The sequence below is a fragment of the Pecten maximus genome, chromosome 10, assembly GCF_902652985.1.
Source record: "Pecten maximus chromosome 10, xPecMax1.1, whole genome shotgun sequence".
NCBI classification, from domain to species: Eukaryota; Metazoa; Mollusca; class Bivalvia; order Pectinida; family Pectinidae; genus Pecten; species Pecten maximus.
In genome coordinates this window covers 36,708,891-36,776,108 of record NC_047024.1, presented here as the reverse complement: position 1 = coordinate 36,776,108, position 67,218 = coordinate 36,708,891, and the positions used below count along the sequence as shown (strand labels likewise).

The 67,218-nt window shown below is 36.4% G+C and overlaps 2 protein-coding genes across 2 annotated transcripts; both read right to left on the bottom strand.

The window, feature by feature from the left end:
• Window positions 1–31,187: 31,187 nt before the first annotated feature.
• On the bottom strand, window positions 31,188–32,159 carry LOC117336666. The gene has a single exon (XM_033897275.1). The coding sequence runs from the start codon at window positions 32,157–32,159 to the stop codon at window positions 31,188–31,190; it is 972 nt and encodes a 323-aa protein (XP_033753166.1).
• Window positions 32,160–49,209: 17,050 nt separating this feature from the next.
• On the bottom strand, window positions 49,210–57,102 carry LOC117336132 (adenosine receptor A2a-like). Its single transcript, XM_033896514.1, has 2 exons — window positions 57,006–57,102; window positions 49,210–50,867 (listed from the first exon to the last, which is right to left on the bottom strand). The coding sequence occupies exon 2, from the start codon at window positions 50,853–50,855 to the stop codon at window positions 49,848–49,850; it is 1,008 nt and encodes a 335-aa protein (XP_033752405.1). The 5' UTR covers window positions 50,856–50,867; window positions 57,006–57,102; the 3' UTR covers window positions 49,210–49,847.
• Window positions 57,103–67,218: the final 10,116 nt, after the last annotated feature.

Below are 67,218 nucleotides of genomic sequence, written 5' to 3'. Positions count from 1 at the left end.
CTTATTTCGGTGTGCTTGTTACCATGTACGAATGGTGTAAACTATACTTACCGGAACAAAGATCTTACACAGAAAACTTTGATTGATCATGTCTTTATACCAGACTTTTTCAAAACGTCTGTGATTAATTGTAACATAGATGGACGATGTCCCTATGATGTATCTGATCATCTTCCTGTTTATGCATCATTTGACTTAACCATGCTTAAAATATCACAGCAAAGAATGAAGTATTGTGTACTTAACTGGGATAAGACTGATATTGTAGGTAGGAAATTGTACCAAACAGAATTAGATAGATATTGTAATTGCATGCCAAAAATACTTACCAATCCTGAAAATATAGAAAATTATTGTAATCTGTTGGTTCAAGGTATGCATTTAGCTTCTGAAATGTATATATCTAGTGGTAGATATAGATCTTTTTTGAAACCCTATTGGAAATCAAACAAGTTAAACAACTTTCATTATGAACAAAGGACAGCTAGAAAAATATGGAAGAATGAGGGCAGACCGAGGGGTCATGATAATCATTCATATACAGTCTATAAAGATAAAAAGAGAGAATTCAGAAAGCGAAAACGAGCAGCTGAAAAAATGTGGCAAGATGAAAAATTTGAAGAGATTCGGGAAGCTGCTGAAATGGAAATAGGTCTTTTTTATAGAACAGTGAAAACACACAGAAAATCTAATTCTGTAAATAGTAAGTTAACATACAATGGACAAAATGCTACATCAGCAGGTGACATTTGCAATTTATGGGGTGTATACTTCTCAGATCTTTACTCTGAGACAATGCGTCCAAATTTTGACCAATATTTTTATAGTTCTGTCAATGACGAAATAGCAAATCTGACCGAAAAAGAAAAAAGAAATGATAAACTATCTAAGGATAGCTTTAACGTTACAATGACTGATATTAAAAACATATTAAAAGTAGCTAAAAGGAAAAAGGCACCTGGCCCTGGTTTTATAACAAATGAGCACATGATTTTTGCTGGAAATGGTATGTTACAATGCCTAGAGGATCTCTTTGATGCTACTTTTGAATGTGAATATGTTCCAATTTCATTCAAACAAGACACGATTATACCGTTATATAAGGGGAAAAACAAAGACAAATCAGACCCTGCTAATTACAGAGCTATAACATTAACATCAGCAATAGGCAAACTTTTTGAAAAAATATTACTTGTTCGAATAGAAGATAGAATTCTTGAACAGAAAATAACATTTCCCCATCCATGTCAATTTGGTTTTCGTAAAGAACATGGTTCTATTCCAGCAATTTATGTAGTTAAAGAGTTAATTAATTACTACAATGGCAGAAATTCTAATGTGTATTGTTGTTTCTTAGACAACGAGAAAGCATTTGATAGAATCTGGCAGAATGGTCTTTTCTATAAGTTGTATTTTGATTTAAATATAAAAGGTAAATTGTGGAATTTAGTACATAATACATACAATGGAGCTTCATGTGAAGTGAGGTATACTTCTTTTCTAAGTGAAAAGGTCCATATAAGACAAGGTGTCGGTCAAGGGAGAGTAATGTCATCATGGATGTTTTCTGTATATATAGACCAATTGATTTATTCCCTAGAAAAAAGTGAAAGTGGTCTTATTATTGGAGACACACATATTTCCTCTGTACTGCTAGCAGATGACACTACCTTACTTTCATAATCTGTACGTAACATACAGTATCTTCTTCAATACGTAGAAAATTATGCTAACAAATGGCGATTGACTTATAATGGAAACAAAAGTTCACCTATTGTTTTCAGATGTACCAATACAAAAACACCATCTCCTAAATTGACATTGAATTTTTGTAATAGTATAGTTTTTGAAAAAGATTCAAAGATATATGCTGGTACATTATTGTCAGCGGAGCATGACGGAAGTAACACTGTTAATTTGGCATCCAAAAAAATGAAGAAAAAATTACATTCTTTATATGATGTTGACATGAAGCCTTCAGGAATGCTACCAACCTCAGCCAAATGTATTTGGGAACGTGTTATATTACCTGCTGCATTGTACTCATGTGAAACATGGAATAACTTATCCCCAAAACTCAGTGAAACACTAGAAATAACACAAAGATATTTCGTGAGGTTTATTCTAGAGTTTCATTCAACTTCCCGAGTAGACGCTACAGTTTCTTCACTTGGACTCTGGTCAGTCCAGGGGAAAATAGATAAAAACAAAATGTTATTTTTTGAAAGATTAAGTAATGCCAAATATGACTTTACCCACAAGAAATTTTTTAATTACCTTCTTGGATGTATTATTAATGGGCATACAGATTGTTCAAATTCAATTACTTTTAATCTGATGAATATTGTTATCAAATATCAGCTTATTTTTGTATAGAACAATTTATCAAAGATGGATACTTTCCATCAAAACTTCCATGGAAAAATATTGTTAATAATGCTATCTTTAAGCATGAGGAAGAGACGTGGAAAAACAAAGTTGAAAATAGATTAGACCGTGAACGATTTTGTTTAATTCATACAGAGTTAAAAGAACATCGTCTTATTGCACTGCTGTCAAATCATACCGATCTTAGAAAACAATTAACATATCTTAAACTTGGATGTATGGCTATTACACCAGGCGTTTGTCTTCTATGTGGAATGGCTTCTGCTGATATTATAAAACATTTAATGATGAATTGTTGGAAACTACTTGAAGAAAGAAACGCAATTTTTACATGATAGTTGACATTCTACCTGTCACCGAATCAGTTCAACTTTTTAATCAAAATGATAATGAAATACTGGCTTTTTTACTTGGCGGATTAAATGATGTAACACAAAGTATAAATTGTGAAGATTGGCGCAATATTATGTTAAATATTGCAAAAATGATAGACCCGATGAGGATGAAAATGAGGGAAAATGTTCAAACTTGTAAATATACCTTCAATTAACTTGAAAAAAAATAACTATGAAGGAGGTCATGTAATTGCATGTATATCATATGATTTAACTACTTTTCTATGGACATGTTTTTGTATTAGTCACGTGATGCAAATATCATTTGTATATATTTTTTTGTGTTGTATAATGTTTGTATGAAAAATTAATCTTCATGTAATTGGAGGAAATAAAGATTATTCATTCATTCATTCATTCATTCATTCATACGTGTATGACCTACTTTGTTGAAATGCAATTTTCGCACTGATTTAAGTATTCACAAAACACAATTACAGACACTTATATATATATATATTTACATATTACACAAGGTAATATTGTCCAAAAGCGATTTTACAGTCACAATCGCTCTAATTGTCGATCGTATTGTCGATTGTTCTCTTTACAGAGAAAAGGAAAAACAATTCGAGTTTAACCTACTGAGTCAACGACCGGTTTATACTACATTCTGATGTCCCATTGGCACGGTGTCATCACCTACATGATCTTTAAACATGGCGTTTTTGTTTATTAATTCAAAGGTATATACAGTTTATGAACTTACGTTATTAGTTACGTTGCAATTTAGCATTCTTTTTTTGGCTCCCCCAATGACCTTATTATCAATCATTCGTGGATTTGTAATACAGATATTATAAAACGAATAGCGTGAATTAGGGGATACATAGAAACACGAACACATGTGACACTATGAGGGCTAAGTAAGATATATTCATAAGGTCACTGTGACTGGTTGGCTATTACTTGCTGTTGTCAAGGAAACAATATACAAGAACTGCTCGTCACACATTATAGTGAACGGTTTAAACAACTCTTGAAGAGTCATGTCATGTTTATTACCAAGTTTTTAGTCATAACTTATCACAACTTATCACAGACAGGAACAACTTTATGACGCTCAAAGATTGACATATGTGAACTTAGGTTGATGAGGGTTTTTTTGTCATGCCTGATCTGCACGATATCCTAGCGATAAACGGTGTCGGAGAATTCCATGTTTTCCTCAGATTTCTAGCTGTCAGATTGTCCCAATCTGGTGCCAGGGCTAGACTCGGGCTAGTTTATACAAAGCAGATTTGGTCACTTAAACTGTGTTTCAGAGCTTATTTAAGAAATGCACTTCAGTTATTTTTATCAAACATCACTGATGCTGTCTTCACACACCGAAATTGAGCCCCTGCACCTGAAAGTGTACAACATCATTGCTTTACCTGATCTTTTCTATTGTTCTGTGATATTGAGTACGCCATCCAACAACATGTATTTAAATAATTTATTTACTATCACAATAGTTATTTTAACCCCTACTTCTGGACTTTTACTGAAGCTATGGTGACTTACAATACAGAAGTTTTATGATTTTACAAAATGGTTTGTGGGATAGCTGGTTTGTGGGATACCTGGTTTGTGGGATATCTGGTTTGTGGGATACCTGGTTTGTGGGACACGTGGTTTATGGGATACCTGGTTTGTGGGAGACCTGGTTTATGGGATACCTGGTTTGTGGGATAGCTGGTTTGTGGGATAGCTGGTTTGTAGGATACCTGGTTTATGAGATACCTGGTTTGTGGGAGACCTGGTTTATGGGATACCTGGTTTGTGGGATAGCTGGTTTGTGGGATAGCTGGTTTGTGGGATAGCTGGTTTGTGGGATACCTGGTTTATGGGATACCTGGTTTGTGGGATACCTGGTTTGTGGGATACCTGGTTTATGGGATACCTGGTTTGTGGGATACCTGGTTTGTAGGATACCTGGTTTGTAGGATACCTGGTTTGACCGTTGTCAGTAGACGTCACCGGGTAATATGTGCTGCTAGATGTCTGCATCTCGCAAACGGCCTTACGTGATCATAGTTGGAAGGACGGCATTTTTTTTTTTTTTTTTTTTGCAAATCTATGGGATAGATCCAAGTGTAACTTTTGAAATAATCTTAACATGTGTTAGACAGTTCACACAAACGAATTCTAATGCATGCGTATGGAACATGTGTGCGCGTGCGGTTTTGGTGGCTTTCGTATGTTCTTGTTTGCATCCTTTTGATAGCGCGAAACTGATGCTGAATTAACATAGTGCTACCTCACTGAAGTCACTGAAGTATATTGCCGAAGACACCCGGGAGTTTACCCGGTCATCTTATACCACAATGAGGGAACCAGTCGTTTCCACTTTCAAAATGCTGAATGTTAAGCGGGAGTAGCAAGTACCATATCACAGACTTTGGTATTTCTCGGCCAGGGTATAGAACCCAAAGCCTTCCACAAATGGGCGAACACTCATCTAAGGGCCTAATGCTGTGTCAAGGGATACATTAGTGGTTTAGAAAGAGAAAAAGAGAAAATCCCAAATTTACGATCACTTACTCCCTACTGAATACATACCAGTGATCTTCAACTATTTCGATGGAAAATATGTTTGCCAGAGCATGAAAAACGCTGTAACACGCTGTAAGTTCCTATTATATGTTGTATCCGAGTCATCATCAAACTCAATATCAGTAGCAAGAATAGCTACTCACTTATCATCCTGAAGACTTACACATACAAACCTGAGTCTCAATATATAGTTCTAAATACAACCCACTATCAGGATCCCAAATGATTCTAGGAAGAAAGTCTGCATCAAGAGTATAGTTTTCTTTTAATTGTTTTACCCCTTACCAACAGCTATGTATGCCAGCAAACGTTTTAAGTTTGTCAAAAGAACACTTTGTTTGGTTACTCATCATTACAATGATATCTGATGATCGTCAACAGTGGATTCATTTTATATATAATCATCTAAGTGTATACTTTTGTGACATTTCACAATGATATTGTTCGAAATTAAATATCGTTGAATTTATGGAAAGTTATAGCACACTGGGTGACAGAACGTTTTGTAATGTTGTTCATGGTATCCGGAGGTATATGTGAGAAAAAAGGAAATAAAGCAAACAGGTATTTAGTGTTTTGAATCTATTCTGTATACAAAAGTTAAACTGTTTCGGCATCTGTCTTCAACATTACTTTTAAAACAAGGCGACAATTCCTTGTACAGTTATCAGTACATTAAGGTATCACTACGTCATTTACTTCCTTTGATAACAGGACTTGACTTCATACTTTTCATGGTATAATGCTTCCGTATATGTAGGTGCTCTTACTTCTACCATCAATTTGTAAACTGCAAGGTGTAATTAGACAAAGTCTTGTTCAATGGTCACAATGATCCAGATGATTAGGTTGTATTTATGAAGCACAGAGGATATCAGGTGGAGTATTGCTCGTTTCATGTATCGGTAGATGGAAATTGAAATCTGATGACCTTGTGTCTGTTATTCACAGGTAAGACAAGGGGTGGAAATTTGATCTGTACTTTATAATTCCAATTAGTTATTTCATAATCAATTATCTTTACATTTACATATTCCGATATCTTGGCTAAAATCACCCATACTATTTATATAAACTACTACAGCTTTCTTACGTAAGCTACGAATCACCTTGACTACGCCTGATTGCATTAGGGCACATATGGTATCTGATGGTGTGGTAATTGGTTTCCATGGTTTCTAAACATTTTGTTCCTGAACTGTGTTGATTTACTATTGAAAAACAAAAAACCTCTTGAAAAGTAGATTAGTTCTGATGTCGAATTAAATATTACATACGAGCTAAGTATAAATTTTGTTCTTTACATGCATGCCACTTTAAACATATTTAGATATGTGACAGTGTAATATGTAGGGACGGGAATTCGTATTGAAATGTTGGTAAAATTGAGACACAAATCGGAAAAGGAAAGACAAAACAATGTGTATTGTGTTGTTATATCAATTATTTAAATGATATTGATAATATATCAATAATCTGAAATAAAAAAGTAAACAAACGGACTTCATGTTAACTGGTGTACATAAATTACTTCAAGGTGTCGTTCCGTGTAAAATAACACCTGTTATTTCTATACCAATATATCAAAAAGCTTTCATTGACATTAAGGCAAAAAAAACAAACTTAAATGATCAGGCCGACAAAAAAGTGAAACACATTTTAACTTTATTTTATCAAATAAAACTTACATTATATTCAAATTCAAAACGTGGAGGGTAAATTCTAACAAAGGAAACCATTTTGATTCGCCATTTTCAATTGATGACGTAACATCATTGTCTAACTTATGCAGTCACAATGGATTTCTGACTGACTATTTCATTTGTGAAATATACAAAATCATGAGATGGGAACTATTGTTTTAGTTCCATCTCAATGAGGTCCTGAGTATTGACTTTTCTTTTGGTGTGTTATTGTTAAGTTCATTTGAAAAAATAAGGTCCTCGGTGGACGCCATTTTGCTTTTGCTTGGTATTGTTTTAGTTCTCCCACTCATTAAGTTCTTGGATAAGCATCATTTCAGTTTGATGTGGCTTTGTTTTAGTCCTTTTTTTTTTAACAAATTTTTTATTCAATTTTAATTTTATCAACAACACATTACAAATACAATACATGTCCATTCAAACTTACAAGCATACATCATATTCATTTAGATATAATGTGATATATATTCATACATGTAGCCATTCTATATTTCTTTACTCACTCACTCACACACATAAAGACACCAAATCAAACTTACACATTACTTTTCTTTTGCAGCCTCAGACTAATTGTTTCATTACACAGATGGTAAATAGTGTATACAATATACACATAAAAGTATAGATATGAACTTTAAATTGACAGCACAAAACTGTTTCATTAAATAAAACCACATCATAGAGATATTAAAATCATTAAAATCATATGTTAAGCCAGTTTTCAAGATTATTTTGTAACTCAACGTTTTTTCTGTATGCCTTATGCTTAACTATCATCAGCTTATGAGCTTTCAGTTCAAACAGTATATGGTTTTTTAAACTTATTAAATTGATATCTTTTTCTGAACATTTCATTTTAAACAAATATTGTTTAATCAATAGTAAAATAAGGTTATCTAATACCAAATCTGCATCACTGAAACTAAATTTTCCAAGTATAAATTCCTGTTTAATAAAATCGACAAAAATGTTGTTAGCAGCAAGCAATTGTTTTAATTCAAGTAAAAGAGCACTAACCTTATCACAATCCCAAAAAATGTGTTCAATGGTTTCTGGAAAATTTCTACAGAATGTACATAAATTATCTTGTTTTATACCCATTTTATGTAGAATTGTATTTGTAGTTAAAAAATTCTATGATTGATTCTGTATTGAAGCCATCTTAGTTTTGTACTATTAGTGGTTTTAAAAACATTTGCATAAATTTCTTTCCATTGGTTTTCCTGGATGTTAAAAATTAAAGTCCATTTTCTTTGTGATGTAGGCTTTGTGTGATTATGACACAAGATTCTATAGATGTCATGTGTCCCTTTTTTTATTTCTTAGTATAACTTTCAAAGGGCCTGTTTCCAGTAATGTTAATTCTCCATAGGAGCCTTCCCCCGTATAATTTCTTATCTAGCTCAACTAAAGTTTTTTTTCTTTTCCGAAGAATAATTTTACACCTTTCCGACACCCAGATTTCATAATGTCAGTGAAAATGTATTTTTATAAAGTTGTCATTTGAGCATCAAAGACATAAGGTCGTAAATAAAAGAAGGTTATCTCGAAATTGTAATTCGCAACATAGTATAAATTTCTTTTGATAAATATTTCCAAAACATCGTGTTTATTCATAAAACATAAAACAAAAATTTTCTCGGATGAAAATGCACTTGCAGAGACACAATTATGAAGAAAAATGCCATAAAATTGCAATTTTCTCCCGTTATGTAGTTTTGGATGCAAATAATTTCCATCACAAAATCGGATAGAGCTTTACTTGTTTCATATGTGTACCAAAAATCAGCTAATTCCATGTGGTGGAACGTTCTCATATCGCCGCCTGAATGTGGTTGTAAATTGAAAGAAAAGGGGAAATGAGTAACAACCTTGTCTGAAACCCTATTATATAGCTTATTATATACAAAATTTTATATTGAATATCAGCGCGGATATTTTCATGACAGTTTTATGATATCTAACGACTAAATAAACAGTATCGATATAAAGATTTACACTGAGGACACCCTGATACATGAATACTGTTCTATCTCAAGTTGTCCTCTTTTTCTGATCGTGTGGCCTTGTACATTTATCCGTATCGTCTTGTCTTTGTCTATACGTTTACGGAATCATTGACTCGACGCTAGCTATTCTTGTCTCACTTTCCTTGTTTTATTGTCCCATCTCCAAAGCGTTGTGGCTCTGTCAGGGTTGGGAACCTGACTTGTCTCACTTTCTTTGTGCCTGCCGACCACGCCACATCGAATAGATAGATTATCTATATGAAATACTTTATTTTGTTCTAAGTAATCAATCAATTCTGTGCTTCTTGGAGGTATTGAGTGTGATTTATTATATTGTCTTGTTATTTTGTGTAATTAGTTGTTCGTTATTTATCACACATTTCCGCATAATTGTACCAAACTACTAAGTATTAGCTGTTTACAGCAATCATCGGTGGCTTGCTATTTTGTTACTTTATCGACGCTTCATAAACCAATCGTTATTGTTTCAAGATGGAGGGTAAATGTGTTGGAGAAGGCTGTCAACTATACTTCAAGAAACGTAGTGGCAATAAGAACAGAAGTGCACGCAATATAAATAGTCCACAATATATATGGCTCCTAGATACGCTGGTGCAACAAGGATTGATGTCAGCAAAGGAACAAGCACTTATTTGCCAGAAGTGCTACATGAAGTATCTTCGGAACAAAAATCAGCCTGAACCTGAACCCGAGCAGAACCAGGAAATAGAGGAAGAAGACGACTCCCCGTCCCATATCCTGCCGTTGCTGACCCTTCATGATCTTTTGAATGGATCATCTTCACACAAAAAATGCAGTCTCTGTCTTGTTACCTTTGCAATAAATGGAACAAAATCATCAGTCTTACCAAAACGTGCAAGACATCACCTGATCTATTCACACAAACTGTGGTGTCCCACCTCATCCCGCGTCTGTTCCATTCACCTTATTGGTAACGACTTAGATCCGTCTACAGAGGTTGTCCTTGATGGTAGAGGTTCCTTGGAATCTCAGTTACCATCAAAATCGTCCGAAATCATTAATGACCTCCTAGAGGTGTCGCACGTCCTTTCACAGAACCAGTCTGCGTTTGCAATAAGCTTTTCTTCTCTTGATGACTCGGCATGCATGGCCTGGACAGGTTGGTCCAAAGATCAGTTCCTCGAAATCCACTCGCACTGTTCCCCATATCTTTCATCTGGTATATATACCAAGACTACACACGATGCTCTATTACTGTTCTGGGTAAAACTGAAAACCGACATTTCCTGGAGTCAGTGTTCTTCTCTTTTTGGAATTTCCAAGTCAAATGTGTCCAAAACTTTCCGCTCCATAGTACAGGCATTAGACACACCGATAGTCCCACAATTTCTAGGTCCGGATCACTTGACAAGAGAACAGTTGCTCGGGCACAATACTGTCTTTTCAGAAGCATTTTTTGGAGATAAAGCCACTGCCATATTAGATGGCACCTATATTTATATCCAGAAAAGCTCCAACCACAATGTCCTTCATTTTTTGGCCTACATTCTGGACACAGTAGGACCATTCACTGGCAGTGAAAATGATGCTACAATTACAAAAAAAAGTCATGGACAAGCTAGTTACTTGGCTACAACCAGATGACAATGTTGTCGTTGACCGAGGTTTTAGAGATGTCCTACCAGTTCTCGAAGCCTCTGGCCTCAATGCTAGCATGCCGTCATACCTGAAACCCGGTCAAAGTCAACATTCTGACGTCCAAGCAAATCTTGACAGAACTATCACCAAATCGAGGTGGATTGTGGAATCCTATCATGGTCGTCTGAAACACTGGACGTTCTTCCGAACGCAATTGGTGTCTAACAGCTTTATCAATGTCATCGAGGCTTTGCTTCGAACCGTCACAGCCAGTCTGAATGGTATTAGAGGACCGATCTACCAGAGATCTCCAGAGAGAGATGCCAAAGATAGGCTAATGGCTGAACGTATGAAGGACCGTTTGACAACACCGAATGGTTTAGCTCAGAGAGTCAAGACAGATCCGGATCTATCTAGACGGGCAAGGTCCGAGTTTGTCAAGATGGATGCATCTTCCGTACTGTTTCCCCGTCTCGATCTCGATTACTTGAGAACCATTACGTGTGGAACGTATCAGATATCTCTGGCTCCTGGTTACATCGCCGAACATTTAAGTGATGACGGAGACTATGACTATGTGGCTTTACCAGCACTCCCCAGACCTTCTCCGATGTCGAATACATTCTCGACACAAAAGCCAAACGAAATATAACGTTTGGATACGGTTCACCGTTTCACCCGATGATGAGGCCCCAATAAAGGACTACTACTGCCAGTGCCCAGTTGGAGAGAGAACGATGGGAACGTGTGCGCACATCTCCAGTATCTTGTACTACCTTGGGTATTACAGGGCGCTGGAAAACCCTCGACCATTACAACCACAGGTGAAGAAATTCCGACAAAACTTGAAATAGTTTTCCATGCGGCAACGGAGTGCATATGTCGAAAGTATGTTTGGGGCTCGATATGAAAGATCCCCGTTACCATGTGACTAACCAAACTTATAAATATAGGTATTATACAATCGCCCGTAGCTATGAACACTCCCGTAAATGCGAAAACCAACCAAAATCATAAGGAACACGTTTTGTTTGTTGTTCTGTCTATTTGTCAGCCAATGTCTTCAACCACGGGGACTTGTGAAGTAGCCATCTTGGATTTTTTTTATGAAAAAGTGTTTCTCTCACTTTTTTCATATCTGTGTACATATTCTCAACATACCGAGCAAATATTCTCGTGTTTTTGTTAATTATCTAAAGAAAGTCGAAAATCGGCAATTCAACCATAGGCTAATTCAACCCAAGATTTGAAAATGTTCCACCACTTACATGTTGATGATTTTTCCTCTCATCAATAGCATATTACGTACTGTTTAATAGGATAAAAATTGGTTTGCATCCAACGCCCATAAAAGGGTGTATTCTCTAAAAACACAGTTTTTGTGTCTAAAATGTTATCATCGAAAATGGCATTTTTGAGATTGTTTCTTCCATAAAACAGCCAAATGGCGCGATGGAAACATGATTTTTTTGTCACAATCATGCCATGAATGTATTCTTTACGGTGACCATCATTTGATTAGATTTTCATTAATATTTTACATAACATGCACATTTTATCAACACTTAGACACCTTCTGAAAGGTACAACTTTGAAGAGCCATAAAAAAACAAACCAATTGACCTAAATCTTTATACTTTATAGATTTGTGACCACAAGGGCATGGGCAATGCAAATTTGAATCAGAGAAGGGGCCATTTTGGAAACAGGCCCTTTAAAGGTATGTTTGGTAAACAGATTGCTGAAGAGAAAGTTTCCTGTTTACTATTTATAAAATGTTTTACAGCTCTAATAATACCATGAAATGTTAAAAAGTTGGATCTTATACCATATTTTTGTTGAAATTCTTCAAAATTATAAAATGAGCCATCTTTTTTAACAATATCATATATATACATTACCCCTTTCCTAACCATTCTTTGCAGAAAGCAGGGTTGTTGTTTATTTTGATGTTATAATTATACCACAAAGGATTTTCCCAAATGTTTTCATTGTAAGTATTGGACCCATCTATTGTTATATACCAAGCTTTCAGAACATCTTTCCAAAACAAATTTGTACATTCTTCCAAAGTAATTTTGAGTTTTTGAAGTCCACAATTTGCCAAAGCAAATTTATCCATATATTTATCTGTAATATACATCCAACTATCATCATCTTTATAAATCCGCCTTACCCATGTTGTCTTAAGACCTGTTATAAAAGATTTTAAATTAATCATCTTTAAACCACCTTCAATATATGACTTAATTATAACATCACGTTTAATTTTGTCTGTTTTACCGCACCAAAGAAATTCATATAATATATTGTTGACCTTTTTTTATATACTATTCATTTGGGTTCGGAAGAGCTATAAAGAGATGATTGAATTGTGAAATAAGTAGTGTTTTTATAATAGTTATTTTCCCTTTTGGAGTAAGATTTCTTCGGCTCCACGAGTTAATGAGGGATTTCAGTTTAATAAGTTTCTTGTCAAAATTCAATTTTACTATTTTATGCAAATCAACATCATATTCTATTCCTAAAAGATTAAACTTTGTGCTTCCCCATGAAAGATTGTGTGCTGTTATATATTTATCATTACTATACTTTTTGCTACCTATCCAAATTACCTGGGTCTTGGTGAAATTCATTTTGAGTCCAGAAACTCTGGCATAATAATTAAGCTGTTGTAGAGTGATATTTAAAGATTTTTCCGAGCCATCAAGAATTACAGAAGTATCGTCCGCAAATTGAGAGAGAAGAATTTCTTGATTGTCAACTACAATACCACTAATGTCTAAATTATTTCTTAATAATATCGATAAAATCTCTGCACATAGTATAAAAATATATGAAGAGACCGGATCCCCCTGTCGGCAACCGCGCTCAATACCGAAACAAATTGTCAAGTTACCTCCTATATTGATAAGAGTCTGAATGTTTTTTTGAAAAAATTTAATCCAATTAATAATTGATTGTCCAAAATTGAAAAAAATTAAAGTTTTTGAAATGAATTTCCAAGAAACAGAGTCAAAAGCTTTTTCAAAGTCAATTAACAAAAGAAGACCAGGTATGTCATGTTCTTCAGTATATTGCATTAGATCGTAAATTAATCGTGTATTTTCGCCAATGTATCTACCTGGAACAAATCCAGTTTGATTATTACTTATTAATTTGGTGATAACAGTTTTAAATCTTTCCGCTATTGTGCCAGATGCCAGTTTGTAAGTAGTATTAAGTAATGTAATAGGGCGCCAATTGTTTAACTGATTACGTGGTTTATCTCCTTTAGGAATACACGTTATAATTCCTTGTTTTTGGGTAATAGACAAGTCTGATATCGAGTAACCATAATTGATTGACCTGACTATGTAATGACCAAGTTGCTTCCAAAAAACTTTTAAAAATTCAACTGAAAATCCGTCAGAACCAGGACTTTTATTTTCTTTCATTTTTTAAAATATTTTTCCCATCTCGGCTATGGTAATTGGTCCTTCTAAAGATAGAGATTCAAGGGGAGATAATTTGGGTACATTATATTGACCTAATAGTTCTTCTAAATCATCATCAAGGATGTCATCATTTTTCTTATATAATATTTTGTAAATAAGTTCGGTTTCCTTCAAAATTTCTGACTGCCCTGTTATAACTGTTCCATCTTCCTTATCTAATCTAGGAATAATTTTACTAGTAAAATTCCGGGATTCTAGTCCACAAAAATATCTTGTTGGTTTTTAACATCATTCATATAATATATAATATAGTGAGATATCAGTTAAGTAGGGACAACTCTGAATCGAGTATAATTAGTCGATTTTATTTAATATATTTCATCCAGTTTATTTTTATAGAAAATTTTAAAATCCTGCAACCAAAACAGGATTCCCTCCGCCTGTGGGATACCGACCAGTAAAGTCCATAACAGCTAGGTAGCTGCTGGTCATCCACCCATAAGCTTTGGGGACCAGTCATGGATACAACATTCTGATTTTTAATTTGATAATGACAGTTAAGAAAGGCAAAATTAGTTAGATAATATATTTAGTGGATTCCGTAAGGTTGCATAGTTGGAGAGTGATTACTTGAATTTGATAGAAGTATGATTGAGAAATGATTATAAGAAAAATAATTAATATAGGGCACGACTATGAGCAATAGAAATGTGTAAGCAGTAAATATGCAACCAATTTTAATCCACTAATTAATAAGGTTGTCCATACTATATTTCATCTAGTAAGTGTACTAATTCATAACATTCATACTATCATAATTATAATATAAAATAGAATAATATACGTCCATCGGATGGGGGGGGGGGGGGGGGGGGGGGGGGCGCGCATGTAGTAAATAACTATAACTATATACTTGCTTGCAGGATAAATGTATATATATGGATGAAAGACGAGTATTTTCAATTTTAGGGTTCAGAAGCTATTAGTATCTCTGATATATTCAGTAGTAGCTTCAAAGATAGATAAATTAGTTTGATGATCACACTCACCACAGCCTGATAAGAGTATGTCAAGGCTAAAGTGACTGTGATCTACATCAAACAATTTTTCTTTAAGGATATCTCGAGGTTCACTGTAGTTCCTACAACTTAGAAAAAAGTGAAAAACAGTTTCATATTCATTCCCACATGTACATGATGGTGAATCAATAAGATGATCTCTGTAAAGATCAGAGTTTATATTGCTAGACGAGTTTCGAAGCTGACAGAGTAAGATATTATATTTTCTATTACCTGCATTAATATAAGCAGGGCTTCGAGCAATGTCAAGTGGTATATCCCTTACTGTGTTCGATAAAATTTGTTTAAATTGGTACAGCGATGTGATATTTGTCAAGTCAACCCTTGCTGCAAGTTTATTATAGTCATTAAGTGTTGCTGGAATAAAGCTTTTGGCATATATATTTGTTCTACTCATAGGAGTAGTGAAGACTGTTTGATTTCGTAACATGTACAAGTCATTCATATTGTTATAGTGTGGTTCTACTAATTCATTTAAATAATTTGGGGCAGTGCCTGTAAGAATTTTATAAAGAAGAATAAGTCTATGTTTTTTCCTCCTTGCAGCAAGAGTGTCCCAACCAAGTTCATTATATAATTTATAATGTGAGGTTCCTCTACGCAGTCCGGTAATGGTTCGAGCCGCTTCTAATTGAATAGATTCAAGTAGAGTAGCCTCTTGCTGAGTACAATTATCAAAAATGATATCACCATATTCCAATATAGGCCGAATATAGGCTGTATATATTTATATATATGTATATATTGTTGGTTTTTCACCTTCACTAATCCATTTAGCTCTAGACCGAATCATATTACCTTTTAACTTATGCCTTCTTAATTCCTCTAGTTCTTGCTTTTTAGAATCAATACTATTTAATTCGATGTCACCTACAATTGTCCCAGTTTCTAGCTTTTGGATATCTTCTATCAACTTATTTTCCAAATTATTATTGGCTTTCTTTTTAAAAGAAGAATATGAAATAGTCTTGCTTCTAATTTCTAACAATAAATCTCTAAAAATAGTTGGTCATTAATAACAAACATCAAGTCCTCAGAAGGAATATTTTCTATGTTATCCATATTGTATACTGGTAATGCATATTGTTTTTAACTTTTACAATCACTGATCTAATAGCGTCTAAATAATCAGAATCCTGAAGTAATGAATTATTAATTTTCCATAACCCCCTCCCCTTTTGAAATTCGGTAAAATTAAGGTTTATTACAGGCATTGAATGGTCAGATCGGTATCCTGACTCAATGCGTGACTCACTTAAGCTTGATAACAATCCGTCTGATATAAAAATGTAATCTAATCTTACCTGTTTACATGGATTTCTTCTGCGCCAAATATATCTTCTAGCATCAGAGTTGAGTTCTCTAAATGTATCAATAATTCCTAGTTCCTGTTTAGTTTCCCAAAATTTCTCTCTAGCTTTAGGGTTGTTAATTTGCGTATAATTATCACAATCCAGATCTTGGTATATAACAAAGTTAAAATCGCCACATATAATAAACTGATTATTACCTAACACTTTTTTCCATGTTTTCATAAAAATCAGGTCTGTCACTGTTAGGACCATATACAGTAATAAGTGAAAGATTCTCACCTTCAATTACAATATCAAAAGCTAAATATTTCCACAGTAATCTTTCCTGGTGTTTAAAATTTTGTATTCAAAGTTGTTGTTAAAAAGGATGGCAACCCCTCTACAATTTGAACGATATGAATTAAAATAACAATCGAGTCCCCAGTTAGATCTAATCAGGTTTTCAGTTTCTAGTGTAAAATGTGTATCCTGGAGACAGAATATGTTATATCTTTTGTTTCTCAGATACGAAAACACGTCTTTCTGTTTTGATAAGTCACCAAGACCCTGGCAATTGGCAGATAGAATAGTATAGTAAAATTACGTGTTGTCACGCACAATATATGGTCACTGAATATAAGTATATACTCACCAAATGGTCTAAGTAGACTGGTAAGCAGATATGGTTCACAATGAATATATCTCAGTAAAGACGAGCACGTCTGGTTCGGGTGGCTAGTATCACAAAACTTGTCACCTTCCTGTCAGAACCACGGAGACACCCGGAGTTGCCCGAATGACTACGGAATCCCGACAAGGAAGACAACTCTGGCGGACTAGTCCCAGTTTCACTACACTCCTCCCCGTTTTCATGTTCCTCCATACCGACAGCAAAACACACACCTTCGCGGAAAAGTCCCTTGCTCCAAGGAAAGTCCCGGAAAATGTGGTCACACATATTTTGATAAATTATGAACAGTTCACAACATAAAAACAATAACAAGTGAAACTTTCAGATCGCAAGGAATAGCGTCATAAAAGTTCACGGTCCCTATAACTTGTACAGCTCTCTGGCATTGGCGGTCGCACACTCCAGGATTTCTGGTGTCCGAGCGTCCAGATGTGCTGCTACTACAGCCGCTGTCTCCCCAATGTAATGAAGTATAATGATTTATTTTGAAATTAATCAAAATTATTAAGAGTGCGGAAATTTATATTCAGATGGTACGGTATGTCCAAAGGGCAGTATATTTGTAGACGTGGCTACTACCTGTTGACACGGACACTGCCCCTGGGTATACAATGCCATTTACATAAGAACTCTGTCTATTTGGACACGAGTTATATATTTACCCAGTATTTAGTTATTTGGATTATGTAATTCACATCGTCCCTAGCATATAAAGACACAGAGAGACAGCCTTTGGACGAGAGAGATAGGTGACTGGTCCTCGGGACAGTCCGGCCAGTAGGCCGGGCGGAGACACACCTTACAACTCTCTCTCACTGGACATACATTGTAAAAATACCTGCCATGTACAGTATATATGTATAGAACATGCATATGAATAAATATGATAAAGAAGAGTCTACGGCGTCAATCATCATTCATCAATACATCTCATCATCTACATTCAAACAACAACTCTACAAGTGACTACAAACGCGTAGTTCACATTTGGTGCCGTGACATTGCTGACGTTCCAAGAAGACTACCACTATACGATCAACGCCATTAAAAAGATCAAGGCCATTACAAGGATCAACGCCATCAGAAGAACTTACAATGAGCACCTTCCTTAAAGAAATCACCTATTGAAGGACCATCGCCACAATTACAGCAAGTACTACAGGAGCAGAAAACACCTTTCCAGCAACACCAGACCACCACATCACCATTCACTATCCACAGACCACCAAACAACCAACATGCCGAAGAAACAACTCCATACCTAAAGTACAACACCACAATCTGACTAAGATGATGCTAAGAAGACAAGAAGACTGTTTTTTAATATCATTGTTATATAGGTAATGTAGATCTCATTATGAATAATGTCATCTTGTTTTCTTGTGTGAACTTTGGTATTTTTTTCATTATCATTTCAATTCAATTAATTGTATGCATCTTAAAATATTATATATAATACGTATATATCTACTGTAAGTACTTTTTTTGAAACCAATATATATATAACACATGTCATAGATTCTTTTTTTCGAACATATTTTTCTTAATACTGCTATCTATTATTTAGCATACAATTTTTTTTAACATTACATGTTATTTTATATCAATATTATCAAGTTTGCCCATGCAATGTTTTTAGTAGATCATTTTTGTCAACATAATATACACTCTAATTACACATAAAAACATCCCTGATCCAGGTTGTTGCCTCAACGCCTGTGATCTTATGTAACTAATGACTTACAGGTATATATACATATGTTTGTTCCTTGTCACCTGTCAGGCGTTATATATAATATAAGTACTTAACGAACACAAATGTGATGTCAAGATATTTTCATTGCAATATATAATGATTCTTATATATAAATCTACTAAGTATTGTTTTGAATAGTTTTAAACTCTCACTTGGTTAAGTCATTTTGATTTTCGCTTCAATTCCATTTCATTTATAGCATTGATAGCTTTTTGGTATACTTTATTTTACAAATGTTCACAATGGAAAATAAGAGAGATCTGCAAAATATGACCATAAAAATATTTTGTCAATTATACTTCGATTTTGTTTTTAGATTCTGAATTGTTCATGAATTGTGCTTTGACTATTTCATCCTCAGAAATGTTCCTTACATATTTTAGTTTTTTGTTTTCACATCTATATATTATTTACATATATTTTATGGAGAGTTTTGCCCACGTGGTATTAACACGGGGATAAACATGTATATTAAAACTCTACCATTATATGTCAGAGTCGGAGTAAGTGATGTGGTATTACACACACTATTAATATATTCTCCGATACTCATACGACATATTGCACACTTCATAAATCGGTTGGGAAATACCCGAAGCAGTAGGGGCCTATAATGCCGGGATTAAAAATGATGAATATTATATTCATATTTCCTCATCCGTAGCACCTCTACAACACTACACATCACAAGGAACTTTACTGAGATTATTCATTTTTTATTATGTTATTTAGTCTTAGCCTTATAGTGTGCGAGACATCACCGCTTGAGTTATAGAGCGTATTACCTCAACCTAGCAAGTATTCATCACTTTTCATTTAAAAGCAACTAAAGCACAATCATGAACATTTCGAAAATACCGAAATTTACCAGAGTTTTCCATTTATTGATTTTTTTTCTATTTCACTAACTTTCGTGAATCTTCAACATATTTTCTGAGAACTAAGGTTATTTTACTCGGTAAGACGATTGTTTTTACACATACATACATATAATTGTTTGTTTCATGTCCATATCATACATCAATTTCTTGAATAGACGAAGTTGATATACAATATTCTTTGCAAACAAGTTAGACAATGTTTTAATGATATACCTTTTTAACCATAGACTATCTCTCACACATATATATACTTTGATAATCAATACAAAGAGAGTACCGTATGGTCAATATGATAGTGTAACTTGTGGATAAATTGAACCACATATACATTTGTACTATGCCAATCTTACGTTATTATGTCAATTCTGTTTTATATCAAGATGTATGTTCTTTTAAATTCTAAATAATAAAGGGACGATATGAACCAATAATGATTTATTTTAAAATTCAGTAGTATGATGTCAAATTATATCTAATTTGAAATCGTTTTTGACAAAGGGGCGAATGAAGTACATGTATAATGATTTATTTTGAAATTAATCAAAATTATTAAGAGTGCGGAAATTTATATTAAGAGGGCATGGTATGTCCAAAGGGCAGTATATGTGTAGACGTGGCTACTACCTGTTGACACAGACACTGCCCCTGGATATACAATGTCATTTACATAAGAACTCTGTCTATTTGGACACGAGTTATATATTTACCCAGTATTTAGTGATTTGGATTATGTACATGTAATTCACATCGTCCCTAGCATATAAAGACACAGAGAGACAGCCTTTGGACGAGAGAGATAGGTGACTGGTCATCGGGACAGTCCGGCCAGTAGGCCGGGCGGAGATACACCTTACAACTCTCTCTCACTGGACATACATTGTAAAAAATACCTGCCATGTACAGTATATACAGACCCGTGTACGTTCGCTGTTCCGTCTTAAACGCAAACGCTACGGAAGTGCTACGGAAATGGTACGGTAATGCTACGGAAGTGCTACGGAAATGGTACGGTAATGCTACGGAAATGGTACGGAAATGGTACGGTAATGCTACGGAAGTGCTACGGTAATGCTACGGAAATGCTACGGTTGACGCTCACAAATAATCGACCGTTTCTGAATAAATTATCTGGTTCTTATAAAAAGCGGATCCTAGACGAAGCGAATACGTAGAAACGACAGTGCAATGGTGTTTGATGGAGTAAATGTTGTATCGGGAAGTGGAAGAACGTTTTATCAAATTGTACTACTATAGAAAACCTCCGTATGCAAAAAACTGTACAACTTTTAGAAACCGGAAATATTAAGGTCATATAAGGATCTTTCAAATTTAGGAAAATTTATTATTCTCGGCAACAAAAGACGATAGCATTTAATTTTAAAATAAAATCACTCTCTACACTAGCGCTGCGGTCGCGTATGTGTTGTCTCTGTGTGTCCGAACTTTATTGTTGTGTTTTTATGTATTTATCTATATTTTCACTGCATTTGTACTGATAAACCGTAAGGTTTAAGAAATCAACTAATTGAATGCAAAAAATTGTATCAAAGTGTTAATTTAGGTACAGGTAAACAGATCAAGATTTCTGAACACAGATTGACCAGGCTATGAATAGACCCCCTACAGGGCTAATTGTAAAAAGGAGAAACTGGCCAGGTGTGGTGATGACTTATACACCTGAGCCCGATGACTCCTAATCAAGTGTATATCCATGGCCATCAGGTGAAGTTGATGGTGGTGGGGAGGGGGGATTAGTACCCATGGCAACAAGTTAGGGGGACAATTAAGTCAAGTACATGTACATGTCTGGCAAGTCTATATATAACAATCACTGGTACATATTACTGGTGTGTATACATTGACGTTTTTTTAAAGTCTGATGTCGGATCAGATGAAACTCTGGCAGGGGAGGGATAAAAACTAAAAACAAGACATCAATAATTATATACTTAAGAATATACAACGTACATGTGCAATCAGATACATGTATATCACACGTCTGCAATGGAGCGGACTCTGTGTTTACGTGATAATGGATAACACTCTGAAAATCTTTATTAATGGACTTGTGTTGTGATCTAACCTTCAGTTGAGTGACAATCAGTTAACCTTTTCACCCAAGGAGAAGTGAGGAGTGCACGATAATTAGTTCACAACTGTTTTTTTTGTTTTGGTTTTTTTAACTTATTGTCACAAAGGACATAACCCGGTAATACATTGTTTCAATATATAAAGACTTCAACAGTGCAGAGTGAAGAATCTACCTTTGAAATTAATTTTGATGTTGTTTGCGATCATTTTAATCATTTACATGCTTCTATTACAACACATCTGTTTGTGTCAGAGGCCTAATAATGGCTGACTCAGAGGTGTACATGTACTTCATGTAAATATTTTGTCGGACAAAATATTAATATTTTAAATTTTTATTGAATGTTAATTCACTAAAGTTTTGGCTTTTACATTGTTATTCGAAACTTGAAATTGTCTTTTACAGTACATGTCATCTATATGATTTATACATTGTATGTTCTGTCGACAGATCTTGAGACATGTACAAATAAATATACATGTCCAGACTACATGTACATTACATTGAAGCCAAACATCTAGGATAGGCCTGTTGCCAATGGCCAACTGGGCGCAATATGCAACCCTACAGCCTTGAGGACATGCATCCTATCACACCTTACCTGTAAGATGCTGATCAGTCTAGCTCTTTTGTGTCTGGCACATGGTATACCTGGCCAGGTTATCTGTCTCCAATTACCCCCCCCCCGGGGTCCAATTATGGCTCATTCTCACTGAGCCAACATATAGAAATTTACCTGTATTACCAGGCCAACATGTCAAATTACACCTGAGTGAGTTTAAACTATAGCAGTAGCCTGTTCTTACTTTCATGACAGAAAATATAAAAATGTCAAGTTGAATATGACTTATAAAATGATGACTCAAATGATTCACCCTCTCTTTTACATTTTTTTTTCAAAACTTTCCTTTTTGCCGATGATGGTAAATTTTGTAAAGCAGCACGTTATATTTAAGACTCCTATCCGATATTGACAGAGTCTACGACTGGTGTTAAACTTTAAAATGTACTTTTTATATAAAAAAAATATTGTTATATAACGTTTAGCAACAAAAGATATACAACTGAGTATCCCGACAGCTTGGGTGAGGAATCTCTAAAGAAAGAAACACATGCTAAAGACTTGGGTGTATGGGTCACTCCGAATCTTAACTTTTTATTTCATGTTAGATAAGTGGTTGGTAAGGTCATGCCAATCTACATATTTGGATTTTCAAAATGTTATTCGCTCTCTGTACATTAGTGCAGTCAGTTAGATTACTGCTCTGAAATATGGTCACCATAGCAAGCAACACTCGTACACCAGATTGAAGTTGTACAGGTTTTTTTTATTTTATTATTTTTTTATTTCTATGTTTTAAATCAAAATTAAACGATAATAGTCTATATTACATGTAAATTTGTACACAATTCAACTTACCTAGTCTGGTATGAAGGCATTAATACATATACTTTTATTCAAATCTGTACATAGCCTGCTTGATCGAACTTTTACAGGATAATTTAACTTTTTAGTTCCACATCTTTTTTTGACTAGGTCGAGTAGCTCAACCTTGCTTTATCCCTGTAAATGCTGGATTATTGTAAGAAAATGTAATGTTCTTAAAAGAGTCCTAATTATTTTTGACTTCCTTCGTCATGTTCCCGACAGTTTTTTAACGTTTCACTTTAGAGATTTATGTCGGACGAAGATTTGTTTTCAGAATTAGGTCTCTTTTTTACTGTTCATAACAAGACTTACTTGATTGTCTGGATGATTTCTATTTAGGGCATCAGTTCTATTTCACATGTGTGTGCACTTGATATACCGTATTTGCTCTTACTATGTAATTAATTTACTCTTGTTGTACTTTATCAGAGACATATATATATATATATATGTAATATATACGTCTCTGATTTTATCAATTTGTTATCAATTCTGTGATTAGACCTTTGGGTTTTAAAATTGAAATAAATAATGAATTACTCCATAGATCACGATGGCATTCTCATTAAAGGTGGACGTTTTATGAATCAGTCTATAGCCTTACCTGTAGACCATAGTTATCTCTTATTGTTCTACCTTTCACACCTATATATTTACATTTTCACTTCGCTCCGCCTCAATGAACATATTAAACTCAGATCACTTCATTTCCCGTTGAAGATTTTGGGTCGCGTGCTTCTGTTCTGAGAGACGAATCACTTTCTTGCCGGCGTGTGAATACATTCACCGAGTTTACAATGGCGATCGAGTTCTGTACCGCCTCAGACTTGAATGCACTTGTGAATTGTGTAACATTGTTATAAACGTATATGACCACAAGTGGAATAGCCGCTTTATGTGCTAATAAAAATACCAGTATAATGCAGACAGTTTACAAAACAGGATCTGACAGAACACTGACACTCTCGATAGCACCGAGCTCATGACCTACGTAGCGCAGTAGGTCTAACGTTATCTGTATCTCGAATGCCATGCTTAATACCATTTCAGTGGTCACAGAAAATAAACCTCAATTTAAACACTATTTAACAACACAAAACAGACTGGTAGCAGAAGTATGCTATATCGAGAACAGGGACACATTATTGTCGTAATTTGACTCAATCTAAACATATGGAGGACACAAGTTTCCGGTCGTCGAATACCGCCAATTTTCAAATCAATGTTTCTTTACTTACTATTATCAGAATTTACATCCCAAAACGCCAGTGCGACAATGAAATCCAATATTTCAAGAACACCATGTACATCACCAGCTAACCTGCAACTAAAATCCACATTGTTACACTTTTTCTCGAGCTCTGAATATCCCGGCTATTAGAGTGCATCCCATCATTTTTTTAACAGAGTCCCTGTGTCTCGAGTGACCAAATCACACACATACTATACTGTCAACACTGCACTTTAAATTCGTATTTATATGGGTATTGCTAAGTTTTTATTATACAATATCATAAATATTTGTTATAAATGAATATTTTACCTTGAAAATATCGTATCTATGTGTATCAACATCGTAATAATCAAAACGTGTATGGCACTATATTTTGTGTTGCCTTGGCGACGAGAATAGTTGACTGTCTGCTGTTCCACTACTGTGCACACATGTACGATAAGTATAACAATGTTATAAAGTGACGCACTTACGTCACACTGTTGCGACCGAATTTTACAATCTGGTGGCGAAGTTTTAAATTTGGTTAACGTAAATATAAGGATTGATTGTCAATTTTGTTGCTTGCATGGACTGATGAAGGGAAGTGAACCTCGTGCAAATGAAGTGAACTGCGAAGCAGTTCATGTACCATTTGCACGAGGTTCACTTAAATCTCTTGGTCCACAAAATACCTTACCTTTAGTTTACCTGTATACAACATGCTGTGTTGTTTGTATCATTGCTGACAATTAAGTCTAACTACCCTAGTTTACCTGTGTGATACTGTCTGGTCCATTTGTACCCTATACATGTAGCCTGACCAGTGCATATTATATGTAACTGTTTTAAAGGTTAGACTATAGCACAGTAACGGTAATAGTATGTATTTAACACGATCTTCATCTTGGTTTCCATCGTAATGCGTCGACTACTACTAGGATCCGCCATTTTGTATTACACTAAGATCGATGGACCATGTGACTTGACTTGTTTTTTGTGAGAGTGTTATTTTCTCTATACAAAGATACAGACAGATTTATAGCCGTATCTATGTAATTCCCACCTCCTTATAAAATTATTTGCTGTCGCTACATTTCTTTTTTGACGTTCGGTAAGTATATTTAACTAAATTTCGTTTCGATACAAAATATATTCCGCAAAATTTTCTACCGAACGGTTATGAGACGGTCTGTGTGTGAAAATAGGTAAACGCAAATGCTACGGTAATGCTACGGTGAGCGGACGCAAACGGTACGGAAATGGTACGGAAATGATACGGTAATGCTACGGAAGTGCTACGGAAATGGTACGGTTATGCTACGGTAATGCTACGGAAATGGTACGGTAATGCTACGGAAACGCTACGCTTAAATCGGAACTGCGAACGTACACGGGTCTGTATGTATAGAACATGCATATGAATAAATATGATGAAGAAGAGTCAATCATCATTCATCAATACATCTCATCATCTACATACAAACAACAACTCTACAAGTGACTACAAACGTGTAGTTCACAGTACGCTGGTGTACTAACCCGTGCCTTCCCAGGGGGAAAGTAGGGAGAATCGGTCTCTAGCAGCAACCTGTTCCACGGGATGACCTTGAGTCCTTCCAGTTGCGGGTTGTCGAAAACGCGGACAGCAGCAGTTACACCGAAATACGTGTTTGGAAACTTCTGCAGCCACGCCCTGACAATATCGCTCTTTCCCATGAAACAGTGAACATGGATCCTCTGCTCACTGGAGCATACATCCTCCACCATACCCAGAGCGGATCAGTACACATCCGTGCCATGGATATCTCCCTTGACTCCTCTTAAGTGTAGCACTAGGGGTTGATCAGGCCGAGCCATCCTCCGGAGTTTAGCGAAGACCTCCTCCTGACACGACCATCTCGAGATGGGTATGGTCCGGTCTAGGCCACACTCTCCTAGAGCCACTACCTTGGATGATCCAGCAGACGTTGGAGACAAATGTTCCGCTCAACGGTGAGTGTCTCATAGTGTTTGGGATGGACACCCACTGCTACCCTCCATGGTCCATGCGACTCAAAGTCCACAGGGGGTATGTGTTGGGTTCGCTGAACACAACAATGCCTCCGACAACATTCACTGGAATGTTTGGGGTCTCCGCCACTGCATCCGAATAGCTATAGGCCAGCAAATCCTCGACGGTATGTCCACTGCTCTTGCTTCAGATCTGGCGGCTGGTCCTGTCAAGGTGGAAATGACTGTCAATGACGTCAGGGCTGCTGGGCTCGCTAAGGGTAGGCAACGCAGTCTCCTCGTCATCGGAAATGACTTCATCCACCACGTAGTACTCTTCCAGACCTGGAGGTAAATCAGCTTCGGCCGACAACTCTGGAGATGCCGGCTGCAGTGCTGTTGCGTCTGCTTCCTCAAATGGTGGTTCCACTGTAAGTCGGACAACTCTAAAGTTGCGCCGGCGTACAGACGTCCAAGATAGCGATCAGACATCTCCAGAACAGTAAAACAGCAGGAGAGTTCACAGGGTGTAGAGAGAACTCCGTAGGCTTTTGGACTCCCAACAAACTACAAGCTTGCCGGAAGACCTCGAGGTGACAAGGGTCCAGGACGCTCCCTTCCGGAATCATCCTCGACTCGTTGACTTGGTCCACAGCTGCCTGGAGAGTGGTTTTCCTGCCATATGCTAGGCGAACCAATGATTCCAAAGCCTCTATCTGGTTGGGGACGTTAGAACTGACGTCGGAAAACACCATCGGTAAGTGTTTGGTTACGGCATGGCGTTTCGCTCGCCTGTCCTTAGACGTACATCCAGACAGAGGGCAGTAGAGTGGCACGGTCTTGGGCTGTTGGGCTGGGGGCTGATGTCTGGTGACCTTGCACAGCGGCGAATCCGTTGACCCGGTGACAGACAGAGTCCTTTTTCCCGACAGTCGTTTGACGTTCCTCTGAGGGGGTCCAGAAACACCCACACCACTTCCATGGTGCGGACGACAAGGCTGGGCTCCCGTCCTAGGTATAACTGGTGCAGGCATCAGGCACAAAGTCCCAGAATGAGGTGGAGGACCTGACGATGAAACTTCAAAATCCACCACTTCACCCATCGACATCGGCATTGATGGCAATGATGACACAGGTTCTGACAAGTCCATGCTCTCCTGATTAGATGATGTAGGGGCATCAGACGTAAGGTCCAACTTGTCCGAATCCATGTCCGCACCCGACTCATCCAGCTTACCTGATTTGGCGTCTCCCCGGAGGACAGACAGAGACGAGTCTGTCTGCAGGCATACGTCCTTGCACATCTCGGGCGCTGGTGCTGGGGCTGTGGCCACAGGTTTCCTCTTGGGTCGAGACAGCTTACTCCCGTCCAGAGATGGCAAGTTTCCGTCGATCCATTCGTCCCGGAGATCACACCGACAGTTGGTTCTGGTCTCCCTAATCCACCACCTGTTCGACCTACGGGCGGCCAGCTTGTACTGCAGAAGGACTGCTTCCTGAAGCTCTGGGACGGCTAAAGACACTATGGACATGTAAAATGCCATAGGCTCCAGCAACGTCCCTTCCTGGCTCACTCTCCGGACACACTGAATGACAGATTCCTCCGGTCGTCAGAGAGCTGCTAGGGTTGCTTTGCTGGATCCTCCCTGCTTCTGTTGGGCCTTCCATTGTCGCTTAGGTATCCTAGGGCTGTCAGACATGCTTCTGTAAAAAGATAAGATCTAGTTACAACCTGGTAGACATTCTGGACAGAGATATACATCAATTAGTTCGGCGTGCTCCTTGGTTACATTTACGCAAGAACCATGATACCATTCCCTACATTCCTCACATTGTATCATCAGTCCCCCGTTATCAGGGCCACGACATAGACAGAACGCACTGTCATCAGCTGTTGCTACAGCCGGTTGCCCCTGTTTACCCTTAGCGCGGAGTTCGCGTTGTCTGAGTAACCAGGCGGGCAAATCTCTGTCTCGACAAGGCTTGAGACGATCATGGTTTATCGTCACAAGTTTCTTTCGGAGCATAATGTCGTACACATACTCCGTGAGTTTACGGACTACCAGAGCTGGTCCTTTCCAGGTTGAGGAGCGTTTGCTACACTTACCCTTGACTGTGGCTGTATCTAGGACTTATACAGCATCACCCACGGAGTATGACCTTGTGAATGTTTTAAGGTCATAGTCCCGCTTGTTGATAGCCTGACTGGTAACCAACTTACTACGAGCGGTTTCGTGAGCGGACTGTATTTCCGTAACCAGATGGGATACATATTCCTCATAACTCTCATGATCCTCGGGATGAGGGCCTGGAAACATGAGATCGACTGGTGTATTTACCTCTCTCCCCAGCATTAACAGATTTGGTGTGAACCCAGTGCTACGGTTGACGGCAGATCTTATAGCCCCGGCGAGTTGTGGTAAGAACTCGTCCCATTGACCAGTAGACTGACTCGTGAAACATCGCACTGCGTCCATGACCGTTCGGTTAAACCTTTCCACTTGTCCGTTGGAAGAGGGTCTAAAAGGTGTTGTCCGAGCTTTGTTGATATGGAGCCTATCACAGAGCTGTTTGAATAGGTGACTTTCAAAATTGGTCCCTCGATCAGTGAATATTTGGAAAGGAAAGCCAAATCTTGAGAAAAAGTGATTAACTGCTGCCTTAGCCGTTTCCTCTGCGGTCTGGGTAGGCAGTGGTATACACTCTACCCATTTCGTGAATTGGTCCACTATCATCAAGATGGACGTATTGTTGTTTCTTGAAACAGGAAACGGACCCATAAAGTCCAAGTGAACCCTCTCCATAGGGGCACTAGCATGATAAGATGTGAGCTTACCTCTAGCTTTCCTATTTGGTTTTTTGTTCCTGTTACAAGTTGAGCATGTAGCAACGTCGTTTTTGATGTCCATCAACATGATGAACCAATAAAACTTTTCCTTACAGCGTCCAATAGTTCTCTCCTGACCTTGATGTCCAGTGGAAGGTAAGTCATGGGATAGGACCAGTATGTCCTTTCTCAAGTTCTTGGGCACCACTAACAGTTTTTTGCCCAGACAGTTGCTGTCCCGCTTCCACAAAACACCTTCTTTATCCAAGGAGAATAATTCTTTGTTTAGCCAGTAGTGTTTTGATTCCCGGCTGCTCAACATAAGGATATTCTCAGCAGGAGCTTCTCGTGACTCAAGCCAGGGAAATACAAGGCTTAAATTCGGATCCTCCCGTTGAGCTTTCCTAACTTCCTGCCATGAGTAGCCGTTAACCCAGTCTGGCTTGTCCCCAGTCCCTGACGACGGCTCTGACTGTTGGTGTTAGATGAGCTAGAGATACAGCTTCGTCTACTGAGTTGATAAAGCTGCTCCATTCCTCGTGTCGCTTAGCAAAGTAAGTGCACCCACCACACGGTAAATCTTCCAGCAACACACTGTGTCGGAATTCCTGGCAATCAGCTTCCTCCTGCAGCCGTGACAAAGCGTCAGCATTCACATGTTTACCCCCAGGACGATGATGAATCTCCAATACTGACTTAACTCCTCCAGCCAACGAACGAGTTGACCGTTAGGGTTTTTGAAATTCATCAACCACTGGAGACTGCTGTGATCAGTTCTCACTTCAAAATGACGACCCGGCAGGTGATGACGAAAATGCCTCGTGAATCTCACAACTGCAAGGAGTTCTTTCCTCGTCGTACAGTATTTACGTTGTTCAATGCAAAACTACAGTAGGAGATAATCTCTCCTCTCCATTCTGTACCTGTAATAACTCGGCGCCAATCGCGTAATCTGACGCGTCCGTGTCCAGAATAAACTTGTCTTCCATTGTAGGGATCGTCAACACAGGAGCGCTATACAAAGCTTTCTTGAGTTCCTCAAAGACATCCTGTTGCTCCGCTTCCCAATGGAACTTTTTTCCCTGTCAGTGCGTACAACGGTACAGAAAATTCAGCAAAGTTCTTTATGAAACTTCTGTGATAAATAGCAAACCCACAGAATTGTTCCACATCTTTGGTACACTTAGGGGTTGGCCACTTCCTCATAGTCTCAACTGACCCTTCACTTACTTTCATTCCCTCGCGTCCGACTACTCTGCCAAGGTACTCCACTTCTGTTTTGAAGAGATCACATTTGTTCGCTTTTAATTTGATCCCGTACTGACGGAACCTTTCGAACATTTGGGCTAAGTTGTCCATATGCTCCTCAAAATTCCTACCACGTACTAGGACATCATCCAGAAAAGCGAGTACAATGTTCCAGTGTAGACCTCTCAGTACCAGGTTCATCACTCTACAGAACGTACTCGGGGCGTTGGTTAGACCAAAGGGCATTCTCTTGAACTGGTAAAGACCATACTTAGTAGTAAAGGCTGTTTTACACTTGTCCTCGTCCTTGACCTTAATCTGCCAATAGCCCCAGGTGGCGTCCAGCTTTGAGAACCACATGTTGCCGGATAATGTATCTATGCACTCCTCCACTAAGGGTAAAGGAAACACATCCTTCTTTGTGTCCTTATTGAGGGCGCGATAATCTATACACCATCTCACGCTTCCATCACGTTTTCGTACCAGCACTGGAGACGATGCCCATTCCGACATGGACGGTTCGATCACATCAGCCTTAAGCATTTTCTCCAAGTTTTTCTCCTCCTCCCCCACAATACAGCTAGGGGTCCTTCGGAATCACTGCTTAATAGGGCGCGCATCACCCGTGTCGATGGCATGCTCTATTGCTCTGAAATTACCTATGTCAAACTCATGTGACGAGAACACATCGGCATAACTTATCAATAACTGTTTTAATTCAGCACGTTGGTACTCGTCAAGTCCCAAGCATGACCGCTGGTATAGATCCTGTAGGTGTTCTGGGATCTCCGAGTTGTCGTTCATTGAGGTTTGTAGGGTACGAAAGGTGGCTTCTGGTTTATTTCCGTCCTCGGGGAGTATCTCATCTACTTCATACGCCGTACCAACTCGTTGATTCTTAAAAAGCGTAACTTTTCTGTCAGACAAGTTGATAAAAGCCATTGTTGGAACCTGCTTACCCTCGATACAAACACGACATGCAAACATGGTTCTAACCTCCGGCTGTATAAGGTATGGCTTGTCCTCAAGGGGTTGGTCTGGGACACACTGTAACTGGAGTACTGATCTCGCAGGTACAGAAACCCGTCGGGCAGTTCTGATCCTAACAGTGGAGACAGCATGCACAGAGGCCTCAGTCTTTGGCTCAAAAGGTACCACTTTATCCTGAATATGAAAGGAGTTCTCCTTCATATTCAATGTAGCCTTATGTTTAGTCATGAAGTCTAGTCCAATCAGCATATCATCCTCAATAAGTGCGACATACAGATTTTCCTTAAACTCCAAGCTATCAATGTCTATACTTGTTGTATCAAGTAAATACCCTATCATCTCCATTTCTCTACCAGCACCGCGCAAGGTAAACTCTGCTTTTATCCCGGGTTTTGTTTCTAACGCCCGATACACCCTATCAGAGATCAAAGTAACCTCTGACGCAGTGACAATAATCGCGTTGATCTGCTTACCTTGGACTGATACTGGTATTTCAATCATCGATGACGACTCCAGCTGTCGGATGACTAAGGGACGCTCCGTTTCTTTTAGGCCATCTTTACTCCTAGGAGCAGACATTGGCCTTCTAGCCTGATCCCTGCCCGTTTAAATCTTCTGAGAAAGACACTTGCTTCGCTGGCTTATTAGCGTCTTTCTTCTTTGGACAGTCCCTGACCATATGTCCAAACCCGTCACAATAGAAACACCGTCCATTGTTGGGCGACGGTGACCTTGACCTTTGACCTGACTGGCTGGCTGATCTGGGTTCTGATTTTATGGATTCCAGATTGCGCAGCAATGCCTTGAGGTCCGCCTGCATGCGCTCCATTCTCTCGTCGAGGCTATCAATTCGGGTGCCTACTGAGGGATTTGTAGACTTGCTTGTTTGTCTAGCCCGACGACCTTGGAACACACATTAAGCTGGTTCCTCTTCATCGCTGTCACTGGTTTCTGCGTCATGGGACAGCAAAACTTCGCGTATGTCGCGCTTTGCGGAATTCTTGTCATGTATGGTCTGGTGATTAAACTGATAACTTTTTATCTTGTCTAGCACCAGCTCCACTGATTCCAAATTCAAGTTCGCGACATACTCGCCTGCTTCTTTGTCCACACACCCGTTACAAATTCTCTTGACTGCTTGCTTCTGCATGTAGTCTTCAGGCAAGTTAGGGTACGCATGTAAAGCTAACTGCAGTACCCTGTCAGCCCAATCCGCAATGGTTTCTCCGGCCTTTTGGTGAGACGTGGCCAACTTGTCCTGGGCGGTATCCGGTAACAACATACCACCGAACCTCTTCTCCAGTCTCTGAAAAAGGTCGTTGAATCCAATGCCAACATTCCTCTGCACAGTCGTCGCATACAAATCACTGGCTTTCCCTTCGAGAGTCCAACATAAACAGTCTTTCATCTCGTTGAGAGTCCAGTTTTTTACTTCTGCGTACCTCAGGAACTTGTGCTTAAAACCCATCCAGTTCTCCTTACCGTCAAATTTTAAGCCTTTTGGTAGGGTATTATTAGTCCGACGATAGTTTCCGCCACGTCCGGCTTGTACCCTCTGCAGGTTGACCCTGAGGCTGGCCTTGAAGCTGACCTTGGGGTCGACCTTGACGTTGACCCTGATAACCTTGGAGCTGACCCTGGGGTTGACCTTGGTTATCCTGAAGCTGACCTTGAGGTTGTCCTTGATAACCTTGGGGCTGACCTTGGGGTTGACCTTGGTAATCTTGTAGCCTACCTTGAGGTTGACCTTGATAAGCTTGGGGTTGACCTTGTGGTTGACCTGGATAAGCTTGGGGTTGACCTTGGGGTTGACCTGGATAAGCTTGGGGTTGACCTTGGGGTCGACCTGGATAAGCTTGGGGTTGACCTTGATAAACTTGAGGTTGACCTTGAAAATCTTGAAACTGCCCCTGAGGTCCCTGGGGTGTCATTGATGGATAACCAGGTGGTGGTGACACTTGGTACCCGACATATGGATTATATCCATACTGTCCATACATGTTTCCATAGGGATACATGGATGGATATCCAGGCACGTAACCGTAACCTGGAGGCGGTGGTGGCATATACTGATGGGGTACCTGACCTGACATTGGTGCCTGGCCAGGCATTCCACCATACATGCCATTATTCATATAAGGGGCTGGGGGATATGCGCCAGTTGGGACTTGGCTATATGGGTACGGTTGTACCTGTGGTACATAACCCTGTACAGCACCTTGGTATGCTGTCACTGATGTGGGTATGGGAGTAGTGTCACCAGTGTTGGGTCCAGTAGGAAAACATGGTATTACCCATTAATGTTGGTGTGACAGGGGGCCTCCCTAATGGAGGAGGGGTTACCCTGTTATTCCCACCAGCCATAGGCAGTCCAGCAGCCTTAAATGGGCTAAACTGACCACGAGAACTGGCTCTAGGACTTTTGGGTCTAGTACCTAGGGACATACCTGTAGTAGTAGGCTCCTGGGTTACAGGTACTTCCATAATCTGATTGTTAGCATCAATCAGTTCAACAACATTCGCATACATTGTGATCATGCCGGAATCTGATTGCTACATTACAGGCTTAGTATCTGTCTCTGGTTGAAATTTGTGCTCTTCATCCCCTTCTCCCATAAAGTAATCTGGGTTGGGCTCAAAGTCCAAAAAGTCCATTAACTCCTGGGCTTTAACATTTTTGATATCACCTAGGTTCTCCCTAGTGATATTACCCACTACATTTCTAGCATCTATTATCTTTTTTGCCACTTTCTCTCCCACCCCAGAGAGAGTTCGAAGCTCTTTTTCCGTGGCAAAGTTAATTTTAACTAGCCCTTTAGCTTCTTTACCTTCCCCTACTCCTGCCATATTTATAATATGATTGAATACGTGTTATTCTTAAGTAAACGTAACCTAGGAACACACGTTAGTTCAAACACACACAAAATGTAATACAGGATACACAGTTATTTTAAATTGCAATATAAATACATATAAAAATATCTCAAGAAAAGTTATGAACTAGAACTCAATAAATATTCGACAAAATATTGACTGCCAAGTATTGACAACAGCAAGAATGTCGAAAAAACTTACCGGAAGTTGAACAAGGTTATTCTCGAGACATTAAAAAACGCATGCAAACAACAATTATCTGCACGCAAAATACAAGAAATATGTCACTAAATGTAATGACTGGAGTTTTGACAATATATCACTGTGACAATATCACCGTTTTTTTCAATAGAAATAACAGTGACAACAAAATATAAACCAACAGGTCACAGTGCAAAAATTACATGAAAAATACTCAGCGACACAACATTTAAATATGGCGGTGACACGCACGTGCTTCTCACACCTCACACAAATAAAAGTGGTAGGTCCGAAAAGTTTGCCGACGACGCCAAATATAGTAAACTTACGTGTTGTCACGCACAATATATGGTCACTGAATATAAGTATATACTCACCAAATGGTCTAAGTAGACTGGTAAGCAGATATGGTTCACAATGAATATATCTCAGTAAAGACGAGCACGTCTGGTTCGGGTGGCTGGTATCACAAAACTCGTCGCCTTCCTGTCAGAACCACGGAGAAACCCGGAGTTGCCCGAATGACTACGGAATCCCGACAAGGTAGACAACTCTGGCGGACTAGTCCCAGTTTCACTACAATAGTTAGACCTTGCATTATGTAATATAAATAACGATCGTATATACAGTCCTTGGCTTGCAACATATAGCTTGGGGTCTGGACCTGAACATAAATGGAACATACAAACACATATGAAAATATAATACAAAGAGTTCATGGAACTACAACCCACCTTATCGTCTGATTCACATGTATACAAGATACACTTTCGCTTTTATCTACAAACACGTAGGTGACTTTGATTCAAGGGTGCGTTTGATGAGATATAATGGTTGTTATTTTTACTAGGGTTATCTCCCCTTACAAATATGTAAATGAATAAATAAATGGGATCTAATTTATACGGAAATGGAACTAGATCTTAATAATTAAGATAACTTCAAGCGATTTAAGATGCACAGCACAAATCAATTGCGTAAATGACCAACCTGTTAATATAATCTATACAGATATGTCTATATGAATTTGTACGTGAAAAAATACATTTTTAACATACAAATGTACTGAAAAGTACGTATACGTAGCTATCTCAAAATACTTAATTGTACGCTATACAATGCACATTGTTGTATGAAGCTTTTAAATGCGCTAAGACAATTAAGCCACATGTATCTAAATAGATTTTAAGACGTTCTATTTAACTGAATACATTATTGAACATGTAATTGATCATGAAGTAATACATAACTCAAGATAAGGACTTTTGAACAAGCCCGTAATCTGTATAAATTCAATCATTTTTTACATGTACAAAAATAAATATATGTAATATTGAAAATATTTAGTGATTTACGAAGATGATCAAGACAGTCAAACTTCGTGTATTTTATATAAATTTTAACACGTTCTATTTAACATAATACATTAATGATTATTGAACATGTAATTGATCATGAATTAAGTAATACATAACTCAAGATGAGGACTTTTGAACAAGCCCGTATTCTGTCCAAATTCAATCATACTTTTATATGCACATACTAAATATATGTAATATTGAAACATTTAGTGATTTAGTAAGTTGATCAACAAGAAGCTTTAAAGTACTCATAGCGACACCATGTTGTGAGGTCATGACCTTGTATATAAATCATTGTATATACAATTTATGCACGTATATATATATATATATATGGCATATACAAATGTAACACATGTATATGTATGATATGCGATTGATAGAGAAATACAATTTCGCATATTTAGTCTTAATACCAGTACAATTAACCGATGATTGGTCTACCGTTTTTTTATACAGCACACTTAAGAGCTTAATACAAAAAATTGAAATACAAAAAGAGGTACAGATAATATTTTAGGCGCAATCGAACCAAATTGGGGATATAGCCTGTTGCAATACTTAATACTTTTAAACAACGAATTATATATAACTAGTAATACTTTCTCCCTTTGTGATATATGATTTTCTTTGAATTCAACTATTTTTTGGCGAAGCAACTTATATTTTGTATTTGAAATTTTCGTATGTAGTAGGCAACTCAGAATATTACAAATGATGAACAGAAACACAAATCAGTAGTATACGCATCATTATATGCATACATAGAGGATATCTAACAGTGTATTCAGTAATACCAAATATATTTCACGAGTGGGGCTAATATTTTGATATTTTGCACGAGTGAAAAATATCAAAATATTAGCCACACGAGTGAAATATATTTGGTATTACTGAATACACTGTTAGATATTCTGTTTATTACATTTTTTATCAACGAAAACCCTACCCCGTATGCTAACTAGGACTACAGCGATAATTTTAAACAAAAACAGTAGTTTCTCCTGTCCAGGTGCTGACATATATGTCAGGCTTTCTGATTGGTCAATTATTTTGGTATTTTCTAATCTTGAATTTGATTGGTCAAATCAGCAAAAATGATATTTTTCATGATATTCTTCACTAGTGAAAAATATCCCTTTTACAGAATGAATAATTTTTGATATTTCACTAGTAAAAATGTAATAAAGTATAGTCATCAGCTTTTTGTCTCTTGTTTTATTTTACATTAGTGACACAAAAGTTACGGATGTGACTTATGCACAAGTCCATCCAAGTCTATGCCTGGGTATACTCTATGGACCTTCTTGTCTGCCGATAGTCTTACGTACATTTTACCATTATCAGACCATTTGTCACTGACACGATCCTCGAAAGAGAGACTGTCCATCATATACTGGTTTTCGCGCGAGAGACCATCTCTAATTACGACACCGCGTCCTTTTAGCTTGTAGCGCTTCTTTATGCATTCAATATTTTTCCGTCGACACATGAACTTCACGATGACAGGTCTAGCTTTGTCAGGTTTGTACTTTCCTAGCCTGTGAGACACATCGATATCGGAGTTCTCTAAGTCCATTTCCAGCTTGGTTTTTAGAAAACGATGAACTTTCACACATGTTTTTTTCTATATCTTCATTTTGCTCGTCCGCTAGGCCGAATACTCGAACACTCGATTTCCTGGTATATTGTTCTAGTTCATTGATGTCATAGTGGGCTTTTTCTGTTATAAATCCAACTTCTGCCACCGCTTCTTCATTTTTCTGTACTTTTTTCTCTAGGAATTCAATACGTTTTAACATTGCGTCATTGGATATTTCAAGTGTTAATACCCGGTTTTCGAGTTTTTCAACTTTCGAGTTCAGCTCTTCAATGATATCTTTTTTTACAGTTTCTAGATCCGTTTTTGTTGCCATGGTTTTAAATTGTTTATTCATACTCTCTGATGTCACCATATCTGAGAGTTTTTCAGTGATATCATTCATTTTATCCTCCAAGACTTTAAAATTTGCCATCATGTTGGTACTGAATTTTTTTAATTGCGCGTCCATTTTGAAAGTATCTAGCGTTGCTTGGTTGACTGAGGGTTTCGCACGTTTGAGAACTCTGTTAGCTTTGGAATTTTTATTTGTGGTAGCAGATTTATCAATGCCTGTAAAACTTGTATCAGAGCTGGAGGTTGAAGCTGTTTTATTCCTTTTAGCAAATAAGTAAAATTGTGATGCTGATAAAGAGACACAAAACATTAATTGAATTCCTTTCCTTTTTTCTGTATTTAATAATTTTCTGTAACATATTTGGATAGAATATTTCAAATTGTTGATACAATTGCACAACATCTTCATTTTAAGAATGTAGCTTTATATTAGGTAGAGGCTTAATCCGGATTTAATATAGATTTACACAGGACGCTTATCACTCCGAAACAGCTGGTATTATTTCGGTATTCCTGTTTCCTCCGCATGCTTCCATCCTGGTCAAGAGGCATGATTAGTTTTAGTCTTTATTGTTGTAAACTCGATAAAGTTTATATTCATACATCGAAATATGGCCGCTGACGTCAATATGGATAATAACATACTACTAAATATATTCTTGCAATCATATAATTACTGTTGTCTGTAACAAATGACTTAAGCAGGCGATAAAATGGTAATTAAATATTCCCGCGTTTCGTCAGTATAGCGGGAATAATTTGTCTTTAACGACATCGTATTACTCGTGCTAGGCGCACGCTCCGCGGGAACGGGTACACGTGTACATACCCGGGTACACGTGGTCGTGAGGTCATTTTCTAGCTGCCATCTCAGCAGGGCGGACACAGCTAAATTCGCTCCTATATACATGTACTCTAGAACATCATGGATCCAGGAATTAACAGACATATACAATCTACTGTCGATGAGGCACAATCAGCGTTGTTCTCTCGTTTGGACGTATTAATGTCAGAGAAGTTGGGTGAATTAGAGGCCAAAATCCATGCAAAACAGGTTGACATTTCCAATGTTCAGCGAGCGCAAATACGACAGGACATTATCGGTGTGGACAATCATAAATTCACTAAAAAGAGCTGCGAAGAGCAATTCAAGTTCAACCGGAATGTCGCTTCTAAGTTACAAGAAGCTGATGAAATATCTCTACACGACCCTCAGGCCACCATATCCCTTATTGCCGAAGGTATGGACTTGATTAATCATCGGCAAAAGCTTATCAAACTGGCCGACACGTCGGAGGCTGGATGGAAAGCCGTCGAGAAGTATATTTCTAATCCCCTCGCCTCGGACTCGGACGACGAGAAACGGATGGACCGGGCCCGGTCAAGAGCGGACCGTAAAATCAAGGCGGCTAAGCAAAAATCTACTAAATGGAGATCTCGATATTCGCCTTACCAACGTAGTACCTACTCAACCCCAGCTGAACACTCAGGACAATCGGACAAAGTGATCCCCGTCAGGACCCCTAGGCCTGGGGTGTGCTATGGTTGTGGAAGGGCCGGACATTGGAGGTCAGAGTGCCCAGCCATGTCAGCTGTTGGACCCAGCAACGGTCAAAAGATAATTAGTATTTTTGATACTAAGCATGTTGAGCTTAACGATATTTCTACCGTCTCGGCGGTTAGAGTAAAAAGGGCGATTTCGCCGTTTGGTAGATTGAATAAGTGTTTAGCTTATTGGAAAGGTACTGGCGCCAGCGATAGTGTTTTATCGGTAATAGCCGACGGTTATAAGTTGCCTTTTAAAGAAATCCCTCCAAATGTTCGTTTGAGAAACAATAAGTCTGCTCGTGACATTCTTCAGTTTGTTAACACGGAGGTTGAGAATTTACTGAGCATTGGCTGTATATCTGAGGTCAAAGTTCAGCCACGTGTTGTCAATCCTCTGACAGTAGCGTACAACCGGGCAGGTAAACCGCGTCTTGTCTTAGATTGTCGCCACATAAATGTGTTTCTCCACAAGTTCAAATTTAAATACGAGGATACGAGGGTTGCTCGAGATTTGTTTCATCAAGGCGATTTTTTGTTCACTTTTGATTTAAAGTTAGCCTATCATCACATTGAAATTTATCCCGAACATAGAAATGTCTTAGGTTTCGAGGTCGAAATGGGCGGAGTCGCGCGACTCTTTGTATTTTTTTTTTTTTTTTTTTTTATTAGTTCCAGACAAACATATACATCAATACTCTCTTCCTACATTTTTGGTGTATTTTAAATCTATTATAATCTACTATTACATTCTTAATTATTGGGCAGTATAGTGTATGTAGAATTGAAAACAATCAACCAATGAATATATTGCCTGGAGCTAATTGAAAAATGGGATTGGGGGATAGTTTGGATAAAAAGTAGAAGCTGATTTTGAAAAGGAAATACAAAGATAAGAGATAAAGGAAACATAAAAGGAAGAAGAGAAGAGGGAACGAGATTTCCGACGAAAGCAAAGGCAATTTCTGAAAGGGTGACAAAAAAATAACTGACTATTGCTAATAAAAACATTTAATGGAAAAGAAACGAGTCCAACAAAAACACAAGCAAATTGAAAAAATATAAAAATTAATTACGTTGGTAAATTGAAATCTATTTCATAATGAAAGACACTACCTTAATGTAATGGTTATATTTATTTTCTAAAAGCTGAATGGTAAGCACTGAAATCCTCAATAAAAGTAGCTTCCTTGTCACATTTTTTTGCTAAGTATCTCTCGATGTTATATGAAGTTTTAAGGTTACTAATTAGAGTGGGTAAGTACAGAGCTTTACCTAAACACTTTTGACAATAAATATAGTGCTTCATATTTAGTATTATAATATTTTCTGCTCTGTTATTTTGGTGTGGGTTTTGTGCTATTTTACCAAAAATGAAATCTTTTTTACATACATTAAATGTCTCATTACAAGTAGCTTGCAACCAAATTTGGAAAGCCATAATTAAATTTTGGACTTTATTACATTCCCAAAGTACATGCTGTATTGTTTCTTTTTCTATGAAGCAGAAATTACACAAATCAGACTGAACAAAATGAATCTTTTTCAAATAAGTGTTTGTAGCTAAGACATGATGATTAATTCTAAATTGCATTCATTGTAGTTTTGAATTTTTATTTGTGTCAAAAGACAATCTGTATATTTTTTTCCATTCCTCAATAGGTATATTTCCAAATATGGTGTCCCACTTTGCTTGGCCTGTAGGCAATACATTATTTTTATTCAATACATTATACATATCTCTTGTACCTTTTTTACTTTTAATAACAATATCAATATACAGTGGTATCAATGGTAATGTAAGTTTTTTTTCAAAATTCCATCCTAATCGTTTGACTGCCAATATAATACCATTATAATCAAGGAAGTTAGTATTTAAATTAAAAGCTTCATTAAATTCATTCTGTTGAAGAAAGCTGCCATCTTCTTTAAGTAAATCATTTATAAAAATCACACCTTTATCAAACCATTGCTTATAATATACAGTATTATTACCTATTATTATTAAATCATTATACCAAATTGGTAGAGATAATATTTGTTCTGGCATAAATATTTCAATTTTCCCTCTTAATATATTCCACGCATTAAAAACATCAATCCAAAAGTTGTTATGAAGTACATTTTTGATATTATATTCAATATATCTATTTCCTAACGTTAAAAACTTATTTCTATTAATTTTTGTAAAAAGAAGTGTCTGCCAATTTGAACTTTTAAGACAAATATTTCTAATCCATGTTGATTTTAAGGCCATTTCAAAATGTTGGATATTAACCATTTTCAAGCCACCTTCTTCATAACATTTCACAATAATATCTCCTTTGACCTTTGCTATTGGACTTCCCCAAAGGTATTCATTGAACATATTTTGAATCTCTTTCATAGTAGATTGGTTAGGTGATGGTAATCCTATAAATAAGTGTGTAAGTATTGGTAGTAGCAGTGTTTTTATTACGGTTACTCTACCTATCGGAGTTATATATCGTCTATTCCACTGTTTAATTAGTGCCTTTAATTTAGTAATTTTTTCTTTGAAGTTAGACTGAACTATTTTACTGAGGTCAACATTGAAGTTAATTCCTAAAAGATTAAAATGTGTTAAACCCCATGATAGAGCAAGATTATTGACTAATTTCTCTGAACTGTATTTTTTACTCCCTATCCATATAACTTGTGTTTTTGTGTAGTTTAATTTGAGTCCCGATATTTCCCAGAAGTAATTAAGTTCTTTTAAAGCATACCTAAGTGATGTTTCAGTACCATCTAGAATAAGAGAAGTGTCATCAGCGAATTGTGATATAAGATGTTCTGTTGTGTCAATTTTTATGCCTTTTATGTGTGTATTTGCTCTTAATTTAATTGCTAATATTTCTGCACAGAGAAGAAAAATATAGGGTGATAATGGATCTCCTTGTCTACAGCCTCTTTCTAGTTTAATGGGTTTAGATAAATTTCCACCTTGGTTTACAAAAGAAGAAATATTATTTGTAAAAGTTTGTATCCAATGTTTAATTGAGTCCCCAAAGTTAAAAAATTCTAAAACTTGATTTATAAATGTCCATGAAACAGAATCAAAAGCTTTTTCGAAGTCTATTAAAAGAAGCATGCCTGGTATATGTTGTTCTTCTGTATAATCCATTACATCATAAATTAATCTAGTATTATCAGCTATATATCTGCCCGGAATGAAACCTGTTTGATCACTATGTATAAGTTTATCTAGAACTGATTTAAGTCTTTTTGCGATGCATCCTGAAGCTATTTTATATATAACATTTAAAAGAGAAATGGGTCTCCAATTATTTAAAAACTGACGGGGTTTATCTCCCATTGGTATACAAATAATGATTCCCTGTTTTTGAGTTACAGATAATTCACCTGTTTCATATCCCCGATTTACTGATCGAATAATAAATGAATTGAGATTTTTCCAAAAAAATTTAAAAAATTCAACAGTGAAACCATCTGACCCAGGACTTTTATCATTTTTCATACTTTTTAATACATCTGTTAACGTTGCTTCCTTATAATTAATATTACCTTCTAAATTATTTTTTTCATCGACTGTTAATTTAGGGATATCAGTAAGTGAGAGATCATTAATCCATGAGTAATTAGAGGGTTTATCATTATTTCTATAGAGTCTATCATATTACTTTCTGGTTTCTTCTAAAATTTCCTCCTGCTTTGTAATAATTCCCATCTCTGTTTCTATCCTTGGTATTATTTTTTCTGTGAAATTTCTTTTTTCCAAACTACAAAAATATTTTGATGGTTTTTCCCCCTTCTTCTATCCATTTTACCTTTGATCTAAACATATTTCCCTTCAATTTTTTATCTCTAATCTCTTCTAACTCTTTTTTACATTGATAAATATCATCATTATTTGTAATTCCCTCCCTTTCTTCTAAGTTCTGAATTTTGGTAATCAACTCTGTTTCTATTTTCGAAGATTGTTTTTTTTTAAAAGAGGCATAAGAAATTGTTTTTCCCCTGATTTCCATCAATAAAGTTTCCAAAAATAACTGGTCATCAATAATAAATTGTATTTCATTTTCATTTATGTTATCCAAGTTATTTATATCATAGATTGGCACTGCATACTGTTTCTTTACATCTTTTATTACTTTCTTGACTGTTTGTACATACTCAATATCGTTTAATAAAGTATTGTTGAAATTCCATAGACTTTTACCCCTTTTGAATTCTTGAAATTTTATTTTTAATGTAATCATGGAGTGGTCGGACTTATAACTTGATTCAACAGTACAATTTAATATATTTGATAGGACATTCCTTGAGGTTAGAAAAATATCTAGTCTAGCTTGTTTTGTAGGATTTTTTCGTCTCCATGTAAATCTTTTTGTATCTGGGTGAAATTCTCTATACGAATCAACTAAATCACATTCATTTATAATATCAAGTAATTTATCTCTTGCATTTGGATTATTAATATGCTTGTAATTATAAGTGTCTATTAATGGATTTAAAACCAAATTAAAGTCTCCACAAAGAATATTCTTTTCATTGTTATAATTTAATAATATTTCATCTATTTCTGAATAAAAACTTGGATTATCAGTATTTGGACCATAACAAGTTATTAAAGTAAGTCTGTTCTCTTGTATCGTTAAGTCCAAAACAATAAAATTACCATTTGGATCACATGTAGTATGATGAATAGTGTAAGAAAAATTGTTATTAAATAATATTGCTACCCCTCTGGAGTTTGAGTTATTGTTACTAAATTTATATTCATATCCCCATTCAGTTCTAATCCTATTTTCTAGTTTTGATGTAAAGTGTGTATCCTGCAGACAATATATATTATATTTTTTCTCTCTAATATACATAAAAACATCCTTTCTTTTTTTAAAGTCTCCAAGGCCCTGGCAATTAACTGAAGCAATTGTTAAGTGTTCAGACATTTAAAGATTATTCTGTTATTCTTTATATATATTAAGATATCTACCTAAGTATTGTCAAATAATTCCAAGATTTTACCAGGGTAGCTTGTTAATTGTATTAATACCGATCGCGATACTTTGTCGGAAGAGAAATCTCGAGAGAAATGACGAAGGAATAGAGTACAGATCAAGGAGAAACGTAAAAAGAGATAGAAAGAAAAGCAGAGAGAGAAGGAAATGTTTTCCATACTGACTGAAAAAAAAAAGGAAAAAAAGTGAAAGGAAACTAAACAAAATATGAAATATGCCATTGTTCAGCATTCTATGGGATTTGGCTATTAAACAGTGAACACTGAAACAATTAAATTTATTATGCTTGAAAATCTTTGTAGTTAACGTTCTCCCGTTTGGTATCTCTACGGCGGGTTATATATTCACAAAGGTCTTACGACAGGTAGTCAAGCACGTGCGTGGTCAAGGTCACAAACTAGTTATGTTTTTGGACGACGGCATTGGTGGTCATGGTACGGTAGGCGGGGCTAACGTAGCCAGTCACTGCGTAAAGAGATGTTTGAGAGATTACGGTTTCCTTATCGCGGACGAAAAGTGCCAATGGGAGCCATCCCAGGATGTCACGTGGCTCGGGTACACGTAGGCAATGATAGAAGGCGTGCTTAGAGTTTCCACCGACAGGGTTGACAGATTGGTGTCATTGTTGAAACACACTATGTCGTTAGTCTGTAGCAGAGGTCAACTGTTGTTCTCGGCCAGGTATATCGCCAGCATTGTAGGGCTGGTCATATCAATGCACAGTGTAATAGGATAGATGGTTCGATTGCGTACGCGTGAACTTAGCGCAAGTTTGTTGACGAGAGCCAGCTGGAATGCTGGAGTGTTTTTGAGCGCAGAGGCGCTGAACGAAATAGAATTTTGGCTTTCTAATGTACAAACTTTAAACGACAAAGGGTCGACATTGAGGGAGAGTAACAAATGTTCAAAGGTAATTTGTACCGATGCCTCTGAGGTAGGTTACGGAGGTTTTGTTATCCCCTGTGTGGATCCTCTTATGGAGGGAGATGAAACACTTAGTGCCGAGGACACTGGTTATATGCATGAGGCATTGGCCTTGGCTGAAGGCGACGGTTTTATTCCAAATGTGGAAAGGTTGTACGAGCATGGTGACTGCGTGGTCATAGGAACATGGGACAGTGACGAGCGCGTGCGTAGTTCCACGTGGAGAGAGTTGGAGGCAGCGAAGCGCGTATTGTTTACTACTATAGATCGGGTCAGAGGTCACAATGTCAGGTTATTCATGGATAACAAGGGCGCATGTACAATCGCTCGGGTCGGTAGCGGTAAAACACACTTACAGAAGGTCGCTATTCTATTACACGGGCACGCTAGTACGGCAAATTTATATTTGCTTTTGAGTTGTATTTTTGGAAGTAGTGGAGTGAAGACTGGATTAAATCCGACAGAACGGTGATTATAGTAGAGACGAAACCTAGCAATAGACATAGTCGCATAAGCGGTCGATTTGATTTATCTATTCATTTGAACATATTTCATTTGCAAATACAAAAATGGGATCAGACATATGTTTAAAAATATATGACCCGTCTTTTCCCGTAAAACATAAATGATGAAAAATACATATGACGGCAAATTACTAAGAAAAGACAATAATGACGAAAAATGTCAAAATTTACCTTTACAATAGACAATAGATATATCGTATTATAATTACATTCTGTGTTGCATTTGCCTATATGTCGTAAGTAAACCAAATTGTATTCATGAGAATGTATACTACAATTTACAGTGATTCGGTCAGAGTATGAATACAACCCCATATGTTGCTGGTCAAAACAATGGCCGCCAGTTACTTTCGGCCTGGAGAGATTTCGAATACTAGCATTTATAATCCACAACACAAAAAATAAAGTTCACAAAACTTCACAAGTTATGAGAGTAACATTTTATAATTAAAACAAAATGTAGTCAACACAAAATAACTATAAGCGCCGTTCTTGATCTAGGAATTATCAAATTGTCAATGTCGTCACACTCACAGGGGCTCGTTTCCGAATTTTCAGAAATGTAAGACACGACAACATTAAAAGTTCAGTATTTATAAAACAAAAAAAAAAAAAAAAACTTGTGAAAAATCGGGAGCATCGACATGGTTTCCGGTTTTGTATGTATATTGGATTTTAGTTTTGTGGTTACAAATCGAGCCCCTGTGAAGTTGAAAATCGTCTGCTAAGATGCGACTGGTTAGACTTGAATCTGTTTCGAACGAAATATCTTTGGAACACGACTTTCATTTAGAATTTAAGAACTGATATTCTTCTGAAATTAACGTAAATCCAGTCGATAGAAACTAAAGTATTTCCGAGGAATCGAGTCTGTCCTGTGCAATACCCGTTCAAAGCCGCATCACTTCTAAATGTTAACCGTATAGCATTGCGGCGAAAAACGGCTTGGATTTTAAACAACCAGATATTATGCAATTGTGAATAACTTGACGATATCTACAAACGTATATGAAATATAAAATAAAGCCAAATTTGTGCAAAACCATTGTATGTGTTTGCTATTAATAACGACATGAGGGACTATATTAATCCTTCTGGAAGTTTCGGCTGTTCCGGTATTTGAACCTGATGACGTCAGTGATAGGGGGAGCGGCAAATTTAAACGCGTCTTAAGCTATAGTAAATAGAAAAAAAATTATGAATGTAAATATAAGCATTGAACTGTTACCAAATGGTAGTATACAGTCGATATGAATACAATTTGGGTGACAGATAAATATTTCATGTCGCCCGTTAAATTATATTTATCTGTCACCCAAATTGTATTCATATCGACTGTATACTACCATTTGGTCACAGTTCAATGCTTAAATGTAAGGACTGTTCCCATATGTCTGTATAAAGTTCATATGCAATAGAGTATTACATATACATTGTATTGCCGTGTATTTAAAGGCATACTGATAATTTGCTGACATCATGGATTTTACAATAAGTAAATAAGGTTCAATATATAACATAGGGAATGTAAGTGATGTTAACATCTAATGACAGATATAACCAACATATTAGTTAGAAGTATGATAACCATCGTATATAATGCTTAGTATGAATTGCTAATTGAATATATTAGCTAAAAGAGTTTTCATTATCAGAAAGTTCGTTAGAACTTGTGCCCAATCCTCTTATCATTTTCTTGAGAGTAAACTATGTTTAAACTATTTCAAAGTCAGCGGGGTCACAAAACAACTTAGACATATCCTAGGTATTCGAGGTAAGCGAATGTGTTTTTACTGTCGGAACTTTTCGAGTTAAGTAGGGTCTTCGAGTTACGAGAGTTGAGGATAACGAGGTTTCAATGTAGAGAACAGTTTTCATTATCAGGAAGTCCGTCACAACCAAACAGCAGCAGATCTACAGATAATTCAGTTTAATCTAAATAATTGGCGATTTTTTCTTTCAAGACATTTCTAGAAACATCACTCTAATAAGTAGCATTCTACATTTCCTTCTTTCGTTTTCAGAGTTTACTTGATATATTTGCAACAAAGTATAATAAAAGAAAATATCTCACCTCATAGCTCATTTTTCAACCTTTAAACTTCAATTACTGAAATTTCATTTAATCGCGAGAAAATTATCTAGGGTAGTACATATGAATTACTTAATCCCTCTCTTATTTTCTTGTCAGAAGACTTTCCATGTTAACTATGCACATACCGAAGCCTCGCTGCCCAAGTATCACCACGCGCATGTAGCTCGCAGGTAGGGGAAGCCGTCCTTAATGGCCACAGCTGTTGAACGTCAAGCAATACATGACCAAACTATTCCATCAGGCGCATGCGTAAACGAATACGTCAGTCTATGTACTAATTCTAAAGCATCACTTAATGGTTACTGTAAACGTTTATTTACTATTAATATTTGTTTTTTGTCCAAACATATTTTATTGTCACGATAAAGAACCTACTAATAGGGCGTAAGAATAGTACCTGATGTCCCCATTGTATGATAGTAACAGTCAAATACATTTGGGATCTTATCTGTTCTCATCTTTCTAAAAGACTCTCTTCTCCCTTATTTCTCCCTTGACACTGCCTCACTTTTGGCCTTTAGTTCAGCGTTCGTCTCTGTGTGGATTCTGTCCCAAAACAAATACACATCAGACCCAAAAACAGGTAGTTGCTGCTCTTGCTTAGCGGTAAGCATTTCTTGGAGTGGGACGACTGGTTCGCCGATTGCCAGTATAATGAGACAGGGTGAAGTGTCGTGTTAGGTGCCTTCGGTTCCAATGAGGTAGTACTGTAAAGTCGACATCAGTTCCTCACTATCACAAAGAGACAATCACGAAAATACTGCAGCCTCCAAAAAATCATACACATTCACCACACGACCTTACCTGTTGATAGGATGTTAAACCCTACTTAACCAAACTTAACTATTGTTATAAAACAACCAGATTGGGTGCTAGGTAGTAAAGAGTGAAAACCTTTATATGTGAATAATGAGTATCAAACAAATAATAAAGTATGTATGATTATGCTGATTTATGAATGAAATACTGCAGCTGGTTCGTCATTCTAGGGCTCTTCAGTGATGCTAGTGTTAAATGTGTAAACATTCTGAAAGGAAGTCGGGGAAACGAAAATAAATATAAACAACAAATAAAATATAATATGAACAAGATGTGTGTTAACCTCAAAATTAAATCCAATTAGAAATATTTTAAAACTGAGCAAAGTATTAAGTTTGCCATTATTATCATTAAATTACAATCAAGAAGATCGCCCCGAGGTATAAAGTTGTCGCTCATAATACAAATATGCAAATACGTGAAGTATAAAGTTTGCCCTCTTTATTCTCAAATAACAAACATGTAGAAATAGAAATATGCAAATACGTGAAAGTCGTGTAAGATACCACCAACGAATTTGTTTCTGATGTGAACATATCAGGCACTGTATGTAACATGTATATCCGTAGATAGGTTAACCGTTAGGATCATACCGAATTTCTCCATCAGAGATAAAGTTTTCACTAATCGCCATGAAAATAATTATTCCGCCCATTTCTCGAGGGTCTAAGATAATGAATCTTCCTGTACTTTCGTGCTTGTGTACTTCGGTAGAACATTATATCCGAATTGCTGTGGATAACATGTGAAGATCTCAATAAAGGTCTCAATATATGTATCGGTTTAATAGGGTCCGACTACTGATTCCTGAGTCATATGACGGGAAACCCAGCAAATAAGTAAACACTGAAAAACTGGCGTTTCATGCTGAAACGCCCGACGATTGTGGTGTTACAGCGACGTATCGTGAATAAACAACAATCCTTTACAACAGACTTGAATTTATTTTTCAGAAAATGATCATCGTAACGTTATCAACCCCGTGCTACTAAGTAGTTCGAGGTGTTTTACAAGGACAAAATATTTTGTATAATACTAGTCGAAATTTTCTAATTCTCCATACATACAGGAATGGATTGACCGTAGAGTTACAAAATGTTAGTATTGTTATTAGTATCCTGGTCGATCTGTTGACCGACATTAAACCAAATCCGTATAGAAAGGATACTATTAAGATAAAAGGGCCGGTAAGGAGGAGGAATGTTACGACGATCAGTCCTGTCGTTACGATCACGTGCTCCTCATACTTCTGAATCCTTTGTTTTCTTTGTCCCCTGTTTACCTGGATCTCAGATGTGGTAGCAGTCCCTACCACGTATAAAGGAACATGCGGACAGTTGTGTGTCTGCCTTAAACGTTTTTTGAATACTATCAGAACATAAATGTATAAACAGGGTATGGATACTAGGAGGGGCATGTAGAGCGCGTTGGTGCCATTTACAAATGTCTTATATCTAGGGAAAGATTCCAGCGAACAGTAAGTAATAGATTTCACTCTCATACAAATAACGACAAGTATGCCGACATACCCGTGTATAAAAAACCAGGTACCGAATATGACCATGTAGCGATATTTCTTGTTAAACTGTTTGTACTTTATGTTATTGACAACAGCCATATACCGATCGATACAAATAAGGAAAGTATGCGCGATAGATTGTCCAATACCAGCTCCTATGAAGTGGTACATCAAACTACAGTAATGTGTATTGGTCGACAAATCCTTGATGATGTAGTTGAATACAAACAACCAACCAGTAATTCCAACAACGATGTCGCTCAGGCATAGCCACAAAATAAACTCAATCCTGTAATTCTTTCGTATTCCTGGCTTGCAGAGTAGAATGACTAAGACTAGAAGATTGGAGGCGGTTACGAAGACGGACATCACAAAAACAACAGTCAATGGTAATGATTTCACTTCTATCGAATCCCTCCATTCCTCCGTGGAATTTGTCGACGTCATGTTCCAATGTACATTGCCACTTCCGTTCATTTTTCACTCTTCCTGTGTTAATAACAAGAGGGTTTGATTACAAAATATGACCAATAGAGCTAGGGCTTGCTACTTATTTTAAGTTTTTTAAGGATAGAAAACCATCGACAAAAATACTATAAAAGTAAAACCGAAATTATCAGCCGCTAAACAATTTCTACTAAAAAATGTTTTTTCTCGTTGGAAACATTTAAGCATTGATGTCAATATGGTTTAGTTTCATAGATTCAAAAATTGGTTTGCAAACTGTATGAATCCGCGTAAAACATTTTAAACAAAAAGCATATTGATATCAACAATGTAGTTAATTTCTGAAAATGTAATTCTAATTTAAAACAAATTTTTTTTATTATTTACAATTTTATCTAATAAAGGATTTATTTTAAAACAAATCAATATGCAACGTCCATGCTGACATGTGACAACTTTTTCCACAGGGTATTAAAACAACTCAACCAATCAGAAAGCTGCATTCTGCATACAAAAAAAAAATGGAAAACTAATTATCAAACCGTGAAAATTATATCCATCGTTAAACAGCTTCTCTACCACAATATAGAAGTTTTATTCAAATCATCAAATAAGCATAACAACTGTTAATGATAACATTCAGTTTGTGCCACACGTAGGGGAAAAACTGTTTGATTAGTTGACGCGCTAAACTATGACCAGGATTTCTCGTATCACGTGGTTCATGGCGTTTTGATTGGCTTACACTTGATGGCCACTTCACGGTGTCGCAGAAATGAAAACACAGAAAAAGTAGTTCGCAATTATTTTGATTATCAATATATATATAGACTTCAATTTATTGCCCTGAAAAAAAAAATTTGCCTCATTTTGATAATTATATAAATAATTCCAGTTATGTTTTAGAACCCCCGCATTACCGACTGCTCCGACAGTTAAACAACTGGAACACATTATTGTCGCGTGTAAATTAGTAAAACAAAATAGTGCATGGAATACATAAAAAATGCGTTTTTTTAATTGGTAGAATCATGTTATTGATTTGCTTATGTTTAATTTAGATTTTTTTTTCAAATGGTCTCCCAGAATAAATTATGCGGAGGGATACATTTTTATACCGTTTACATACAACCGCGTCGCGATTTTGGAATGGAAAGTGTAAGTTGAAGTATTTGGACTTTCATATACTGTATGGATACATAACGAGAGTTATTACGACAGCTCTATGTTATACTGGGAAGGAGTGTGTGTAAACATTGGTCACAGGGGCCGAAATCAGTGTTTCTATGATTCCGTCATATTTTGTGTGGTTTGGTTTGGTTTGGTTTATTTTGTTTAACGTCCTATTAACATCTAAGGTCATTCTTTTTCGCTAAGCCCTCGGCTTACGAGGGTATCACATAGCATATTCTCGCTGACCAGTGAGAGACGATCTCCATTCAAAGAGGTTTTTAAACCTCATGAATATTCATATGCAGCAGGTATATATAGCCGCACGTGCGCGGACCCGCAATCTTTTTTCCTGAGCGGTATGAGAGACACTCAGTAGAATCAGACACGATTTCACAGGTGAGACGTTGTTGAAAAAACACCATGGTCATTTGACCCTGATTCTTTGATAGTAGATGCTTTTTCTGTGTCCTGGAATGATATAATACCATACATATTTCCACCATTCAGTTTATTAGGCAGAATTATGAACAAAATTGTTAGTGAACAGGTTGATCACGCACTATTGGTTATACCATTTTGGCCTACACAGCCATGGTTTCCCCTTGTTTTAGCTAACCTGATATCTCTTCCTTGCAGGTTACCAAGGCACAAGGATTTGATAACGCTTCCCCACAACGGGGAGCACCATCCTATGATGAGGCATCTCGGTCTTACCGCCTGCGTAGTGTCAGGAAGGCACTGGAGAACCAGGGAATTTCAGCATACACTGCCTCGGTCATCACGGCATCCTGGAGGGTCGGCACAATCAAGCAGTATGAACATGCTTGGAGAAAGTGGGTTATTTGGTGTATTTCGCGGCAAGTTGATCCATTTCTCCCGGCTGAAATACAGGTAATAGAATACCTGGCTGGTATTTTTCAAGACGGAGCCTCTTATTCTGTTATTAATAGTCATAAATCTATGCTAACCCAGACATTACCGTTACTCGGCATTAAATGGTCCATGGGTTCAGTTCATATAACCAGACTGATGAAAGGATTGTTTAACTCCAGACCTCCAAAACCCAGATATTGATATACGTGGGACGTTTCTAGAGTGCTAAATTACTTACGAACATTATGGCCACTTCATGAACTATCTTTGAAATATCTGACTCTTAAACTAGTTGCACTGGCGGCTCTTACCACTGCTTCTAGGGTGCAGGCATTTCAATGTTTGGATATTGATTATATGAGAACGTTCGGAGAGAAAGTGATATTTGAAATTTCTCAATTAGAAAAGACATCTAAGAGAGGGAAACCTTCAAGGTATATAGAGCTTGTTTCGTATTCTGCAGACAGTAAATTGTGTGTCGTTAGGACATTGCGTGAATATATCAATAGAACAGTTAAACGTAAATCGAGGGAATTATTTGTGTCTTACAAGACCCTTAACGGTGTGTGTTCATCTACGATTGCCAGGTGGCTTAAGGAGGTGTTGGTGTTTTCCGGGATAGATACTTCCCAGTTCAAGGCACATTCCTATAGGAGTGCATCTACTTCTGCAGCCCTTGTGTCCGGGGTAAAGATGAGTGATATACTTCGTACAGCAGATTGGTCAGGAGCAGCTACTTTTAATAAATTCTATAATAGAGATGTGGAGATTGACAATAACTTTGCTAGCTCAGTGCTAGGTCGGTAATTACAATGTTAATAAAATAAAATAAACCCCAAACTGGAGGAGAATTTACTCTAGTTTTTTGCCGAAGTGAACTTCGATTAAGTTTCAGTTGATCATCAAGATATTGAATTAAACATTAAAATGTTGATTTGAATTGCAGATGTTTCTGTGATTTGTTGATAATGCTTTAAACATGCTATGTGATACCCTCGTAAGCCGAGGGCTTAGCGAAAAAGAATGGCCCCCTCCTCCAAGTATCCCTTGGGATATGAAGGAGGAGGGGCATTCTTTAAGCTAAATAGCCCGAGGCTAAGAGGGTATCTTCCCATCCCAGGTGATTCATCACGTGACTCACTCATTTATATAGAGGTGATACTGTTCCCTCCCATATTTAGTCATTAACAACAAACGATTCTTTAAATGATGGCGGGTCCTCGCACGTGCGGCTATATATACCTGCTGCATATGAATATTCATGAGGTTTAAAAACCTCTTTGAATGGAGATCGTCTCTCACTGGTCAGCGAGAATATGATATGTGATACCCTCTTAGCCTCGGGCTATTTAGCTTAAAGAATGCCCCTCCTCCTTCATATCCCAAGGGATACTTGGAGGAGGGGGCCATTTTGTGTTATTGGATAAAAACACAATATGTTGCGTGTCAAAACTGTGAATATTCAAACAGGGAATTACTTTACCGCATTAATAATTTTTTATTCAAACGCATTAAATGAGGTCACGATTTGGGTATCAGCTATGCTGTCATAGACTGCAAATCTACCTTATTAGGTTATCTTGACTGTGCCGTGCAAATGTAAAAACATATGTATCAGCTAATAAATCGATAAATGATACAGCACATAGATTGAATATACAAGAGTACTTGTATAGAGAGAAACTATATTTGTATTAGCGACGGTAATGTATACGTATTCGCTGCTAAACATGGAGAAGATTCATAACAAGTCATGTATTGATTGACCGAGGATGGTTTCGAAAATAGCAAGGGTACCCGTCACATTCGTTCATAATGAACTGTACCTGTTTGTATAATGAAAGTCTCTTATGAAAAAGGCAATGTTTGTTCAGTGCCCATTAGTTATTATATGATAATATAATTTGATTAACTCAATTTTACGTACATGAACTATTTAAAGTAATTCTTGATATGAAAGCTAGTTAATGTTTTGATGAATTTTATCGATGGATTATTTTGTTTTGTTAGAGGCAGTTTAAAAGATTATTATGTATTTACTCTATCTATTAGGAAATTCCTGTTTCATTAAAATGTTCACCAGTGTTCTTTTTCTTTTTTTTTTAATTATCGTTGTTAGCAGCATTGATTTTTCCGTTCATTAGTGACTAAAGAAGTCGTAAGTTTCATTGTCCACTGCCGGAGAAACGGGTCTATTTGTGGTATCTCGCAAAGAGAACATTGTCATTGATTGTTTAATAAGCTACTTTAATGACAACCAAACAAGTTGTGTAAATTATAAAAACATTATCAGAAACAATCGCCTTAGCTACATCATGTGAAATGTATAAGAAAAAAATGTACCAAATTTGCAGTGACGACCGTGGATCACTCGCGCTGTAAGATAAAGACTGGCTGTTATACTACTGAGCTCACACAGGTATAGTGTTATAGTCAAGACGCCCTCTGCTGTGTTTTAGATCATGCTTGCCTGAAGTGAAGAGTCCCTCAGCATTATTTCCATAATCCTTTGGAGCAGAGCCGTTACCTCGTGCTGATTTTTTTTTTGATTTTTTCATTTTGTTGACAGAAAATAAATAATTGGCATCGGTATAGATAAAATAAAATCAGGCGTAAAATAAGACCTACGGATGAATGAGATATTTATTTACCCAAGTGTTTTATTCCGTCCATATGAACCCTTGTTTTACGCTAGTCAAACAATTTCACACTTGACTCGACGCAATATTGTAATATGGATCGCGGCCGCCCTTATCATCCTATGGAGCACGAGGGAGCGAAAAGAAAAAAATCAACTGTTATTTCTATAGTCTACCGATAATAATTTGTAAATAATGTATTCTTGTATTAAATATAACAGGTTTAGAGAAATGATAAGCTTAGCTTTTCCTGATTTTAACTATGTAAAAAGAAAAATACAATAAATGATATTAGGTCTATTCGGTCCGTTGCGTTCCGATTCGGGTGGTTGCTTGCACTGTCACTGACCCGCCGTTTTTGGTCACACTGTTGAAGAAGGCATTTTCGCACATTTCTCGAGTAAAAGTAATGGTAAGTATTGAAACTTTATTCCGTAATGAATTGATTTTTTTTTCATTCTAAATTATGTTTTTCAGGTTGGTACCCGGAGAATTTGTGAAACCTATTAAATATCATACACTGGCATGATCGGAGTGAATTCTTTCAAGAGGGCCGTTAAATAGCCCTTAACAGAGTCAGTATTTACTTCAATTCTGCCACATTTTATCGTTTCTTTGTAATATTTGTCAGTAAGATTCTAAAACAATGCAATCCGTAGCAATAGTCATGACGCGAATAAGACCCCACATTATACAGCACATAATGTATACCCACATTATACAGCACATAATGTATACTTCAGATGTAATTCTTAATTCTTCGAACAAAGCCTCATAACACAAGTTTCAGCTAAATTAAGGCATTTTAAAAACAGGAAATTTCATGTAATCATGCGTTGCCTATCAACGGTATCAGAAACCAATAGATACTCAATATGTGTCTATGGTAAAAATAAAAACGACGGAACAACTATACTGTTTGAGTTGCAGTATAGCGCAGTGTTAACACACTCGCCTTTCACCTTTGCTTTCAATTCTTAAAAACAAATATAGTGTGACTGCAGCAGCTTCTTGACAACGTGTATTTTTTTCTATTATCAAAAATGTCAGCTGGAGAAGATTACAGAGTGGGTACAATGACGCAGGCTCATTTAATTGCGGGGGTGATGTCCTTTCTCTAGCCGTGTCCATGGTACCAGATGGCACGGACACCAAAGCTAAAACCGGATGATTAATGACAAGAACTTACATGTATATATTGCGAACTGCAAGTTATCTACTTCTTTTTTTTTTCTTTTTTTTCCCCTGTAACCTCAAACTTCATTTCCCTTCAGTTTAGACCGTTGTAGAGTATGTTACGTCATAATAAATTACCATAACCAATCATGTGATAATGTCAAGTTTGTAACCGACAGATCAGAAATAGAAAATACGGAAAAATCAATTATTGTGTAATTTCCATTTTTCTCTGAGGACTTCATCTGTTTTGAAACGCTCGTGTGATATTATAGATACAATGCATATTCTTTATACACAACAAATCATAGATACTCACCGAAGTTCCACTGGAGCTCCAAGAGGAACGATTCCGTAGTTGTCTCGCCGGAGTGACAAGTCCGCGTATACAATATCAGACTATATTAGCGATTTTTCTGTGTGGCTATATAATTAGTTGACCACGCCAGGTATCCGCATTGTAAGAGCAGCTGTGATTTGTCATTACTGATTATGATATGTACGCTTATGAAGCACTGGTGATAATTGAACATGTAAAAGTGTGAACAACGTCGTTCGTAGTAAATCCAGGCGAGGATAGGAACGTCAGTCTTGTCTCATAGCTTCGATTCTATGCAACACTGCCAAATTTTTGTATTTTGCTGTAAGGCAGCGTGATAACCAGTAATTTTTTTTTTTTTTTTTTTGTAGTAGTAGTTATAGTGTTCAACACTGCAGCTTATTCTTACATATTCAATTATTAATTCCCTATCATGAGTTTGTACTTAATTATGTGTAAGTTTTACAATGCTTACTTTTACCATTTAACACTTTTGTGTGTTAAGTTTTGTGTATTATTACACATAGCCATCACTCTCCTTGAGTATGTAGTTATTTATTTATGTTGGTGTATGTGAGAGTGTGTGAATGAGTGTGAAAGTGTGCGAGTGTGTTTATTAGACGTGAATAATTGTATTCTTTGTACATGTATCGTTGATGCGCCTATGAGCCGTAAGGCTCTCGGTAAAATAAAGAATCTGAAAATCTGAAAAATCTGATTCCGTCAGGTCGTTTTCCCATTAACTAACAAGAACGTAACCAAAATCAATTTGTTTTGATATGAGGTATAAAATGACATGACATGTGGGTGGTTTGGATGAATATTCAGGCCGTCGTTGTTGTTGATAGGCTAAACAATATTACACCAATCCAATCAGTGGCTTTGTCACAGCAAGGTTTATATCAGAATGCTTTGTACAGAGAATATAGTAGACAGAAACCACCAGAAAATGTATCGAGGATATCTTACAAGTCTGCAGTAATACCAAACATATTTCACGAGAGGGCTAATATTTTGATATTTTTCATGAGTTAGCAGCATGAGTGAAAAATATCAAAATATTAGCCACACGAGTGAAATATATTTGGTATTACTGAAGATACTAGATATTTCTGTTTATTACATTTTTATAGAAAAATATGACGGATAAGCTTTTAACTTTCCCCATTGTCGTTTGTAACCCGTGCGTTGATTGGTCAAATCTTAAAAAGTGATATTAATCACTATTAAAAAAAATATCAGAAAAAGTGATATTTTTCAGTTGAGAAAAATATCACTTTTATAGAATTTTTTTTTTCGATATTTAACTGAAAATGAAAATCAGAGTCGCAATGGGACTGCAGATCAGTTTTAGATTCTTCCTTATTCTTAAAGTAGAAGAAACAAAAGAAAACCCGATTCTGCAGGAAACCCTCTTTTAGTCCCTACCTGCGATCAACAAAGACTGAATTAGAGCAGTTCAATTTTTATACGACATTTATATGAAAATTCAAGTCTCAGGTTACATTCATCTGATTGAAGTGAATAATTATTCCCTGCATGCATGTGCTTAGGACAAACCCTACAATGCCCTGTTTATTGTAATTTCAATCCGATATTCATGATTTAATTGGCGGTCTGATGAGTGCCAAAAATAAAAAAAAAAAGTAGTGTCTTTACTGGATTGGTTTGGATTGGTTTATTTTGTTTAACGTCCTATTAACAGCTAAGGTCATTTAAGGACGGCCTCCCGTGCGTGCGACATGCATGCGTGTGGTGAGTGCGTATGTGCGTTTTGGGAGGCAGCGGTATGTTCGTGTTATGTCTCCTTGTGATAGGCCGGAACTTTTGCCGATTTATAGTGCTACCTCACTGAAGCATACTGCCGAAGACACCCAGCAGCACACCACTCCCGGTCACATTATACTGACAACGGGAAAACCAGTCGTCCAACTCCTAATATGCTGAGCGCTAAGCAGGAGCAGCAACTACCATTTTTAAGGACGCTGGTATGTCTCGGCTAGGGGACAAAACCCAAAGCCTTTCTCACAGCGGTAAACTGGAATATAAGATACATGTATACAAAATACCGTACAGCCGATTATATTGGATTTTTAAAATACCGTACAGCCGGTTATATTAGATTTACAAAATACCGTACAGCCGGGTATATTAGATTTACAAAATACCGTACAGCCGGGTATATTAGATTTATAAAATACCGTACAGCCGGTTATATTGGATATACGAAATACCGTACAGCCGATTATATTAATTAGATTTATAAAATACCGTACAGCCGGGTATATTAGATTCATAAAATACCGTACAGCCGGGTATATTAATTAGATTTATAAAATGCCGTACAGCCGGTTACATTACATTTATAAAATACCGTACAGCCGGGTATATTAGATTTATAAAATACCGTACAGCCGGGTATATTAGATTGATAAAATACCGTACAGCCGGTTATATTGGATATACGAAATACCGTACAGCCGGTTATATTGGATATACGAAATACCGTACAGTCGGTTATATAAGATATACAATATACCGTACAGTCGGTTATATTAGATTCATAAAATACCGTACAGTCGGTTATATTAGATTCATAAAATACCGTACAGCCGGTTACATTAGATTTATAAAATACCGTACAGCCGATTATATTAGATATACAAAATACCGTACAGCCGGTTATATTAGATTTACAAAATACCGTACAGCCGATTATATTAGATATACAATATACCGTACAGCCGGTTATATTAATTAGATTTATGAAATACCGTACAGCCGGTTACATTAGATTTATAAAATACCGTACAGCCGGGTATATTAGATTCATAAAATACCGTACAGCCGGTTATATTAATTAGATTTATAAAATACCGTACAGCCGGTTACATTAGATTTATAAAATACCGTACAGCCGATTATATTAGATATACAATATACCGTACAGCCGGTTATATTAATTAGATTTATAAAATACCGTACAGCCGGTTACATTAGATTTATAAAATACCGTACAGCCGGGTATATTAGATTCATAAAATACCGTACAGCCGGTTATATTAATTAGATTTATAAAATACCGTACAGCCGATTATATTAGATTTATAAAATACCGTACAGCCGATTATATTAGATTTATAAAATACCGTACAGCCGGGTATATTAGATTCATAAAATACCGTACAGCCGGTTACATTAGATTTATAAAATACCGTACAGCCGATTATATTAGATATACAAAATACCGTACAGCCGGTTATATTAGATTTACAAAATACCGTACAGCCGATTATATTAGATATACAATATACCGTACAGCCGGTTATATTAATTAGATTTATGAAATACCGTACAGCCGGTTACATTAGATTTATAAAATACCGTACAGCCGGGTATATTAGATTCATAAAATACCGTACAGCCGGTTATATTAATTAGATTTATAAAATACCGTACAGCCGGTTACATTAGATTCATAAAATACCGTACAGCCGATTATATTAGATATACAATATACCGTACAGCCGGTTATATTAATTAGATTTATAAAATACCGTACAGCCGGTTACATTAGATTTATAAAATACCGTACAGCCGGGTATATTAGATTCATAAAATACCGTACAGCCGGTTATATTAATTAGATTTATAAAATACCGTACAGCCGATTATATTAGATTTATAAAATACCGTACAGCCGATTATATTAGATTTATAAAATACCGTACAGCCGGGTATATTAGATTCATAAAATACCGTACAGCCGGTTATATCAATTAGATTTATAAAATACCGTACAGCCGGTTACATTAGATTTATAAAATACCGTACAGCCGGTTACATTCGATTTATAAAATACCGTACAGCCGGGTATATTAGATTTACAAAATACCGTACAGCCGATTATATTAGATATACAATATACCGTACAGTCGGTTATATTAGATTTACAATATACCTTACAGCCGGTTATATTAGATATACAATATACCGTACAGCCGGTTATATTAATTAGATTTATAAAATACCGTACAGCCGATTATATTAGATATACAATATACCGTACAGTCGGTTATATTAGATTTACAATATACCGTACAGCCGGTTATATTAGATATACAAAATACCGTACAGCCGGTTACATTAGATTTATAAAATACCGTACAGCCGGGTATATTAGATTCATAAAATACCGTACAGCCGGTTATATTAATTAGATTTATAAAATACCGTACAGCCGATTATATTAGATTTATAAAATACCGTACAGCCGATTATATTAGATTTATAAAATACCGTACAGCCGGGTATATTAGATTCATAAAATACCGTACAGCCGGTTACATTAGATTTATAAAATACCGTACAGCCGATTATATTAGATATACAAAATACCGTACAGCCGGTTATATTAGATTTACAAAATACCGTACAGCCGATTATATTAGATATACAATATACCGTACAGCCGGTTATATTAATTAGATTTATGAAATACCGTACAGCCGGTTACATTAGATTTATAAAATACCGTACAGCCGGGTATATTAGATTCATAAAATACCGTACAGCCGGTTATATTAATTAGATTTATAAAATACCGTACAGCCGGTTACATTAGATTCATAAAATACCGTACAGCCGATTATATTAGATATACAATATACCGTACAGCCGGTTATATTAATTAGATTTATAAAATACCGTACAGCCGGTTACATTAGATTTATAAAATACCGTACAGCCGGGTATATTAGATTCATAAAATACCGTACAGCCGGTTATATTAATTAGATTTATAAAATACCGTACAGCCGATTATATTAGATTTATAAAATACCGTACAGCCGATTATATTAGATTTATAAAATACCGTACAGCCGGGTATATTAGATTCATAAAATACCGTACAGCCGGTTATATCAATTAGATTTATAAAATACCGTACAGCCGGTTACATTAGATTTATAAAATACCGTACAGCCGGTTACATTCGATTTATAAAATACCGTACAGCCGGGTATATTAGATTTACAAAATACCGTACAGCCGATTATATTAGATATACAATATACCGTACAGTCGGTTATATTAGATTTACAATATACCTTACAGCCGGTTATATTAGATATACAATATACCGTACAGCCGGTTATATTAATTAGATTTATAAAATACCGTACAGCCGATTATATTAGATATACAATATACCGTACAGTCGGTTATATTAGATTTACAATATACCGTACAGCCGGTTATATTAGATATACAAAATACCGTACAGCCGGTTACATTAGATTTATAAAATACCGTACAGCCGGGTATATTAGATTCATAAAATACCGTACAGCCGGTTATATCAATTAGATTTATAAAATACCGTACAGCCGGTTACATTAGATTTATAAAATACCGTACAGCCGGTTACATTCGATTTATAAAATACCGTACAGCCGGGTATATTAGATTTACAAAATACCGTACAGCCGATTATATTAGATATACAATATACCGTACAGCCGGTTATATTAATTAGATTTATAAAATACCGTACAGCCGGTTACATTAGATTTATAAAATACCGTACAGCCGGGTATATTAGATTCATAAAATACCGTACAGCCGGTTATATTGATTAGATTTATAAAATACCGTACAGCCGATTATATTAGATATACAATATACCTTACAGCCGGTTATATTAGATTTACAATATACCGTACAGCCGGTTACATTAGATTTATAAAATACCGTACAGCCGGTTATATTAGATTTACAATATACCGTACAGCCGGTTACATTAGATTTATAAAATACCGTACAGCCGGTTATATTAGATTTATAAAATACCGTACAGCCGGTTATATTAGATATACAATATACCGTACAGCCGGTTACATTAGATTTATAAAATACCGTACAGCCGGGTATATTAGATTCATAAAATACCGTACAGCCGGTTATATCAATTAGATTTATAAAATACCGTACAGCCGGTTACATTAGATTTATAAAATACCGTACAGCCGGTTACATTCGATTTATAAAATACCGTACAGCCGGGTATATTAGATTGATAAAATACCGTACAGCCGGGTATATTAGATTTACAAAATACCTTTCAAGGGCTACTCTCTGCTATTCCAAGGAACTGGAAACAAAATATTATTAATAATGGTAGAAAACTAAATAATATTGAAGGCAATTTAATTATTTTGCTTAAGTCGAACGAAAAAGTGGCTAAACATTTTTATAATCTTCTTATCGGTGAACAGCAGGAATTTCCAAACAAAGTCATAGAAAAATGGAATAGAAAGTTAGGAACTGTATTTAATTTGGAAGATTGGAAACTGATATTTAAGTTTTTTGCCGTCAGATGATACAAACATAAGGACTTTTCAATTTAGGTTGCTTCATAGAATTATTTATACAAATTCTAGATTAATGAAAATGAAAATTGTTGAAAGTGAACTATGTACTTTTTGTATGGCTTATAGAGAAACAATTGAACACCTTTTCTGGGAATGCCCTTATGTTCGTGTTCTATGGGAATTCATAAAAGATAGATTTATAACTAATTTAAATATATTGTTTGATATGAATTGTACTTCAGTCCTGTTAGGTTGTTAGAATGACTCTCAATTTGATGTTATTAATTTTTGTATTTTACTTGTGAAAAAGTATATTTATTCCTGCAGATGTAAAAGTATTATCCTATCTATTAATGGGATCCGGTCAATTTTTATGTACTATAAACAAATTGAAAAACAAAGTGTGATATTGTATCCCCGAACAAAGGCAAACCGAATAAGAGAAAGATGGATTTCTATCAGCACAGCACTGGATCTAGTTAATAACTAATAATATTAAGTAAGATTGAAAATATATTTTGTACTAGACAATAAAAGTATATATGTAAGCAGAAGTAAGAATTAATCAAATAGCCATGTTTTGTTTCTTGTAGCAATGTGTTTTTATATGTGAACTTGGAAAAATAAAGAAAGTGAAAAAAAAAAAATAGATTTACAAAATACTGTACAGTCGGTTATATTAGATTTACAAAATACCGTACAGTCGGTTATATTAGATTTACAAAATACCGTACAGCCGGTTATATTAGATATACAAAATACCGTACAGTCGGTTATATTAGATTTACAAAATACCGTACAGCCGGTTATATTAGATTTACAAAATACCGTACAGCCGGTTATATTAGATTTACAAAATACCGTACAGCCGGTTATATTAGATTTACAAAATACCGTACAGCCGATTATATTAGATTTACAAAATACCGTACAGCCGGTTATATTAGATTTACAAAATACCGTACAGCCGGTTATATTAGATTTACAAAATACCGTACAGCCGATTATATTAGATTTACAAAATACCGTACAGCCGGTTATATTAGATTTACAAAATACCGTACAGCCGGTTATATTAGATTTACAAAATACCGTACAGCCGGTTACATTAGATTTACAAAATACCGTACAGCCGATTATATTAGATTTACAAAATACCGTACAGCCGGTTATATTAGATTTACAAAATACCGTACAGCCGGTTATATTAGATTTACAAAATACCGTACAGCCGATTATATTAGATTTACAAAATACCGTACAGCCGGTTATATTAGATTTACAAAATACCGTACAGCCGATTATATTAGATTTACAAAATACCGTACAGCCGGTTACATTAGATTTACAAAATACCGTACAGCCGATTATATTAGATTTACAAAATACCGTACAGCCGGTTATATTAGATTTACAAAATACCGTACAGCCGGTTATATTAGATTTACAAAATACCGTACAGCCGATTATATTAGATTTACAAAATACCGTACAGCCGGTTATATTAGATTTACAAAATACTGTACAGCCGATTATATTAGATTTACAAAATACCGTACAGCCGGTTATATTAGATTTTCAAAATACCGTACAGCCGGGTATATTAGATTTATAAAATACCGTACAGCCGGGTATATTAGATTTACAAAATACCGTACAGCCGGTTATATTAGATTTACAAAATACCGTACAGCCGGGTATATTAGATTTATAAAATACCGTACAGCCGGGTATATTAGATTTACAAAATACCGTACAGCCGATTATATTAGATATACAATATACCGTACAGCCGGTTATATTAGATTTACAAAATACCGTTCAGCTGGGTATATTATATATGGAAATGAATGTACAGCTGGTTATGCTCCCTGGTTAAACATTTCTCGATGCTCATTTAAAACGAAATAATGCAACTGGCTACAAGAGAACATCTAAATATCGAGAATCCTGCTCCCGATATCGAATTACAATGTCGAACTCGTTATTGTTTATACAACATATCATTACTGGGAACGAATCTAGAGCTATGTGTGACCTTTTAACGTTTTTTTATCAGAAGTTTGTGAACCGTTCTCAATATTTTACAACTAACCTGTGAGGACAAACCAGTATGGATCAACCAGATAGAACACTAAAGTATTCTGTATCAGTCTCTCACCGGGAACCACGGGAACTATAGTTTGGTGTTGTGTCCCTCCCCAGACAGTCATCCGTCCTTCCGCATATGATCTCGCCCAGGCTCTTTCTCCTTCCCTACTTGACACTGGTACTTCATACGTTCGAATAAAATCACATAGGTGATTAATATGGATCTCTTTGACCTGCATTTTGACCTTTGACCTAAATCAAAGGAAAAAATTGCTGGGGCTCTCTCTCCTACACTGCTTGACACTGGAACTTCATACTTGGGGCTTGGGTACCACCGATAAAGAACAAATTGTCTCCTGCATTAATGACACTAAAACTTCATAAAGGGGTGTAGGCCCTCTTAGGTGAGGTGGTGCTTCATGTGTCAAAATTAGGTCACTCCGACATATATTTTGATCTGCATAGAAAAAAAAAGTTCAGGCTCTAACCCCTACACTATTTGACACGCGTACTTCATGCTTGGAACACTGGTTCACCTACATGTAGGTGAGGTGATATGTCATATGTTAAGACTAGGTTACTCTGACCTGTATTTTCATCTTTGACCTACATCAAATGGAACATTTGTCTGGAATCAATCTCTTACAATGCTTGACACAGGAACGTCATGATTATAGCCTGGGTTTACCGATGTGAGACATCTCAAACTTGGTCAATCTTACCTTCATTTTGACTTATAGCATAAAAAAGAATACCCGATCACGCTCTATCAATATTCACCATGAACAAGTGTGTTGGGGCTGTATATCGTGAAACAAGCCTGTTTTATTTCAGATCGTGTTAGGGGCTGTACTTCGCCGAACTATCTTGTTTTTTTTCTATGCATTTTAACAAAGCATCTGTCATATCCGCATATATGCTCTGAACAATTGTAATTGTCGATATGACCTTGGATGATTGGAAGCGGTCCTATCGACTAATGAGGTAACGATATGCCGATTGTCTTAATCGCTGTATATTTCGCGGATATTTGCCCGTTTCTTATTTCAAAGATCAAATTTTCGCCAACACGTCAAGGATATGTGAAGCTAAAAACCCATCACAGAAAAAAAAAGAAAAAAAAGAGAACAACTTGCCACACGGTAAGCATCATGTATCACTGTTAGAGACTTCGAGCAGTCGGAGTGAACAATGGTTAGAATTATGGAGATATTTGTGTTTACCATTGTTCGATTCTGTATTAATAACACATTCCATTCCCTATGGTCATAAACTTATATAATCTCGTCAATTCCCATTTATCAAGAAAACAGTTAATTTACCACGAAATATATCATGTAATAGTCCATATATACAACCCACCGTCCAATTCTTAAAAACAGTAGACTGATTACTTACCTAATATGTCGTGGATTATTTTTGTAATTTGCAAATCATAAGTAACAAGAGATATCTTTAAAAAAAAGATAAACGGCATAGTTTTAATGCTGGTGGTTATAATGTAAAACTGCTGGTGAAATTAACAAACTATTGCGTTTCAGCACGGATAACAAAATTATATCAGTTTGAATCATTTTTGATAATAATAAGACTGCATTTGAATCAAGAATATAATGTCATTTATGTGTCATTTTAAAACATACATCCACTTATTCAGCTTCCATTCAATCTTAACTTTGTTTCGTTTTTAACTGCATATCTGCATTTTGCATTTACCGCTACATTGACCAATCACGTACTTCATCTTG

Coding starts and splice junctions, on each gene's coding strand:
- LOC117336132 (XM_033896514.1), bottom strand. CDS start 50,855: ATGAACGGAAGTGGCAATGTACATTGGAACATGACGTCGACAAATTCC.
- LOC117336666 (XM_033897275.1), bottom strand. CDS start 32,159: ATGTCTGCTCCTAGGAGTAAAGATGGCCTAAAAGAAACGGAGCGTCCC.